General features: G+C 35.8%; 1 protein-coding gene across 2 annotated transcripts; it reads left to right on the plus strand.

Moving 5' to 3' along the window:
• Positions 1-2775: 2775 nt before the first annotated feature.
• CHIC2 (cysteine rich hydrophobic domain 2) lies at positions 2776-53821 on the plus strand. 2 transcript variants are annotated; one of them, XM_068542213.1, is made up of 6 exons: positions 2776-3224; positions 25208-25262; positions 25404-25559; positions 45261-45317; positions 45484-45543; positions 53517-53821. In XM_068542213.1, the coding sequence occupies exons 1-6, from the start codon at positions 3106-3108 to the stop codon at positions 53553-53555; spliced, it is 486 nt and encodes a 161-aa protein (XP_068398314.1). In that variant the 5' UTR covers positions 2776-3105; the 3' UTR covers positions 53556-53821. The 2 variants fall into 2 exon arrangements, with proteins under 2 accessions (XP_068398314.1, XP_068398313.1); XM_068542212.1 differs by lacking the exon at positions 53517-53821 and adding an exon at positions 48794-50118 and having other exon boundaries at positions 2779-3224.
• Positions 53822-72089: the final 18268 nt, after the last annotated feature.

A 72089-nucleotide genomic window follows, 5' to 3' on the forward strand; every position in this document is an offset into this window, starting at 1 on the left:
GCCTCATGAGGCCTCTGAGGCATCTTCCTGTTTGGTTTTGAGCCTTTTGGTGTGAGGGTAAATGTGAAAGTGTGTGAAGCAGGAATGTAAGAGGGAGCTCAAATGGAGGGGAGTCCATACTGCAGAGCGCAGGAGAGCACCTGAATGCTGAAGGAAAAGATACTGAGGAGGGAGATTTGTCCCCAGGAAGAGACTGGAAAATGAGTGTGACAGGAAGCTGGACCCTGGAGGGCTGGAAATGGAGTTTGGGATCATGATGTCAACCATCATCAGGAAAATGTTTGACTCATCTTCCCTCACCCTCTCGGCCTTGTTCCCAGGTCCTACACCTGTTTGCTGGCTCTGACAGGTTTTTCAGAACAGGAAAAAGAAGCGTAAAATAGGAGGAGCAAAAATAAGGTTGCCCCCGCCTTACACTGAGGCAGTGGGAGTTACAAAGTTCTCTCTGTTGAATAGATCTTAGAATAAGAACATTTCTCCCACACAGAACCAGTGTTAAGGTAAGGGTGAGATTCTCACAGTCCTCAGAAGCCTAATTAACTCATGATGTTCTGGAAACAGCACCAGTAACAATATATCTCAATTCAGAAAGCATTTATTGAGCTCCTTCTCTGAAGCAGGAGCTATGGCAAGTGCTGGAGATTTAAAGGGCTGTGGGTGACTTCCCCTGCCCTTGGGAAGTTGTCAGCTATGTGACGATTTAGAAACTTTGGGGCACCAATCCCTTATCTTTGCCATTATTTCTACAGAAAGGTGAATTCTCAGTCACAGCACACAGGGTGTGGGCCATGTCTGGAACATACTGACCTTTCTTCCTCTGGTTCCCTTTTCTCACCCTCCCATTTGCAGCCATTCCTTTAACTGAGTGCAGCCTCTTGGCCTCCTAGTTCCTGCCAAGAAAGAAATTCAGGAGCTTGGCCTACCCAGTGCACTGAACTGAAGCCCTGAGTTTGACTCTTAGATAGCCATTTGGCTGTAGGGCAGTCACATAGCATCTCTGAAACTAAGGAATAAATTACATCCTAGATTACCTCGCAGAGTTCTTGGGGAATATTAAATGATATGTCTGTGCTTCATAAACAGTAAAGCATTACATAATGCAAAAAATTGTGCTGATCCTCATAGAGCTGATTAGTTGGATGGGGCCTTAGAGATCTCCTATTGCCGCCCAATATTTACTGTGTGCCAGGCTTTCTACGTATTTCACATGTAGTAATCTGTTTAATCTGCAGAGCAGCCCAATGAGGTAGTACTATTATTATCCTCATCTTACACATGAGGAACAGAGAAGTTAAATGACTTGTCCAGGGTCACATTGTAAGTAGCAGAGCTGAGATTCAAAGACAGGCAGTCAGGCAGGCAGTTAATCACCAGACCAAGCTGCCTCCTGTGTGCTCTGTTACCACCCTCTGATACTCCTCTGGGAGCACTCGACAGGATGATGATTGCTTGCCTTCGTGATAAATAAGCTACTGGAAGGCAGGAACTGTATCTGATTACACACACACACACACCCCACAGTGCCTGCCACATGGTTGGAGCTCAGTAAATGTTTGTCGAATGAATAAGTGTACTCAGGAGAGATACATAGCAAGTCTGATACTATCTACTATGTTTTTCCTTCATCTTTTCTTGGCTAACTATGCTCATTTTCTTCAACTATTACCAGTAGGAGGTTCTTTGGCATTTCTCACTCACTGTCCTAATTGCCCTCCCTTGCACTTTCTCAACTTTAACAACCACCCACCTAAACTGGTAGGAGTGAACACTGTACTTGGAGAATATTCTCACCAGCACTGGGTATGACTACCCTTTCCTGCCCGCACAGTGTATGTTCCCTATCCTGGACTCTCTCAGGAGCCCACTCCTGCCCCTGAACTATTTGCCTGGGCAGGTTCTTGACTATGAAGCCAAGTGCCCAATGTGAACCTTAAGCCTTTACTGGTAGTCTAGACTGGTAAGGGGAATCCATTAAACTGTACCTCCCCTCTCCTTCCTTTACTTTTCCTTTCCTGGGAGGAGGTTAAGAACTTAACGGATTCCCTAAGTTCTTAAGGGAGAAAAGAGGTTATGGCTGGTGAAGAAGTTGGGGAAGGAAACTGCTTCTTCTAATCTGGAATCCAGAGAATTTGTCAGTTTTGTTTCATGGCATGACTAAAATGAGTTTTCTTGTAGGAAAAAAAAGATCAGCAGAATTGGCTTCATCTACTGGACTATATTTAAGGGGATAATGGGACAAGATGTTTGATTTTGGACATGTTTTGGAAAATCCTGTATTATAGTGGACAAAAAATATTTGCAGTGTGTCTGTTGGGTTCCTCAAATTGGAAAAGTACAGACTCTGGTTCTCATCACAGACTAAAAAAACTGACGAAAAGTGAGTTTCGATTATTAGATAAACTGGCAACCACATGCACAATAAATTCTCTATTCCAACCAGGGTTTTTATTTTTTGTTGTTTCGGTTAGACATTACTCTGGGGAACTAAGTGCGCCACTGGACACTCAGAGATCTGTTCTTTGAGTCGGGGTCAACGCCACCAGCTCCCAGAGACACTCCCCCCTGTGGGTCCGCGACCCCTCTGCTGAGGGGCGGTGCCGCGCCGGCGGGAGCGCGCGTCCGAGGAGCCGTCGGCGGGTGGAAGTGGAGGAACGAAAGCGACCTGGGGGAGCGAGCAAAGCCTCACGTGCGCGCTCCCGCCATCCACCCCGCGTGCTCGCGCGCCCGCGCGTCCGCTCGCCCGCCCGCCCGCCGTCCCGGGAAGTCTCGCGATGCCGTAGCCCGGTGCTCCCGCTGTGGGAGGCGCAGGCTGTTGCTGTGGTTGCCTGAGTTGCTGCTGCGGCGGCGGCGGCGGCAGAGCTGGTGGAGGTGTCGGCTCTTGGGCGGATGTTGACATTGTGTTGTTGTTATTGCTGACGGTAATGGCGGCGGCGACGGCCGGGACCCCGTCTCCTCTGTAGCCGACGCCGAGACAGCCCAGAGTGAACTCCGCGGCCTCGGAGCCCGCGGCAGCGACTCCCCTCAGCCTCCGCCGCCTTGCCAGCCCGTATCCCGGCCTCAGCCCCTGGACGGGCCCCTTCGGGCAGGGGGCCTCGGAGGCTCAGGATGGCGGATTTCGACGAGATCTATGAGGAGGAGGAGGACGAGGAGCGGGCCTTGGAGGAGCAGCTGCTCAAGTACTCGCCGGACCCGGTGGTGGTCCGCGGCTCCGGTCACGTCACCGTGTAAGGCCCGGAGGAGGGCGAGGGCGAGGACGGGAGGTGCAGGGCTGGGGCGGGCCCCTTACTCCGCGGGGGCCCTCTCGCCCCGGTGTGCGTCTGGTGTCGGAGGCCTGCGGGAGGAGTAGGCGACCAGGAAGTGAAAACTTGCTTTATTTTCATTGGTTTCGGTCTCTTAAGTGGGGATGGACGCTGCCCTCCCTCCCCCCACACCCCTCTTAGTAGGCCCTTCGGGCCTGGGCGCCTTGACGGATCCCAGAAGGAAGGTTATTCTTCAGGGTCTGCCCTTCCGGCCACCCCTTCAGCTTTGGGGTGGAAATACGCATTTCTGAGGTGTCTCCCCCTGTTTTCTCATTCAGTTACCCTGTGGTTCTGTCTCCTCGTCTGTGCCTTTGAGCCTAGTGACATATGGCTCAGAGGCCAGATCTGGGCCGGTTGAGACCCCAGTGACGATCGGTAGTGAGTGGTTTCGTGTCCTTGTGTATTTCACACACCCACAGGTCTTCCCAGTTTCTTGCAGAGTCAGTTTCTGCGGAACTAGTGCAAGTTCCTGTAATTGTGTATGATGAAAAAAAGTATAGATGAACATATATATTTAAGATGCAGAACGATGTATGCTTACACATAATTAAAAAAAAAAATCTATGTGATGGGCACACACCGCTCAGGTTACTGAGGGTTCTCAGTAATCTAAGTCCCTCCTTTGGGCATGAACTCTGGGATGGCTTCTTCATTTGATAAGGGTTCCTGTGAGTCCAATTGGCAACATTTTAAAAGCGCAATATTATTCAAACAATAAGGAAGGAGAGCTTTCTGAAAGGTCATGACTCATAAAGGAATGTGAAGACTTGAACCAAATAATGAGCTGTCCGGAAGCAGGAAGTTTTGTAATGTTTCTCTGAGAAGTCCAGAGTTTTGTACTACTTGAAGTATTTATACTGTTTTTCATTTTAGATCTCTGTTCAAGTCCTAGGTCAAACTTCATGCTTGTCAGATATCTCCCCACTTCACCTTTTTAGTAAAATAAAAGGGCCAGCAAGTCTGAGACTGCCTGGAACACTTTTCATTATATTTTTGGTTTAGAGTGAGTGGGTCGTGCAGTGAATAACTTTTAGTGAAACAGTAAGACTTCTCATATAAGATAGTCAGCAAAACCCTTGCATTTCTCAGTACATGATGTGACCAGCCATATTGCTGTTTGGGTGTGCTTATGTAATGCTTTGATTTCTTTAGCACCTGTTAGTTTATATTCAGGTGACTTAATCAGGGTGAAAACGCTGCGTAAGTGCTGTCACAGTGCCATGAGAAGACAATGGAATTTATCACCACAATAACAGTTACTTAGTATTTTAACTGTTATCATCAGCAGAATTAAGAAATATAACCAAATATAGTGGGATATTAAATCTTTTTCTAACATATATCACAGAAAGTTTTAAGTCTTCAGCGCCTGCCATTTAAGTTTTGTTTGGCTATTAGGACCTTTTTACATTCTTTTAAACCTAAGGAGTGCTTAAAGAAGAGTTTTCAAACTTTATCATGTTGTCTGCCCACCCTGCCCCTTACATTCCTCTTGTCAAAAAAAAGCTGGCAAAATTTTATTTTAAAAGGTGCAACTATAGTTATAATGTTTCCTCTGTTTAAGGAAAAGAAAAGCTAAGTACTTTCTTGGGCATGATGGAAAATATAATCGGCGAAGTGCTCAGAACCAAATAAGTGATTAGTAAATTTGATTTTAGTTGGCTGCTTAGAGAGGTTAACAGAGTGGAGAGAATTATTAGTGGTTCTCAATGTTAGTTGCCCATTAGAATCACCTGGGGAGCTTTAAAAAAAAAAAAAAGCCTTGTCTTTGCCCCAGTTGAAAGCCAGTTATCTGGGTGAGTGTCCCAGGCTTGCATAGTTTGTTTAAAAAGTTCCACAGGTGATTCAAATATGTACCCAGGATTGAAAACCACTATTCCAGAGTGTAAGAGGAACTATATGCCACCGGTAAACAGTATGCCTTTCTACAAGGGGAGTTAATTTTTCTGCGATCTCCCTTAGCAACTTACCTTTCTTTCCTTTTATCTTGGTTCTAGGCTCTGGGTTCAGATCTATCCTCTGCCACTTTTTGGGTAAATTATTTATCTACGACTCTTCATTTAAGATGGGGATAGTCCCTCACTGTTAAAATTATTAAGGATTAATTGAGAAAATACATGCAAAGAATTCATCACATTGTATGGTACTGTGCTCAGTAGATATTAGGCTTTATTAATTATCATTCACACACACAGTGTTCCACTTTGAGAAACATAGGTGTAAAGCACAGTACTAAGAAATCCGAACTGCCATTTTCAAACCTAATAGCGATTCACTTTAGTCTTGTTTTTCCATTTCTAGACAGTTTGTATGAGGTTAGATTATTGTGTGAAATATTTCAGTGAGGATTAATAAGAATCTTTCTGCATTGAAAACCTAATCCTGTTTTGTGGTGCCATATATAAATATAGTAACAGTAATGCAAAACTTTTTTTACATGACTCTGTCATACATAATTCACAGGCATACTATGCCAATAGGAGCCCAGTTAACACCTATAAAGGTTTTTGAAATTGGTGTTTATGGGTTGCTATACCTGTTGAGCATATTCAGTTTTTCTTGCCTTTAAGTATAAATGGGGGGGACTTCTCTGGCAGTCCAGTGGTTAAGACTTCGCCTTCCAATGCAGGGGGTGTGGGTTCGATCCCTGGTTGGGGAGCTAAGATCCCATATGCCTCGCGGCCAAAAAACCAAAACATAAAATAGAAGCAATATTGTAACAAATTCAATAAAGACTTGAAAAATGGTCCACATCAAAAAAAAAAATCTTAAGTATAAATGGGAAGAGCTATTAAAATAGTTATAATAAGACTAGTTAAGCTTATCACTGCAGCTGCCCTACCCCCTACCCCTTTATTTAAACTAAGGAACTGTTCAGAGCCCTTTTCCCTTGAAAATCAATTATAATGTAATGTATAGAATCATCTGTAACCCAGATCAATCTGAAAAGATTAGATCCATCCATATGTGTTTTTCACAGATTTCACTTTTGAGTAGACCCTTATAGTTGAATATTTCTACTCTTTTTTCCCCCTATGATTTACTACATCGTATTATAATATTACTCTCATTTTAGACATCACTATATTCTCATATGATGTAATTTGGCACGTCATTATAGTGACGTGAGAAATTAAGTCACCTTCCATTTTCTACTACACAAGCAGGTCTTGGTTAGTTTTGTGGCATAATCAGAATTTGGGAACGTAAGTATTTAAAATGTATAATTTGCCTAAACGAAGCCTGCTTTAATGTAGTTTCTAATAAAATATTTTCATGTTGACCCCAAATCAGGCTTAAACTGTGTACCTCCATTAAGATCAGTATTCTTTCTTGATATTCTTCTAGATGAGTATAATAATTTCCTTCATTTTTGGATTTGCATGTAGCAATATGAAACAAGGTGGCAGCTCCAACAGGAAGAAATTTTGTGCAGAAGCATGTTTTGAGGAAAGTGGCATTTGAAGGAAGAGAGGGAAATGATAAGTTTCTGTTATTGCATAATGTTTATGTACATGTAATTTAAAAGGCTTGAACTCCCACTTCAATTAAAAGTAGATTTCCTGTGTGTGTGTGTGTTTGTGTGTGTGTGTTTGTGTGTGTGTGTGTGTATTTCTCATTATGTAATGAAGATGAGGGGAAAAAAGTGATTAACTTATTAGGTGGTATTGGCCGAATGGGTTAATATTTTTAAATTATGGCGTTCTTTGCCCCTTAGAGTGAATTTGTGTAAAATATAATGATCATTTGTTGAAGAGTTTGATTTTTCACAATGATGATAGCGATGTGTTAGTATAAAAATTAGAATTTAAAACTAGTTTTAGGCCAGTATTTCCTATCTAAACTATCATTATAACTGACATTAGTTCCTGTCTCATTTCATGCCCTCCCATATCAGAATCAAACTTGGAGCTTTCATAGGGCATGTATAATCTTTGACTTCTAACATAAGCCCTGTCATAGAGCCAACTATTTTACTGAGGTTTGTTTCTAATTTCACTAAATTATTGTGTCTTCGGGTACTTTCTTCTGAGGTATAATCTTCCTGTCATGTCCACAAATAATTCCTCATCCTTTACCAGTTTTTATCAATGGCTGTGGGACATCACTCTCTTTGTCTTCATCTCAGGTAAGCTGTGGAAAATTGAAAGATTTAGAAATGTGACTTGAAAAAATATGGGAACACTTTGGGATACAATAGGATCTTTGCATAGGAGACATCACAGGAACACTTCAGTGTATATTGACCTTTCAGATGGTAGAGTTAAAAAAAAATTGTCTTGAAATGTATTGGACCAAGACTGCTACTAGATGCTGTGGTTAGCAACAAGAGACCTGAACATGATTTGCCCGAATAACAGAGTCACTTTAGTTTAACAGTTTTTTTTAAACTTTATAACTCCCACCTCCTTTCATCCACCCAACATAATTATTCCATTTTTAAAGATTAAGTTTTTTCTTTGGAGATTTTTGAAGATCTTATTGATATTTCTGCACAAAGCTGGATAGTTCTTTGAGGGCAGGAATTATGCTTCTTGGTTTTTATTTCTCCATTGCTTAATATAGTGTCTGGGATGTTATAGGTCCTGAAATGTTCTCTAAATAAATGAGGTGATTGCATACATCTTTGGATCTTGTTAGAATTGTCAAAGGAATAACTGTTTTCTTCTTTTTTCTGTACCTACTAATGAAGGCAAACAATATTTTACAATAGAACTCTTATGAAATCACATTTATAAAATAAGTGGCTTGTCTTACTTTATTTATTTATTTATTGGCTGTGCTGTGCGGCTTGCAGGAGCTTAGTTCCCTGACCAGGGATTGAACCCATGCCCTAGGCAGTGAAAGCACAGAGTCTTAACCACTGGACTGCCAGGAAATTCTCTGGCTTATCTTTTTTTTTTTTAATGTATATATTCGTTTATTAAAAATCCATGCACAAACATATTCATTTTTGTAAAAACACATACAAATGAAAAGATGCATGTTAAATACATTTAATTGATTGCCTAAGAGGAGAGGAAGAAAATAAGAGCAATGTAAATAGGAATAAAAGGAAATTAATTCCCATGTCATGTACCTATCATTTTAAAATAACAATAAAATAAGAATGCCAGGGAATTGAGAAGCCAGGATACCAAAGGCAGAGAAGAATAGGGGTTGATGCCTAAGTCTGGGCTTCTATTTTCTCCACATGATTCGCAGGGCAGGCTGATGTCTTTTCTTAAAAAACAAAGTTTGGTGAATGTGAGGAAATTGTCAACTTAAAGTAGATATTTTTTTCCCAGAGAATTTTCTTACTGCTTATAGTTTGAGAGGAAATTACTTTGATTTAGAACATAGCATTGAATGTATCTCTGATAATATTAAGAAAAAAATGCTAAATGTTTTAACTGGATTAACTGCCAAAAATTTTCAATGGGTAGACTTTCTTGAAGAAATGAGAAATATGGTAGTAAACTGAAGTTTCAAAATTTTACTGTATTTGAATTTGAAATTCACATGATATTCCAGTCCAAACAGTTCAATGTGGGATTTCTGCCTGCCAACAGATGTGAAATTAACTAGTACTTAAGATTTTATGTGTCTAGCTAAGTGGAATATAGGAACTAAATGGTGGGACATAAATGATATGAAATTATTTATGATTGTAAATAATCAAATACTAAATATTATTATTCTGAATAACATTACTCTAAATAATAATGTTATATGAGAGCTGCTCTTGAATTCCAACTTGAGTTTATATTCCTAGCAGGTTAAACACCTAGGATATTAGACTAACTATATACTCAGAAGGGAATCTTTTAAGTCTTTCTAATATCTATGTCTGGCTTAGCTTTCAAATCTGTAATAAAGCTACTTAAGATTTCATTCTCAATAAAATTAAGCTTTAAAATATAACAGCAACAGATGCTGTTAGGTATCCTTACTCCAGTATCTTCTGTGTAAGATTTGTTGGTGACTTTTCATAATTTGTTCAGAATCCACTTGTAAAATCAGATCTTATACCAGTGTTTCCATGTTCATGCAGTCTAGCTTAATCCCAGTACAATATTTTTTAAACTTGCCTGATTATCAGAATCACTAAGGACATTTTAAAAAATATACATTTCAGGTTCTTACCTAAGACGTCCCCAATCAGAATCTTTAGGGGAAGACTAGGAATTTTTATTTTTAATAAAACCTTGGGTGATTCTTACATCAGATGCATTTGGAAAACAATAGATGGTACTGTGGAAAGAGTGTGGTCTTGGATGTCAGGCAGATTGATTTCAGTTCTGAGAAACTTCCTAACTGTAACCATTAACCTTTCTGAACTTTAGTTTTCTCATCTACAAAAGGGATATCTACCTCAGAGATTAGGTGTGACAGTCAGAAATAATTTATCTGATTACCTGGACCCATAGTAGGCATTCAGCAAATGATTACCATATATTTTGATATTTATCCCTTCATGCATATTTTTTGGTTAATCTTTACCGTTTTCTTGGAAATCAGTCTAAAATGTGACATATGCTTTCCTGCTTTAAAGCAAGATCCTGAGCATAAATCAGAATTATCTGACTGAGTAGGGGAAACATTTAATCAAAAGAAGATATTAACAGATTGGTACACAGTGATGTTCTTCGAGGCTGTTGAGGTATTTTGGGGTTTGAGGATCTTCTCTAAATGGCACTTTCTTTTGAATTTCATATGTGAGAGATTTTGCTTTCTGTTTATGTTCTTCTTTTCTTTCTGATTGATCAGTTGTAGGTTGGAAATGAGACAACCAACCTTATTAGAGCTATGTGTAAAGTAAGAGAAGTTGGTTCTGAGTGCTAGATTTAGATGCTTGAATTTTAATACTTGGGTTTTAAGATACTTGTTTGCTCAGAGTATTTTCGACTAATCCTTCATTATCAACTGTCTCATTGAGGTTTCCTGATAAGTAATTTAACAAGTATTTATTAAATTTTATGCTAAGTATCATGTGAGGCTCTGGGTATATAGTTACGAATGAAACATGCATAGTTCCTCTGCCCTCCTGGAGCTTACAACTAATAGACAAATTATGTCTGAGAAAATTGCTGTGAAGGAGACCATTAGAGTCTCTGATAGAAAATAATGTGATCAGGGAGAACGCTTCTGAGAAGGAAACATTTAGGAAGGGTGAAAGAGTCCTGTGAAGAGCATTGCAGGTCTGGAGAACAGCAAAATAAGTTTGGCTTGCCTGAGGAACTGAAAGGTTACTACTGTATTGTGGCTAGAATGTAGGAAACAAAGGAGATAGTGCCTTGAAATGAGATTGGCGAGCTCAGGTAGGGGCCAGAAAGGATTGCAGAGAGATTAGAGTGAAACTGGGAAGAGTAGGTAGGAGCTCTTGGAACAGTAAAGATGAGATGATAGTGGCCTAGTCTAGGGTGATGGACTTTAGATAAAGGAGGTATTTCAGTTCTGGCTGTAAACCATCAAATTTAGCAACTTTCCTATGAGGTATGGCAGAACTCGAATTGGCCACTTTTACCATCTCATTCCCCAATTGTATGTTTTGTTTTGTTTTTGGTTTTTGTTTTGGCTTTGTGGAGGGTGAGGTCAAAGAACTGTGGCTGCCCTTACTGTTGACTGGAGACTGTCTTGATGACATACCTACATTTCCTGTTCTGCTGCCACAGGGCAGCTAGTATGCCAAGAGAACAGCATGCTCCAGAAGTGGAGAGGGCCTTTCCCACAAGATCGTGGATTTTGAAGTGAGGACCTTTGTACCCTTTAGCTACAAGATGTGTGATGTTTGACAATGATCTGTTCATTAGATTTGAGGAAAACACTGTGCTTTTTACATTTTTACACTTAAAACTGAATTGTCTACATAAGGATTGAAATTTTCTCAAAGATCTGGAAAAATGATTTTCTTCTTCTTGAGCTCTTTTCCATCCTACATCTAGTAAGTGAAGTTTACTTAGGGTAGAGTTGGTTGGACTTTGTGTTAACTTACCTTTGTTGTTTCGATTGATAAGAAGTGAATGTTTGTGTGTATCTCTATTTGTCTATCTGTCTTGTCTGTCTGTATGCTTCCTGCAAGAGCACCTTGTTTTATTCTCTTTGATCTTGCATTGTATTGATAATTACAATGGAGTCCTTGATTAGTTCGGTGAAGGAGTTCCTGTGTATCCAGCCTTCTTTCTCTGCCCTTTCTAAACTATTCAGTTATAAATGTTACTTGAAATAGATATGTTGGTAGTCTGTACTATAAACCAATTCAACTATATATTATTTCTTAAATGAACATAATTTATCATTGTATTGCTCATAGTATTTATATAAATATGAAGAATATTCTAGAATATATATAAATTAGATATATAAAGTCTTTTTTCCTTGGTCTGGTACAGATAATGTAAGGTAGTTGAGTTGGATTAGTTGAATCTCTATACCATCAGATGTTAATACCATGAAGTTTAATCAGTATACATTTACATAACTTTATTGCTTAACATATGTAATCGTCTCGTAATACTTGAAAATATAATCTTAATAATTGAAAATTAGTAAAATTCTAATGCTAGAATATTATAGAACTGTGTATAATTATGAGGTTATGATAGAGTGATTGTAATACATGATTTAAATAAATTTTTGATTTCACTAGTTTATGAATGAGATTATACTTTCACAGAGCTGGTTGAACCCAAATGTGTAGAATTTAGTCACACAGTTAAAATTTTTAGAGTTATATTATGAGACATATATATGTCTCCAACTCCAGGGGTTCTGTATCTTCTGGGTAAATATAGTACACTTTCAGTTCTATCCTTCCATGAGCCACATTGATATTCAGATGTGTATTAAGGCAGACAGATGAATTTAAAGCGTGATTTTTATGCATTGAAATCTGTTAATTTCTTCTGTGGTTATGACTTCATCTCCCAAAATAGCGAAAAAGCTGATTCCATTGAGCTCAGAGTTCAGCATTAGGAAATAAGTGTTGTCTTCACTTCCCATTTGCATAACCCATGTGTTCAGGTTGAATCTGAAATTTCTAGTTCATATGTGTTGTCATATCGACAGGAAGATAAAATTCTCTTAGTCTATAGATTTGTACAGGTCAAGTGTCTCAGAGTCCAAAGCTGAATTTATAATCTTCCTCCCAAATCAGCTTCAAGTGCAGCCCTCCCATTTTCAGTTGATGGCAGACCTGGCATCCTATTTGCTTAGACTAAAAAAATCTTTGACACATTCTTGATGTCCCTGTTTCTCTTTCACTGCCTCTAATCTGTCAAGAAATCAATCTCTTGGCTCTGTCTTCAGAATATATCCAAAATCTGACCACTTTTTACCATCTGTACTGCTGGTGTGAGTTATCATTTTCTCTCTTCTGCCTTGTACTCAATACTTTTCTTCCCCCTGCTCCCACCTTTGCCTCTCAACCTTTACAGTCTCTTTGGTACATCTGCCACAGTGATTCTTTTAAAACATAAGTCAGATCACATCTCTTTTCTGTATCAGGACTCCCTGAAGCTCCCCGTCTTCAGAATTAAAGTTCCTTTTAATGGCCTGTAAGACCCTACCTGATCTGGCCCATTTCTCTGACTTCTACCATTCTTTCATTTGTTTACCCCAGTCTAGGCACACAAGCCTCCTTTCCATTCCCTGAGTTATTCTAGGCACACTTCTGGTTAGGGCTTTGCACTGGCTGGTTCCACTTTCTGGAATATTCCCCCCAGATACACAAATGGCTAACTCCTTCACTTTCAAATCTTTCACAATTATCTTAATGCATCCTACCCTACTTTCTACTTAAAATTAAAACTCCTCTACTTCCCCTTACTCTGTGCTTTCTCTTTTTTCATAGTGCTTCCTCTGTCAGAACGTGAGGTGAGCCAGGCTTGGTAGAGTACAAACTTTAGACAACCTTCTCTTGCAAAGAGGAAAACTCAAACTTTTTTGACAAGAATAAAGTTTTAAAACTTTCTTCCTTTTTTACAGCAGCTGTTCACCTATAAAATGTGAACCCAGAAAATATTGCTTTTTTTTTTTTTTTAAAAACATTGAGACTGCATTTGACTTTTGGGCCATAAATGACCCTGAGAAGCATGTTGTCTTACCCGAGGCAAATAAAACCAGAAGGTAGATTTGCTTTGTTGAGATAATATACCTAGTTGATACCTGAACCAGGGTTAGAATTCAGGCATTCTGTCTCTCCATTGTGTTGCTCTTATATTTTCACCACAGTAACTTCTTTGTGCTTTTCAAACTTTGTCTCACCTGCCTGGATTCCTGGCCTCATGCTTGCGCATGATGGCTACAACTGTTTAATTTTGCCTGGCTTTCCTGAACCCAGCACCTCTCTATGTACCCTGTTTCCTCCACATTACCCCTGACCTTGAAGAGGTTGGCAGAAAGTTGGAATATCTTTGACAGTTAACAGTAGCCAGTTTTATCATTGGCTATTCTATTTGCTAAGCTATTTGAAGAGGATATTTGTGAAGTCATTGAGATCTGGACATTCTCTAATTTAGCATTACCTATAGTGGACATTAAATGATAATATTGTCAACTTTATTAGAAGGATGATAACCGTAATAAAAACTAAGCATACATTTACATTGTTTTATAATAATAAAAGCAGTTAAACATACAGAGTTTATGCTGTGCACTGTTGGTGCTTTATGTATATGAACTCATTTAATGAGTTCGGGGTGATTATTATCCCTGGTATATAAATAGGGAAACTGAGGCTCAGAAAAGGTAAACTTGCTCAAAGTGACACATCTAGAAAAGGCAGTATCAAGATTTCTATCAAGGCAGTCTGGCTCCAGGGTATTGTTTGCTTAATTGCTTTTATTTTATTGAACCAGAGCAACAAACTTAAGCATTCTCTATATTATTCATCAACAGAAACACTTATAACAAAATCCTATACATTTTGGGATTTTAGGTGCAAATGTGAAAATCTCAAAAACAGATTTTTTCCCCTAGATCCATATGAGAATTTTAACATTTGTTATGTGTTAGTTTTATAATTTCTGTTTGATGGAAAAAGTTTTTTCCCTCCAATTCTCAAATATTTTCTCAATTTAGAGTTTCTAGTTCAAGGAGATAAACATTTTCTGTGCTTACAGAGAAAGTTATTAGAGGCATTGTCCTAGAGTAGAAATTGCCCCGGGCTTGGGTTCAGGAGAATAAGGCTCTAGCCTAGATCCTACATATTAATTAGCTGTGAGACCCAAGCTGTTTGTCTTTTATGCATCAGTTTCTTCATCTGTAAAATTAAATGTTTGGACGAAATGATAGTTGTGGTCCTTTCTAGCTCTCAGATTCTGAGATTCTGTTGTGGAATTAGGAATTATTTTTTTCTATTTAATTTTAAAATTCTTTACAGTATACTTAATATATATTTAAATATACTTTAAAAATCCTTAAAATATACTCTAAAATACACTTTAAAACTAGTAGAATTATCTTGAAATCTAGACATGTCAATTGCACATATATTTCCTTAGGCTGAGTTAAAAGTAAAAACAAAACTCCTTTAATCATCTACTTTTTCTTCAGGTTTAGTGCTTTTTCTAATTATAATGAAAAACATAAAGATTATTAAAAATTGGAAAGTAGTACTTCCCAGTGAAGCAGAAAATAAACCATCTGTAATCACCAGGAGGAAAAGGTCATTTAATACTTTGGTGTGTTTGTTCCTAGTCCTTATTAAAATATTTTGTTTAGTTTAAAATACTAATATATGTAATTATTGAAAATTTGGAAAACATGAAATTATGAAAATGAAATATCACCCATAATATTTTTGCCTAGGGTTAGCCACTATTAATATTTTGATGGATAAACTTTTTCTGTTTTTCTGTGTATATATAAATATTTTTATTAAAAATTGAGACCATACTTATAAAGTATTTTGTACTCTGCATTTTTCATTTAACATATTGGGAACATTTGCCAATATTATTACAGGTTCTTACATAGTCTGAAACATTAGGCTCTATTAGATTTCAAAGAACAGAACCACCCAGGGGGCCTTAAGCAGTGCACGTTTTTTGTAAGAATGCATGGAGACTAAAGAAGACAGGAAACTTTGCCATTGTATAGCCAGACTTCAAGGAGACTGGAATATTATTATTTTGGATAATTGAGTGCAGCTCTGGTGATGAAGTTATTCTGTCATTTTTCTCAGCAGCATGTGTCCTTTGGTCTAGTGGTCTGTCACAGCGACTTACCTTCTTTCAGTTCTAGCTTCTGCTGTTGCAGTCCTGAACTGGCAGACTGCTTCTCCCCTCTGGCTCATAGTTTCTGCTTACTGTTGGCTTCAGCTTATTCTTTTTTTTTTTTAAATTCTTTTTAACCTCTACTTATTCATGACTTTACTATATCTCTGCTTCCGCTTAAGCTTCATGTTACCAGCTATTGTCTCTTATTCAGATACCTCAAGAAAGAGGATCAGATTGAGTTAGTTAATGTTGTCCAAGTTGGGTAGGCCCTGCCATCCCATATGCTGCTAGCCAGCCCAGGAATTAGCTGTTCTTAAAGCAGATGCCTGATTGTGGTCTAATTCACCAGAGCTTAGGGAGCTCCTAGTCAGGCACGCAGAGTAACAGGCTACGCTCTAGTGTACATGGTTTTGAGCTGTGTAGTATCTTTCAAATTGGTATATCATAATTAATTTCATACAATTGTAGTCTTCCTATTGTTTTAAAACCTTCACTGTTAAAAATAGCGCTGCAATTCAGAAACAAGGAAAATAAACATAGCACAAAACAAAGCTGAAGAAATCAGATTCTTGTACTTCTGTATTTAAAAGACAAAATTTACCATGAGTTCAAAACATATTTTAATTCAAAATAACAATGCATTAGTGAATTCTAAGAGACATTAATATGAGGAGATACAAGGAACACAGAAGAATTAAAAATCGAAGTTAAAAAAAAGATCTGGGGATTATGTAGACTAGAGCTATAGAAAAGGTTGAAATGCATTCAGGAAAGCTATTGATTAGTGAACCTCAAACTTGTTTACTTATGATAACATACCTAGTTAATGCCAAATAAAAGATTCAAGTAGAAAAAAAATTATAGTGATGTTATTGTATATTATAAAATGTGTTTGCTTAGCAATTACTGTACATCTGCTGAAAAACAGATCCTATTTTAAGAAACAACAAATGAAACAAAATGTCTTTAATACTCCCTCACCAAAATAACACTGCAGAATACTTGATTATTCGTGAACATATCTGTGCCACTGTAATTATTTTTTTCTAATACATTTCTAGAAGTAGAATTATTAGGTCAAAAGGTATGAATTTTTTTTAAGACTCTTTTTACATACTATCAAATTGTGCGCTTGAAGGGTCTTTCATTTTGTAAGTTCTTTTCCTTTACATTCTAGATCATATGTTACATGTATGTTTTTGTATTTTCTTTTTAACAGTATATTATATGTACTTTCCATGTTATTAGTTTGCAAACTTCATTTTTAATAGTTGTCTAATATTCTATTATGCTGAGATACTGTAATTTACTTAACATTCCCATTTTATTTTATTCTCTATTGTGAATAAAGTTTCAGGGAACTTGTTTATGCATATATTTTTATTCACATTTCAGATTATTTTTTAGGCAGGATCCCTAAAGGAGAAATTACTGTGCCAAAGGTATAAATATTTTTAATGCCAAATTGATTTCTGGAATGGTTGTAATAATTTATAGTTCCACCGACAGTACATGGTATTTTCCATCTTAAGACCTTCTTGCTAACATACAGTGTTTTTTATTTTTATTTCATTTATTAGTCTTTGTAGATAACTAAGATGCCACCCGTCTTGTATTATATCTTTTAAAATTATTAAGTGCTACTTCTAGTTTTTTGGATTAATAGAATGTTAGCTTATTAGGTTTGAAGGGAGTTCAGCTTCCTACCCATTACTCTTCTTTCCAGCATATCAAATTATTATTTTAAGAAATTTGGCCTTTCCATTACTGTCCAGGGCCAACTGTACTTTGACTTAGAATAAAATAAATTATTATTATTATATTTAAAAACTTTAAACTTGGAGGAACATAATGGATAAAAGGAGTAATTTATAATGCTGTCAAGTTAAACTGAAACATATATCTCATTTTCATTGCTAACAAACCCCACCTCCCGCCAAACTTAAAAAAAACCAGCACCACCACCCCCCGAACTGGAACTAAGGTAGTATCAAAACTAAGTAACTTATATCACATCAAAACCATTAAAGATGATATTTTGTAGTTATATTAACAAACATGAACTGTGTGGCTTTTCTTATCCATTTAATAAAAAAGGATGGTTTTGTTAAAACTTTATCTGACAGTATTGTTTGGTTGGCACAGCAAAGGAGGTATTTGCTGTAGCCAATAACAAGTAAAAGATTTGCCCCTCTGGTGCTTAAGCTCTTTGCTAGGAGGAAGCATGCTATATGAAGTGGGACTCGCTGAAGAGAGTGTTTTCAGCTGTTCTGTTGAGAGCAGTCTCATCTGTAAAGAAATGTGAATTAAACCCTGGGTGGTAGTGGTTTGAATAATGAATGGGAGGTGAGATAAAGAGGTGAACGTGGAAGACTCTTTCAAGACACTGGATGAAGAAGGAGAAGAGATGGATGCCATCATACCTTGAGGGAGAAGAAAATAGGGGTTCAGATTCTCAGGCTGGGTAGACTTATGCAGGATTGTAAGCTATGTGTAAGGAGCCAGAGAGAGGGAGAAACGAGTGGATTGCAGAGGAGACTGAAGGAGATGCAACCAGGAGCAAATGATTAGTTTGCCTCCATTGAGAAAGATGGTAAAGATACTGAAGACATAGGTAAATCTAAAAATGAAAGGGAGAGAAGGCAAAGCAGTTTATGTTCTTGATCTTGTTTCCTCTGGTTGGAGTTAAGGAACCATGGTTATCTGCAAAAAAGTGGGTTGGGAGGATAAGGCTGAGCACCTACAGGAGCAATTGTGAAGTATGGAAAAGGGAGTTGATTAGGAATGAATAAAGATTGCTATAGCATTAATCTAACTGAAATTAGAAATAATTTGTGTGATTTTTTTCTATTGTAGCTGCAGGCAGTGGGAATTGAAGTGAAGAAAGTAAACATTTCAATTGAATTGGATTGACAGGAGACACTCTAGAGGTGCAGAAAATAAAGGGTTTTGTTGGAGTATGGTTAAATGATTGTGTAGTTCTGGCAGATAAAGGAGGAAGTGGAGTCATAGGGAGCAGATCTGGAGTAGAAAAGCAAGGAGGAGTGGTAAGGAGTAGGTTACAACCAGAGACAAAAAAACAAATTTGATAAGGGTGGGAGAAATGAAATGATTGATGGTAGTGGTAAGAGGAGAAATTTACAGTTCAGAATTTCAGAGGTAATACAGTTCCAAATGATGGCGTGGGTTGCTGAATAAATAGAGGTGAATTTCCTCAGAATAGATGAGGTCAGTTAATCAGTTAGGTTTTGGTGCTGAGTATTGAATTATTTGGGATGAAGACAAGAGTTCTTGTAGAAAGAAAAAACTGTGATGTGAATGTCTGTGTCATTAGAGAGTGTGAAGTTGTGCAAAAAAGAGCGCAGCAAACTTGAGACTGCTATCCTTAAAAAGCCTTGCTTACCGTGTCGGCTTTTGGTTGGTTGTCTGAGAACTTGGACTTTGGAAGCGTTCCCAGTATGCCCAGAATTGATAAGAATGGCTCACTGTGCCTAAACTGTTTGTACAAACAGTATGGTGTATACTGAACACCTGCTTTCCTTCTGGGAGTCTGGAATTTTGGTACATGCTAAGTAGAGGGGGCCTACGTGACTAGTCCATGGTAAAAGCTTTGGCACTGACTTCTCTAATGAGCTTTCCTGGTAGACATCATTATACACATGTTGTGAAAACTAGTTGCTGGAGGAATTGAGCACATCCTGTGTTCTTCACTGAGAAGAGACTCTTGCACGCTTCTGGTTTCCTCTGGATTTCACCCCATATGCCTTATCCCTTTGCTGATTTTGCTTTGTATCCTTTTGCTGTAGTAAATCTAGCTGTGAGTATAGATTTATACTCACAGGACTGTATGCTGAGTCCTGTGAGTCCTCCTAGTGAATCATCAAACCTGAGGGTGGCCTTGGGGACCCCCAACACAGAGGGAGTGACCTGGAAGGCTGAAAATGATGGTTGGGCTTGGAACAATGTGGAAATCATGTGCATCAGAGGAAGAGAGAGCAGTGGTGTGGAAGTTTGCAATGAGGAGGTAGTGGAATGTAGACATTTCTTCTTGCTTGGAAATTATTTAGCAAATATTTCATGAATATTTATCAGGCATTGGACCAGACATTTAGGATATAAAGATTATTAAGATACCGTACCTACCTGTAACCAACTCATTGACTATCAGGGTAGGGAGTTAGGCTTATGACATAATTATAATGAGATATGATAAGGACTATGCAAGAGAGAATATGGTCAAGTATTATGAGGACATGGAAGATGGAGTCTGGAAGATGAACTCCAGGGAATGAGCTATAGTTGAGAATTTCTAAGGAAAGAGTGTCATTTCAACAGGATTTTTGATTAAAGTGAAGAAAAAAAAATTTTTTTTTAAAGAGAAGATGTAAATAGGTATCCAGGTAGCAGATCAATAGATCAGGGGTTCCAAAGTTAAATATTAAAAGAGGTTTGGAAGGGGAAGGATCTATCAGGAAAGGGAGGTTCTGAATTAGATGAAGATGAGAGTGCAGGGTAACAGATTAGTTTACTCTTTGAATTTTGGCTATAGATTTAGGAACGAGGTGACAGTGAAATGGAAGTAAGTGGGATATGAGTAAAACAAGCCTATTTCAAGATTCCATTTAGATGTAGGTGTAAAGTTGCAGTCCCTTTGCAGAGCTTTACCAGGTATAAGAGCTTTGAAAATTACCTCAATTTATATAAAAGTAAAAATTGGGGGAATTCCCTGGCGGTCCAGTGGTTAGCACTCTGCGCTTTCACTGCTGAGGGCCCAGGTTCAGTCCCCGGTTGGCAAACTAAGATCCCGCAAAAAAAAAAAATAAAAGTAAAACTTGGCCTCATACATGCTTGCTTCCTTTTTTTTTTTTTTTTTTCCGCCGCACTGTGCGGCATGCAGGATCCTAGTTCCCTGACCACGGATTGAACCCGTGCCCCCTGTATTGGGAGTGCGGAGTCTTAACCACTGGACCACTAGGGAAGTCCCATGCTTTCTTTCTTAAAAAAAGTTTTTTAAAGCTATATAAGCCTTCTGTTGTTGGACTTTGTGATCATGAAATGTTACATAGAAGGTGCTCAATAGTTTGATTTGAATGAATTTCTCTTTTTCTCCAAGTACTAGTAGACTAGTAAACTTGTAATAGGTAAGAGTAAAATAGGTTGTTTAATGTGTTTTATCTTCTTGTCATATATGTCATTCTTTGAAAATAGTTTAAATCGTTTATCAATTCTAAAGCCGTGAGTATTTTAAGAGTGATTAAGGACAAGGTCTTTCAGGTCATAGGAATAGATGTAGATGTAGCACATGTCTACATTTTCTTTCAAGCATCTAATGGACTGACAGTTAATAGGTATTGAATGGTAAATAAGACAGTTGTTGGTAGCACTTTGCTAACCCTCACTTTCTTCTTTTCTTCTCTCCCTCTTTCCTTCTACTTCCCCTTTCCAACTTCCCTGTATTTTTCCTTCTCCTGCTTTTATTGCTTATGCATACCAAGGACACCTGTTAAAATCCACAGCCATTGCCTATCTCCATTAGTAACATTCAAAGCTAGGAAAAAAAGTCATCTATTTTTTTTAAAATTTATTTTATTGAAGTATAGTTGATTTACAATGTTTTGTTAACTTCTGCTATACAACAAAGAGATTCAGTTATACATATATATACATTCTTTTTCATATTTTTTTCCATTATGGTTTATCACAGGATATTGAATATAATTCCCTGTGCTATACAGTAGGACCTTGTTGTTTATCCATTCTATATATTAAAATAATATGCTTTGAAGTTAGTTTTAAGGTATAGGTGGTAGCTCAAATTAACCATTTTTTTTCTTTTGTTTATATAGTGCTGGTTAGTTATCATTCAGCCTCTTATTTTTTTTTTTTTTTAAGTAAAGCAAGACTATCACTTCAAGTAAAACAACTGATAGCATTTGTTGTCAATAATTCCAGCTTTCAGATGAAAATTGGAATTTGGGAAAACTTACATCTGCCTCTGTGAGCTTGACAGCTTCTCAATACTTACGAGGAGATCAGTGGTCATATTAATGAATGTGATGATTCTGATGTCACACGATGAAGTGTGTCAACATTTGGAAATCTGCATAACTCAATCTACCAATATTTTCCAAGGGACAAATATATGAAGTTATAAAATCAGGTATGGGTAAGAAAAAATAAATCCATTTAAAATGCAAGACATACTGTGGATTTTAATTGAACCGAGTATTAAAAGTTCATTGATAAATCTTGTTTCCTCCTTACAAGAAATCCTTAATAAGGTAGCACTTATCAAGTTTTGTTATAGTATCAAAGAATATACACAATTTTCCAACTACATATCTGGTGAAACTCAATTTTCTTTATAAACATTAACCAAAAGAGCATATCACTACAGATTGAATGCAGAAAGAGATGTGAGAATTCAGCTGTCTTCCATTGTCTGACATTAAAGAGATATGTGAAAATCTCACTAAAATTTTTTGTTTTGAAAAATATTTCTCATAAAAACATTATTTTTGTTAGCATAAAAATGAGCATTTTGGGCTCATTAATGAATAAAAATTTTTAATGTTTTAGGTGTCTCAGTTCTAATGTATAATCAGAAATAGTGATAAATCTAAATCACATAAGCTTAAGCTCACTGAGGTCCTCAAGGATTTAAGAGACCAAAGAAGTCCTGACACCAAATGTTTGAACACCCCTTGTTCACCCAAATGTTTGAATATAGTAGAGTACTATATTCCAAATGGAAATGAGGAAAGGGTGCCTGGGTATCATAGCTCAATCTGCCTGTAATCATGAAGTACTTGATTTGAATATTAAATGTCTAAACATTTTTAAAGTGAAAGCAGATTGCAGTTGGGGTTCACTCCTGTGGGCTGGGGAGACTCCAAGGCCTTCAACAGCAGCATCTTCTTGCCCCTCTTTACAGGTATTCTTGTTCAGCAGGTGGGAAACAAAAGTGAGGGGAAATGGGGCTTCCCTGGTGGTGCAGTGGTTAAGAATCCACCTGCCAATGCAGGGGACACAGGTTCAAGCCCTGGTCCGGGAAGATCCCACGTGGCGTGGAGCAGCTGAGCCCGTGCACCACAACTACTGAGCCTGTGCTCTAGAGCCCGCAAGCCACAACTACTGAAGCCCGCACACCTAGAGCCCATGCTCCGCAACAAGAGAAGCCACCGCAATGAGAAGCCCTCGCAATGCAACAAAGAGTAGCCCCTGCTCGCCGCAACTAAAGAAAGCCCCCGCACAGCAACGGAGACCCAACGCAGCCATAAATAAAGGAAGGAAGGAAGGAAGAAAGGGAAGAAGGGAAGGCTGGTGGCAAAGCTAAGCACTCCCATCTATTGTGAACCATGTCGTTCTTTTGGGGGTGAGATGAAGAAAGAGAAAGGATTACTGTCTGTTGTTAAGACACAACAAAATTATGACTGCAGAGGAGAGTGCCTAAAGAATGTCCTTGGAACTGCTGGTTCTTACTCAGAAGAATAACTACTAGCCTGACTTAAAAGGAGCCCTGACTTGCAGGAACAGCAGGGCAGTTAGTTGGTAGTGCTCCCTGGGCAAAGCATCAACACTCAGCCTTATTACAAGGAATTGTCCAGGCTTGGAAAGAAAGGAAATTAAGGTTTATACTCATACTGGATTGCTCCCTCTAAATTAGCATATTACTGGCAAACTATAGGTATTTGATAAAATAATCTGTTCCAAATATTTAATGACTGAAGATGGAAGGGGAAGATACTTATCTTTAGGAGACTTGGAGGTATCTGGTTGTTGCTTTTCTAAAAAAATTTGAGGACCAGTTGGAAGGAGATGGTTAATTGCAATAATAAACATGGTTGAAATGAAACCTATTGCTTGAAGGAGAAGATCTCCAGACCAAGGTAGATAACACAAGAGATGGAAATGTATAATCTAGAAGGTCCAGTATTCTATAAACATTTGTTGAATGGTATCTCCTCTAAGGGAAATAGATGAAAAGGGAGTCCATTATCTAGAGACCTCATAGAACTGTCAGCGAGCACTGCATACCTCTTCCTCATGCTAGGGCCTTTACAGTTGTAGGTGAGTTATCTGTAGGGGCATTTTCAAGTAGAACCACATTGCCCTGAGGCCCCCACAGAAAAAACAGGTTTAGCTCAGAGTCTTGTAAAGAGAATATCACCAATGCCAGAATTATATTAAACAGTAATGGTTTGCCAATTTACGTTTAGTGTCAAAACTTTTTTCATAAGTAGTATCCATTGTTTATGAAGACATATTGATGTTATTTCAATGCTGCTATTAAGTAATTTTTGAAAGTACCTTAAGATGATGACAAAATGGTCTCAGATGCCACCATCTACATGTTGTAAGGAAGTCTAGATCATGATGCAAACGACAACCTGACCCACAGAAGTGTTGTGATTGACTTGCACAATATTATAAAGGTGGGAAATTTTGCAGAGAAATCTGGTTTTCCAGCTCCTCTTAGAAGAAGAAAAATACAACCTGTCAAAGGTGGGCCTGCATTCTAGTGTGACAGTGATCAGCTGGATCTGACTCATTACATTCACACACACACAAATTGTATACCTCTACTTGGCTGGTCTCCACCACTCCTTATTGACTTCACACAGCCTACCTTATTTGATTTCTCTCTCTAGCTCCACTGCTGGTTGAGTTAGAACCCCTTGACCTGGCCAGCTGTTTCATACAGAATATCTTAGGGGATCCCTCTTACCAGTGCCAGCTACCCAAGATGCAGTATTGTGTATTCAAGCGTTGCTAAGAGAGTGAATTTTAAGCGTTTTCTTCACAGGAAAAAAAAATGTAACCGTGAGGTGATGGATGTGAACTAAACTTACTGTGGTAATCATTTCACAATGCATGCATGTATCAGACCATTAGGTTGTACACCTTAAATTAATGCAATGTTAAATGTCAAGTATATCTCAATAAAACCGGAAAAAAAATTTGGCTCCAGGGTCCAGTAAAAGTCATCATATGTAAGCATCTCAATTTTATTTCCAGGGTGCAGTCTGCTATTACCAATGTTGTCTATGAATGTTTTATTCTTTCCCACTAATTTATGCAAAGAAATAGTCAAGTGCCCAGTCAATCCTCATGATCTTTCAAGACACTTAAAAGCTTAAAGATGTTAAAATGCACTACCTTGGTTTCATTTCTTTGGGGGTATGTGTAGCAAATGTCTTGGTATTTGAAAGTTGAAGTAGCCGTTTTGTTCCAGGTGTTTTTAACATTCTGTAGCTGTAATAGCAGTGTAGATTATGCTGATCTCAGAAAATGTAATTTGCATTCTTAGACATGTTATCACTTTTTTGAGAGTTAACAAAATGCTCTTGACCTAAAGAGTAATTAATAGCAGAGATTTTAGCTTTCTGTTACTTAATTGGAAGAATCTTAGTAATTTTGACAAAATTGGACAGTTGTGTTGTTTTCCACATTACTATTTGGCTCACAAAGATAGCTCCAAAGAAGTCATGTCTTTCTATATTCTCAGCCTCTTGTATAAGAGTTTTGATTCAGCTGCTAAAATTGCTTGTTACATTTCGTAAATTGCTGATGACAGTGTGTCTCAAACTTCCATTGTTATTCTGTGTATAAAGTTGCACTCTATTTACTTGACCTTTGATTAAGTTAAAGGTGTATTTGTTGCAACAATGACATGTAATAACATATTTTTCTTTTTTTAAAAAATAGATTTGGACTGAGCAACAAATTTGAATCAGAATTCCCTTCTTCATTAACTGGAAAAGTGAGTGTCAGTTATTTAGGTATTATTTATATGCCTCAAAACTAAAGTCTTTTCCTAACAAATTAGAAAAATTTATGCTAATGAGACATGTTTATTGACATTAATATTGCAGTGTTGTTATTTCTTAAAATTTTTCTTTAGGTAGCTCCTGAAGAATTTAAAGCCAGCATCAACAGAGTTAACAGTTGTCTTAAGAAGAACCTTCCTGTTAATGTACGTTGGCTACTTTGTGGCTGCCTTTGTTGCTGCTGCACACTAGGTTGCAGTATGTGGCCAGTTATTTGCCTCAGTAAAAGAGTAAGTTGAATTTTATATTTTAATTTAAATATAGAAGTTGACAAGCCAAATCTTGCATTTACCTAGTTTTTATTTTTTTTTTATTTTTATTTTTTATTTTTTATTTTTTTAAATTAATTTATTTATTTTTGGCTGTGTTGGGTCTTCGTTTCTGTGCGAGGGCTTTCTCCAGTTGCGGCAAGCGGGGGCCACTCTTCATCGCGGTGCGCGGGCCTCTCACTGTCGCGGCCTCTCTTGTTGCGGAGCACAGGCTCCAGACGCGCAGGCTCAGTAATTGTGGCTCACAGGCCTAGTTGCTCCGCGGCATGTGGGATCCTCCCAGACCAGGGCTCGAACCCGTGTCCCCTGCATTGGCAGGCAGATTCTCAACCACTGCGCCACCAGGGAAGCCCTAGTTTTTATTTTTTGTATTGAATGCGTCACACTATTCTGAATACTATACAAAAATAATTTGATCCAATAGAGGAGTGATTAAGTTATGTCCACATGCTGTTATATTAAATAGCAATCTAAAAATTAGACTCATAATTTTTATGACATAGGACATTACGTTAGAGTAGAATATAGCGTTCTCTATGTATACATTGATGGTGGTAATTGAAAATTTGGGTTCAGGTCTGCCACTTATCTCTGACCTTCTAGGCATGTTTCCTAACCTATTTATTTATTTGTTTGTTTGTTGATTTATTGCTGCATTGGGTCTTTGTTGCTGTGCGCAGGCTTTCTCTACTTGTGGTGAGCGGGGGCTACTCTTTGTTGCGAAGCTCGGACTTCTCATTGTGGTGGCTTTCTCTTGTTGCAGACCACAGGGTCTAGGCACGCGGGCTTCAGTAGTTGTGGCTCGTGGACTCTAGAGGGCAGGCTCAGTAGTTGTGGCGCACGGGCTTAGTTGCTCTGTGGCATGCGGGATCTTCCCGGACCAGGGCTCGAACCCATGTCCCCTGCATTGGCAGGCAGATTCTTAACCACTGCGCCACCAGGAAAGTTCCTTCCTAACCTCTTTAAACTGTAGTTGACATATTTGTAAAATGACAATATTTACCTACCTACTTGAATAGGACTGTTGTAAGGATAAAATAAAATAGTGTTTGTAAAGCTTTTAGCTGAAGAGCTCAGAGTAAGAGTCTAATATATATTGATTAATAGCATTATTACTGATATGTAAGATAGTACCCATAGAAGAAATAAAATGGTAATAGTGCTTATTTTTATTTGGTGAAATTATGGGGAATTCTGTTTTCTTTTTTTATTTAAAGAAATTTTTTTTGTTATTTTACAAGTTTCCTGTGATGAGTACATAGTAATCCTGTAATCTGAAAAAATGATCTAAAGTGTAATAATTTTGACTGCTTATAATAAAAAATTTCCAAGATGTTGGTAGAGATGAGGCAAATTAGTATAGATTGAATGTGTTATATTTTTGTTAAAAAGCTTTAAAAAATTGTGGTAATTAAATGTATAAAAATGAAATACCATTACATTGAAATTGAATGTATAGTTTTGTGTGGCTACATTTCATTTGTCATCAAATGATAGGAAATATGGAAAAGCAAATTTTATTTGTCCTTTTTTGTTTTACATAATAAGGTGTATATTTCTACTGGAAAAATATTTAACTAGTGCATTTTATTAATAGGAAGTAGATATTGCCTTCGTAATAAAATTACTATTGTAATATTTACTGTAATATTTGTAATATTTACTTTTTTATATTCCAAGAATATTTCTTTTTTTTCCCCCCATAGTTCTCACCAGATTATCTTCCTACGATAGATTAAAAGGAGAAAAAATATGGTTGTCCTTGCATCCACAGTTGAATTTGTAGCTCTTATAGTTTAGAGCCTCTCACTCCCTCTTACTGTTTGGGCATTTCCATTGTTTAAGTGACTGCTATATCTTACTTGGTTGGCCGTTTGCTATTATTTAACCCAAGGAATCAGAGAGTTTTATTACTGTAGAAACCTTTGTGACCTAGTTATTTTTATTTTTTTGAGGTTTTGAGATTCTGTTTTTTACTTTTTAAATGAGTAAACAAGATATTGCAATGTGCACACAGTGTAGGATTTAGAAAACAAGAGTAAACTTCCTACCCTTCTCCATGAATTCTTAGTAAGAAGATCATATTTCAGATGCTTTCATTAAATTCCTTCTTATTTGAGACATAAGCTAGATTGAATTTTTTAGGTTATTTCAGTCTGTAGTTTCAGAAAGTACATTTCATTCAACTGTGTATTATTACGTATAAGGTCTTTCTTGTATTTATATGATTTAATTTTATATGGACTCTTTTGTCCAGTGGGCATAATAAATTTGACTACTGCTTAAAAAACTGTGCATTTTCCTGTCGAGGGTTTAAACTATTTTATAATTGGAGAGAGGGACCCTTCATGCATGTATGAAGAGTATTAGAGGCCCTGAAAAAAGGGGTGCTTTGTAAGATGGGGGCAGGATGATTTGGAGCAGGGATTTTTAACCTTTTATTTATCATAGACCCCTTTGATCGTCTGGGGAAGCCTATGAACCCTTTCTTAGAATAATGTTTTATTTGTATTTGGAAAGGTTTAATGTATCTTAAATGTATAAAATCAAATACATTGGATTATTCAGGAAACCAATTACATAGTTATCAAAATACTAAAACCCCTCAAATGTGTGATTTATAAATATTTATTAATGTATTAATGCATGCAAAATAAGATAGCAGGGGACTCATGGTAGTATGATGTGATAGGACAAATCTGTGATTTCTATGAGTGATAAATATATAGGTCCTATTTAAACTACCACAGTTAGTTGCATGCATTCATAGCCTAAGGAAATGTAACATTTCATATGTAACATATGTAACATATGTAACATTTCATATGTAACATATGTAACATATGTAACATTTCAGTTAGAGGTTAGTGAAATTAAAGATGAATTTTTGTTCTGTCCACTTTCACAGACTGCTGGAATTCTATCTAGGTATTCCATGTTAAGAACCCTTGATTTAGAGGTACTAGTATAATTAAAAGCTAAAACCTAGCCTGATTGCCAGCCTCTGAACCCCTCTGAACCTCTGCTTTGTCCTCGTTTGTGATGTGGAATCGTCTTATACGGTTAGAATTGTCTCACTCTAAGGCAAATCAGGACCAAAGGCATACTCCATATGCAGCTTAGCGTTTTCACCTTCCTAACGTTACTTAACAGTTTGAATAACTAGATTTCTGCCTTGCCTTTGAAACCCAACCCCAAATGAGTGATCCTTTTTATGACCTGGCCATGTTCCAGAGACCTGGTTTTTAATCTGTCCTATTATTATTATTATTTTTAGATCTTCCAAATTGCCTTTTCCTTTTAATTAATTTTTTTTTAATTTATTTATTTTTTGGCTGCGTTGGGTCTTTGTTGCCACGCTCAGGCTTTCTCTAGTTGCGGGGAGCGGGGACTACTCTTCATTGTGGTGCGCGGGCTTCTCATTGCAGTGGCTTCTCTTGTTGCAGGACATGGGCTCTAGGTGTGCGGGCTCAGTAGTTGTGTCTCGCGGGCTCTAGAGCGTAGGCTCAGTAGTTGTGGCACACGGGCTTAGTTGCTCCGCGACATGTGGGATCTTCCTGGACCAGGGCTTGAACCCGTGTCCCCTGCCCTGCACTGGCAGGCGGATTCTCAACCACTGTGCCACCAGGGAAGTCTGCCTTTTCCTTTTAAAAAAATTACCTTAGCCTATTTTTGAAAATTATTTAATATACAATAAGATTTTCTCTTTTTGATGTACAGTTCTATGATTTTTGACAAATGCATAGAGTTGTGTAACTACTGCCACAATCAAGATACATTACAGTTCTTTCACTTCAAAAAACTTCCTTTTTCTGTCCCACTGCAGTCACACCCTCTTCATTTCTTAAACCCTGGCAACACTGATCTGTTCTCTATCCCTATGGTTCTGCCTTTTCTAGAATGTTGTATGAATGGAAGTATACAGTGTATATAGACACTTGAATCTGGCTTCTTTCATTCAGGTAGTGCATTTTAGAGTCATCTATTTTGTTTCATGTATCAATAGTTTATTCTTTTTTATTGCTGAGTAGCATTCTATTGTATGGATGTATCACAATTTGTTATCCATTCACCAATTGAAGGACATCCCTTGTCAGATATATAACTTGCAAATATATTTTTGCAGTCTGTAATTGTCTTTTCATTCTCTTATTGTCTTTGGCAGAGCAAAAGCTTTTTATTTTGCTTAAGTCCAATTTGTTAATTTTTTAAAAATTGATTGTGCATTTGGTGTCATATCTAAGAATTCTTTGCCTAAATTAGGGTCACAACATTTTTCTCCTATGATCTCTTCTGCATTTTACTTTTAGATATATCACCCATTTTGAGTCAGTATTTGTATAGGTGTGAGATATAGATCAAAGTTCATTTTTTGCATATGACTTCAAGTTTTCCAGGATGATTTGTTGAAAAGACTATCCTTTTTCCATTTAATTGCCATTGTATTGGTACATTGTCAAAAGTCAATCAACCATATTTATGTGGATCTATTTCTGGACTCTGTTCTGTTGACTTCTGTGTGTCCATCTTGATTTCAATACCATGTGGTCTTATTTATAATACTTTATAGCTCTATAGTATATAGTATATATATATGCTATAGTGCTGTAGTACCTACTATAAAACTATAAAGTACTATAAACAAGATACATCTCTATATATGTATACATAGTATCTAGTGTGTGTGTATATATATATACATATATACATATATATACATATATATATGTGTGTGTGTGTGTATATATATATATATATATAGTTTAGTACCTTATAGCTTCATAGTAAGTGTGGAAATCAGGTAGGGCAAGTCTTCCAAACTTCATCCTTCTTTTTCAGGATTGTTTTGGCTATTCTGATTTCTTTCATTTTTCATATATATTTTAGAATCAGATTGTCATGTCTAAAAAAATATGCTGAGATTTTGATGGATTGAAATTATAGATCAATATGGAGAAAATTGACATCTTAACAACAAGTCTTCTAAACCATTAATGTGGCATACCTCTCTATTTATTTAGGTCTTCTTTGATTTCTTTTTTATCAGTATTTTGTAATTTTTTACATAGCATACAGATCATGCACATATTTTGTTAGCTTTATACGTATTTATTTATTTGGTTTTGGTGCTATTAATGGTATTTTTAAAATTTTTGATTTCCAGTTGTTCATTGCTAGTACATAAAAAATACAATAGATTTTTGTATATTGACATTGTGTCCTGTGATCTTATTATATTCTGGGAATGTTTTTGTACATTCTATGGGATTTTCTACATAGATAACCATGTTGTTTTATTTCTTGATTTCTAATCTGTATACCTTTTATTTCTTTTTTCTCTTTTTTCACTGAGTAGGATTTCCAGTAAAATGTTGAATAGGAGTGATGAGAGTAGACTCCTTTAGGCCTGATTTTCTCTATTTTTCTGTTTTCAATTTCACTGATTTTTTGCTCTTATTTTTATTATTTCTTCTCCTTGCTTTGGATTTAATTTGTTTATTTATTTCTAACTGCACTGACTAGAATCTCCAGAAAAACACTGATTAGAAGCAGTGAGAACATATGTCCTTGTCTTGCTCCTGATATTAGGGGGAATGCATTCTCACTTTCATCATTCCATATCATATTAATTACAGGGTTTTGTAAATGTCCTTTATCATCTGAGTAAGTTTTATTCTACTAGTTTGTGGAGAGTTTTTATCAGGAATAGATGTTGGATTTTGTCAGATACCTTTTCTGCTTCTTTAGAGTGGTTATATGGTTTTTCGTTTTTAGTTTAGAAATATGTGGAATTGATTGGATTTTTGGATGTTAAACCAACCTTGCATTCCTGGAATGAACCTCACTTGGTCATGTCTATTTTTCTTTTAATATTTTTGTTCGATTTGATAGACTATAAGTTTGTTTTGAAGTCTTATATCTGTGTTCATGAGGGATATTTTTCTGTAGTCTTTTCTCGTAATGTCTGATTTTGGCATTGGGGTAGTAATAGCCTTACAAAATGAGTTGGGAAGTGTTCCCTCCTCTTCAGTTTTCTGGATGAGTTTGTGCAGAATATGCATTATTTCTTCCTTAAATTTTAGGACCATTCATCAAGGTTCCTCTGTGTTGTAATGTGTATCAATTCTCCATTCTTTTTTATGGTTGAATAATATCCCATTATGCATATATATCACAATTTGTGCTCAACTTCTCGAGGAACCAGAGCAGTGTTTAGTCTAGGGCTGAGCACTAGTGAGGCAAGACCTTCCTGGTTACTTTACTCAGTAGCTTGTTAATTGTGATGTTCTCTAGTCTGGCTCATGGAAAGAGGCTTTGTGCTGGATCTTTGTCAGTTTTGGATAGTCTTCCTCTAATCCTTTCTAGTAGTTCTTTGCTCTACCTTTGGTAGTTTCCTTACCCACATGTGCTGCTCAGCACTCACCTTAATACTCAGTAGGGAATATCCGTAGATCTTTGGAGTTCTTTGCAGCACTTTCCTCTCTGGTACTCTGTTCTGTGGCTTCTAGCTGCCTTGGTTTCCTCAGATTCTCAGCTCAGTCTCCTTAACTCGGAGTTGCCAGGCTTTGTCTGGGCTCTCCCTCCATTCACTGTGGCCTGGAAGCTCTCTGACATCAGTAATCATGGGAAATCATAGGGCCTTTCTCATTTGTCTCTGGTCTCCCAGGAATTCTGGTCTTTCGTTGTCGTCCATTGTCTTGAAAACAGTTTCATATGCTTTGAGGGGTATTTTGGTTTTTTGTTTGTTTGTTTGTTTGTTTTGGTGGTTGCAGGCCAGAGGGTAAATCTGGTGCCTATTGCTGCATCGTCGCTGAAAATGAAAGTCTGAATGTCCTCTTTTTATAGAAGTGTTTTGACAAATAACTACTGTGCTGCGGATTGAAAGATTTATATTAACGCTATACTCAAAGAGCATGTAGTCTATTTGGAGAATTGGCTAGATGAGTGCGGAGGTAGTTTAAGTTTGTAAGTACTTGTCATGTTTTTCATGAAGTAGCTCTAATAACAAAAGACAATAAATATATGTCCTTAGGGTCTAGAAATATGAAGTAGCCACCTGCAATCACAAAATATGCTTGAAGTCTTGTGTTACATCTCAGACACTCATCTGAATTTTACATTCTATTACATAACATATATTTGTTTTAATAGAAAATGTTTAAAATGACTTATTGAATACAGTTGCTAACTCTTAGAATATAAGCATATCTGTCTTATGAAATTGCTGGTTTTAGCTACCACTTCTTTATGTTGCTAGTATGCCATTCTCTGGAAGTTACTTATTCATTAATTCAATTAATATTTCTAAAGCTGCACTGTGGGCTTGGTACTGTTTAAGATGCTGTTTAGGTACTGTTTAGAGGTTATATGTTTCCTCTTGTAGACTTAAAAAATAGACAAAAAGCAATGAGGTAATTACAAACAGTGATAAGTGCTTGGAAGACAATAAAACAGAAAACCTCAGCCTTTTGGTGTTCTTTGTAAGAGCTTGAGGAGCTTACAAGCAAATAAAATGCTTCAGCTTCATTAAATAGATTTTATGACCTTTACTTTGCAAAAGCTTATTTTTGTTGATACTTGTGATTATACTTTGCTTTTTGATTGTGCCTTAATTGTAATATTATAGTTTTGAAAATTGATGTCTAAGTAAGTGAACTCTTTATGACTTGTTTTGCTTTCAGCCTGGCTCATTTATTGAGGAAACAAGTTTCATAATTTTACTGTACATTGTGTTACAGTATTTTTTGTTTTAGTTTGTTTTCCATCCTAAAGTAACTATTAGTTTCAGTCTTCTAAGATTTTGCATATATATATAAAATATCCCACATTTAGTGGTTTTATAGACTTTGTTTATATATGCTCTCGGCCATTATCCTTTCTGACTGAAGAACTCTTTAAGTTTTAGAATGTTTATACACCAATTTCTTAATCTTACGAGTTGTCTTACCTCCTTTTTTTAGTGCTTTAATCTCTCTCTTACATATGATGACCAAAGTTGTGTGACTTTCTAAAAGTGCTCTCTATATGGATTTGTTGTAAATAGTGTATCTTTCCATTCCCTTTATACTTTTATTTGTATGTCGTCCTATATCAGGGAATCATTTCTTTAGGAATAGGGAAATGGGCTGCAACATGTGGTAGCTGGGACCTGCACTTTGGTGCTAGAGGAACTGGTTTGGAAAGTGATACTTACTCAGAATGACTAATCAGTTCACTCTCTCTAAACCTCAGTTTTTACCTCTGTAAGATGGCATTAATCTCTTCTTTGTAGTGTTGTTTTAAAAATTAGAGCAAGTGCATGTAGAGTACTTAGTATAGTATTTTGGCTATAGTGTGTACTTAGTTAATGGCAGTTGCTATTAATATCATTTTATTATTATTCTTCCCAGTGTCTGTCTTGCTAACTACTATATCCCCAGTGCCTCTCACAGTGCCTCTCATCTACTTTATGTTCAATAAGTATTTGCTGAATGAATATACCTTTTGGCTTTTGAAATTCTTGAGTAGTAAGAACGTAACATTTCAGAAGATACAGTCCTCACTATTCAAAATAAGATTCCTAAGTAAATAAAAGCATCTTGTCTTTTAAAGTAAATAACATTTTTTTTTTCTCCAGGAGCAGTGTGATAAAGTATAAACAATAGTAAATCAGTGTTTGAAGCTGAGTGACTTTGAGAGAGTCGCTTAAAACCTCTCTGAGCCTGGACTTTCACCACCCGCCCCCCACCTTCTTTTTCTTTTAATCTCAGAAGAAGAGAGGCTGACTGATCTCTCTAGGTACTTTCCAGCCCTAAAAATCTATAATCCTGTGAAACTGAGCTGTGTAGGTCTACAAAACATCGCTATTTCTAAGTAAAGAAGTTCTCAATATTGATTTTTATTTCAAATCTAAAGAATTAACATTTTAGTAAAATATTTTCTTTCTTTTTTTTTTAGTTTTTCTTTTACTTTTTTGGCTTCTCTGAGTTTTTTTGGATAATTGCTATTTAGTTTTGAAACTTTGATTAAAAAAAAAAAATGGCCTGTATAGGCCTGTATCTAATCTAACTGTATTTCTTTTACTTTAAGTTGTAGTATGCTTAGATTTACTTCTAGATATCTTTTCTCTCAACCTCAAGTTTAGTTATCCAATAATTGTGAGTTACTTTGGTTGGGGTATAGAAGGGGTGGAAAATCCAAATGGAAGAGGTAGAAGCAAAAGGAATATATATAGAGGGTTTTGAGTGAGAATGCAGCCTTGTAAGACTTAAAAAAATTCAAGGGAAAGTGAACCTAGGACAATCATAACCAAAGAGCTGCAAATATTTGTATATGAGAAGAATTTGAAGTATACTTACTCAGTTATACTAACAGTATTAAAAGTTACCCAAAACTTTTAGAACTCTAATTTACTCTGTGTTTGAGATTTGAGCATTTGTATTCAGTAACTTTGAATCATAAGATGAGAATGTCTGTGAACATTTGGTTGAAGAATTAGATAAAGAAAAATGCTTCTAACATGTTTCAGGTAATGAAAGCAAAACAAACTTAAAAACATCGTAATGAAATTTTAGTGAAGGGCGATCTTGAAAAGTTTCTGGTAAGCAAGAGATGATGAATTAAATGTATTCTTATGACAGTCATTATTATTAATTGAAAGTATAGGAAAACCAGTGCTAACTTTTTTTTAACGAATGCTATCCAATTGCTTTATTTCTATAAATATAACATATTTATAAGGGCTTTCATATGTTCAAGATAAGTGTACGTCTGTGAAACCAACATTATAAGTGATGCCATAAACCCAACCATCACCTCTAATAATTCACTCCTTTCCTTCCTCTTTTTTTGTGTGTGTAGGTGTGACGAGAACATTTAACATAAGATCTACCCCATGCATTCTTCCCCCACCCCCAGCTTTACTGAGATGTAATTGACACATAACATTGCGTAAGTTTAAAGTGTACAACATGATGATCTGATACACATATATATTGCAAAACCCATATGTTCTCTTCTAATCTTGAGTGTTCACTTTATGCCAGGGTCATTGAGTTAATCAATTTACTTGTACTGTGTCATTCAATCTTCCCCAAATTCCAAGAGTAGGCATTCATATTATTCTTATTTTAAGGATGAGTAAACTGAGGCTCAGAAGTTAAGTAATCTATTTGAGATCCCACAGTCTACAAAGCTAGGCCAATAATTTGAACCCAGGCTTAAAGCCTCAGATATGCTTTTTTTTCACTCTTTGATAAGGATACAAAATCAAGCTACTTTTTATTACTTATCATAATTTAATTTTATACATGGAAGCAGGGGGAGTTTAGAGGTTTGGAAGAAACTTAAAAGATCATTATTTCACAAGATAGGAGATTCAGGCCCATTGAGTGTTGTAAGTTTATCCAGTTGATTTATAAATGGTAACAATGTTCAAGCATTTTATATTAGCTTTTGCAGTACTTTAGTTTTTCAGCAGACTTAGCTTTCCAATTATTTTTTCCCTAATATTTAAACAAATTTGTATTTCTTGAAAATACAAACTAACAGTAAAGGAAGGAGGCCATAAAGAAGGTAAAGATGCAGGAAAACAGTATACTTTAATCAGATTTTATACAAAGTTCCAGTTGGACAACTAAGAGTTGATATATTCCTTTTGCTTCTATTTTACTGTTATAAAAACAAAAATCAACATCCCTGTCTTTGAAAAATTATCAGGTTCTCACTCCCTAATAAATAAGTACACATTATTTCATTATTTCTGGTAAAGTTTTTTTTTTTTTTATAATATTACACCCTTCCTTAAAACTTGTGTATTTACTCTTAGAGAGACTGAGAATGTCATGTAAGGAGTTAATGCAAAGTAGGAGGGACAGGGACTCGCACTGAAGGTAGAGTCTGGTATTCTAACACCCATCTAACCTTAGGTGTTCAGTTTGGAGTTTCTTGCCTCTTCTTCAGTATCTCCCACATTATAAGGATAAAGAAATAGGTTTAACCTCTTTCAAACCTTACTTCAATTGCTGTGGAAAAAGGATCTCATGTAAAAAATTTCTTAGGACCAGAAGAATATATTTATTGCTGTTTCATTTTAAAGAATACTTTAGGCTTGAAACTTAGGAAACTGATTCTTACATAAACTAAATAAATTACTGCCGTTAGTGTGAATGGCACTGACGATTTGTTTTCAGCTGGAGTAAAAACATGTTACTAAATTAAATTCTCATTATGAAAGAGGATATGCAAGAAAGAAGTGTAAACTTTGAGTCTTAAATGTGCAGAGATGGCACTGGGACTTTAAAGATGTGTTAGACTCCTTTAAAATGTGTTTTGCCTAGAGCTGGCTGACATTCAGTTCCCTCTGAACATTTAGAACATAGTATTGGTGTGGTGGTTTATGGAAAGATTTGCTCATCTTCTTCAGTGTCCAGTCTGCTGTTACCCTGTGCCATGAGTTCTTAATTTCAGATAGTGTATTTTTCAGTTCTAGAAGGTCCATTTGATGTTTTTATAGAGGCTAGTCCTCTTTTGAAATTCTTCATCTTTTCACCCATTTTGTCCATCTTTTCTCTCTATTTAATTGAACGTACTAATCATAGTTAATTTAAATTCCTGTCGACTAATACCAATACTTGGATTATCTGTGGATCTGTTTCTGTGGGTTTTTTCTTTTGATTATTGGTCATTTTTTCCTGGCTCTTACAGTTTTTAATTTTATGCTAGATGTTATAAACAGAATGAAGTAGAAACTCCAGAAAAAATCTTCCAAAATCAAGGGTCCCATCTGTCCTGTGTTAGGCAGATAGCTTGAGGAGAAGGATCACTTTGATCTAATCAGAGATTGAGGTGGGTTGGGCTGGGTTGCAAGTTTAGTAGATTCAGTCCATCTCTGGTTTTCTGTTTCTTGGGTATGGCCCTTCCAGACTTTTGATTGAGGCCTGGCAGGTCTTTGTCTCCTCTCCTCAGAAGGTTGTATCCTTTGGATATTTTGAGTTTAGCTTTCCATCTTATGCAGGTTCAGGTGTTTTGAGGGGGAGACCAATCATGAGTTTGTTGCAGATCCTCCTCCGTCTAGCAGAATTTTGTCTCCTAAATACTAGGAGACTATGAGTAATTTTTCTCTGCCTTTTTGTCTTGGTCCCCCATCCTTCCATGCTGCCCCAGAATTCAGCAGTGTCTCTAGGGAAAACTGGCTTTGCATTTTAGGGTACATCTAATTTCCAGTCCATTGGGCCAGGCTGTACAACCTACAAAAGCCCTGTTGATTTCCCTTTTCCCTAGTAGAGTCCCACTGGTGCCAAGCCTAATCCTCAGCTGACCTCTCTAATCAACAAAGAAAGAAAATGGCCAGTACATAATCATCAAATGATTTAGAAAGGGCTCTTTACTTCTCTGGATTTTATTTCATCTAGTCCTTGTTGCTTCCAGAATTTTCTGATGTTTTAAAAATAATGGGTTTTTTTCCTTCTTCAATTTATCCATTTCTATTTGTGATGGGAGTGTTGGCTTGAGTTTGACATCCTACACAGAAATATGTCTCTAGTTACCTTGACTTTACATAAAGATTATGCTATTCTTTGCATGTTGGGAAGGAAAGAATGGTGTGATTATCACTATCTTGTTTTTTAACATTTTGTTTGAAATTTCTTCATATTTGGAATTGAAGAAATCGTATTTTAAGGACATTGTATTCATTTTGTTTGTGCCTTGAATGGGAGGATTTATAAATTGATGTCTCTTAATTCAGATGCAAGTAAAAATAGTTATGCTTGCTGAGCCCAAGTAAAACGAATGTTGGGTTTAAAGTTTAGAGATCTGAGTTTGAATCCTGTCATTACCCTTACTGGTTGTGTGACCTTGGGCAAACTATTTAACTTCTGTAAGCCTGTGTACTTAATCTATAAAATAATAATATACCTCAATTCATGTTTTGTTGCACAAAGCAAGATATAAACAAAAACAAAATACATTTTGGATAAATCTCATTGAGACTTAAGAATAAAGTAGAATGAGTACTTCCTAGACCTTAGAGCTGGAGAAAATTTAGTTTTAGCTTAAGTTGGCTGTTCAAGGCCGATAACCTAGTTAGTGGCTTTAAGATACCTTGTGTGTCATAGACATGTTATTCAACAAGTTACAAATTCTTTACAAATTCATAGTTCATTGAGTAGTGGAGAGAGCATGATGTTGAAAGCCATACAATCCCGGTTTCAAATTGCAGCTCCACCATTTTCCTAGTGTAGCTTTAAGTTTCTTAACCCCACTAAGACACAGTTTTCATATGTAAAATGAAAGTTATACAAGCTGCCTTCTAGGTTTATCGTGAAGATTAAATAAGGCAACAAAGGGAAGACACATAGCATGGGGTCACATCCAAAGTGAGGATCAACAAATACTATTCCTTACTCCTTTTTGTTTCTGTTTCTCCAGTTGTCCATTATAATTAATCAGCAGTAATTTTTTTTTACCCCACCTGTTGGTTCTAGCCAGTGAGTGATTCTTCCTTGTGTAGTTATATAGATTTTTAAAATCCCTGATAGTCATACGTTTGACTATATTAGCTTAGTGAAATTCATTTGTCTTATGAATAATTTTTCTAATTTTCTGCTGTCAACTGAAACTCAGTTTTAGTTTTTTGAGATGTTACCAGTATTTTCTGAAAAGTTATCAGAGGTTTGTGGATAACCCCTTAAAATTGTGTGCAACATTTTACATATTGGTGCATAAATGCCTTTTTCATCATTCACAAAGTAGTCAGAGTAACCTTAAAAAGTTAAGAACCACAAGCCTAGTCATACGCTCTTTTTTTTTTTAATATAAATTTATTTATTTATTTATTTTTGGCTGTGTTGGGTCTTCTTGCTGTGCGTGGGCTTTCTCTAGTTGCAGCGAGCGGGGGCTACTCTTTGTTGGGGTGTGAGGGCTTCTCACTGTGGTGGCTTCTCTTGTTGCGGAGCACAGGCTCTAGGCTCTCTGGCTTCAGTAGTTGTGGCTCACGGGCTCTAGAGCGCAGGCTCGGTAGTTGTGGCGCACGGGCTGAGTTGCTCCGAGGCATGTGGGATCTTCCCGGACTAGGGCTCGAGCCCGTGTCCCCTGCATTGGCAGGTGGATTCTTAACCACTGCGCCAGCAGGGAAGCCCTAGTCATATACTCTTGATTAAATTGTATTTAAGCATACCTTGTTTAAGATTAGTACCTGTAAGTCACTGCTCAGTACTAAGTTAAAAGGGCATTTTTGATACACAACATATTTGCAATTGTTTAGTTTATCTTCATCTAAAAATAGTACTTTTAACAAACAGTATGAAAAGGATTGTTCTGAATATACTTTAGTGGACAGTTAGTTTATCTAGGTTACTTAAAAGTTAATATTCACATAAAATTTTTAAAAGCGGCCTTTAAGTACAGGAAGGGAATTTGTTTAAAAATCCTTTTGAGGAATCTAATCATATTCTAGTTTGTCTTTTGGTGAATATAGATTTTTCATGTATCATTAATACTGAGATATGCCATTTAATTTTCTGCACATAACTGCAGTATAAGATTTATATTAATCCAGAACAGACAGAGGTGAATCAGGTAATTTTCTCTTAAGTTAAAATAATTATTTAAAATTTTGTATGGTTTCTTTCTAATGACTTATAACTAAGAACATTTTTGTTTCACTTATTTTAATGATTTGAATTTGCACAGATGTCAAAAGATAAGTATAGTTCTTATTTGAAAATACTTAAAAGTTTAAAAAATTATGAATACATTCAAAGCATTATTCTAGCTAAAGCTTAATTAATGCATTACAAACTTAGGAGTTTAAAACTAAAACTTGTTTTAAATAAGACATTGAACATTTGAAATTGCACTTTGACCTTCTGTGATGTTATGAATAAATCCTATTCAAATAAGTTAATTTTAAATAGTTGAACTTTTACTAATAGTTATTAGTGAGCTACCCTATTTATACATTTTGTTAACATATCTTAGCATCTTCTGTTCTAAAGACTGATAAGAATGCCATTTCTTTGAGAAAAATTGAGAGAAATTTTGTTACAGCTTCCACATTAAACATTTTTCCTTTGGTTTTAAGTACTTTAAAATCTATGAGATTTCTATTGATTTTATTAGCAAGTTCTAGAAAACTACTTCTTTGAAAAACCATTTTTTCAAACAACTGATTGTGAGTAAATGAATCGTTGGTAGTGAGTATACTGTTAAGTAATAGTGGTAACAAAGTAGGGAAGTAATACATTGAAGATTTTCTAAATGATTTCTTGCTGTCCTGAAAGACTTATTTATATCTAGTGGCACATAATTTGTTTATAGGGAATAATAACATATTCCTTAGAAAGTATGATATTAGAAAAAAATTACAAAAATGTTTCTTCTAATAATAAGTGAAATTTGAATTTTCAGGAAATCCTAATTTTCAATTGCAGTAACTTAACTATATCTAGGTGTTTCATATGTATTTTTCTATTGTAAGCTTACTCTAGATGCTTCTTTGGAAATTGATAGGGCTATATCATACCTAATATTAATTGTTGATTAATCATTATTTAATTAGCCTTTTATGTGAATTATCCAGGCTATTTTACCTCTTTTGCAGTTTGCATGTTTTGACTTATTTCCACAATTCTACCAAAAATTTAAAGGAACCAAAGGAGTAGAAGCCAAAATTTCTATCCTTCTGTTATTACTACTTACTACTCAAGTTGAGTCTATTTAATAAATAAAATCTATTTGTAATTGAAATGATGTTTTTAAACCTCTATTATTTTTTACTTTAACATTGCTGAACAGCTATATTAGAACTAGTTCACCAGTGAGAAAAATATAATTATAATTAGCAAGGTGCTGAAATGAGGAAATGTGTAAAAGAAAAAAGTTAAAGCGAGAGCTCTGTGATGAGGGAGATGGGTAGGAGTCCAGATGCTTGGAGCAGCCCTTTTCCCAACCAGGTTAGTTGACATGATGTTATTCTCATAAAAAACTTGTTTTGATTACATGGTATGAGTTGGTGATCTTGGTCCTTTTAATTAAGGATAAGAATCCATGATAAAATTAGATTTCGTATTGATCATCTTAGGCAGAAGGACTGAGGATTCATTGGTTAAGAACCACTAACCTGTCCTCTCGCCCCCAGGGTGTGAGCTCTGAAAAGGATTAAGGCCCACTGTAGGGAAGCTTGCACTGAAGCCTGCACTGCCCTTTCCCCTGTTCTTTCAGTTAAATAGAAGATTTTTAGTTCCCATGACTGTCAATCTGGTGCTTTTCACAAGCACCAAATTCTTTTAAGAAAATTAAGATGACTTATTTTTAGATCCACTGGCCTAGAATACGGAAAGATGATTTTTTTTTTTTTGGTACTTCATGTTGACAGACCCTATACTATTGTTTTTTTTTCTGATGCATATTAGTTTGCGTTAATTTACATTGAATTTGGTGATCGATACAAACTTTTAAAAATCAAGGACAGATTTTTATATGGTTAAGTTTGTTTGTCCAGTAGTAATTACAGAGTTTGGCAATGTTAAATCTTATATTTCATTAGAAATAGCTATCTGACAACCCTGTGGACATAAACTCTTAACTTTTATTTCTAGATTACTGCAATAATAAGGTACTTTCTTTTCATGTTTAAAGGCTTTAAATAGTTTTTATAAATGCTGAAGTGCCATATATTTTTTCAATATCTGCCAAATTGGTATTGTATTTAATTGTGAAAATATATTTTGATTTTGTTAACTAAAATAATTGCAAAGTATTAAACATTCTCAGTAGTTAAAGCTTTTTTTTTCCCCCATTTAGTTTGAGCTTTTGTTGTTACTAACAAATAATTTGTGGCACAGTTTCTTTTCTTTCTTTCTTTCTTTTCTTTCTTTTTTTTTTTTTTTAATGACTGTTACAATCTATATACTTGTCACCTTAGTGTGCTAGAAATGTTCCACTCAGATGAAGGGTTCCTTTCTGGTTTTGTATGTTCTCACCTGCTCCTCACTGTAAATCACTGAGATGTCAAGTGCAATGATTAATTAAGCTGCACGTGCATGTGCTTTTTTTTTTTCACCTGTCAAGCAGGAAAGAAGTCTTATAGCAAGATTAGATGGTGCTAATTCACAGCTATTACTCCAGACTGTCAAGTGTGTAAAAATATTTTATATTTAGATGCTTACTTAGAATATGACATACTACCGTTTGTTTGGTTTAGAATTCTTAAATATTGTAAGATATAATTATTATATCAAACCTTGTCATTAAACTTCCAATCAGAGGCAAAGGATAAATTCAGAATTCCTACATAAATATTTTGGAATTTAAGGCTCATACTTTATAATTATCTTTTATTCAAATGCTGGTAGTTGATTTATTTAAAGTAAATATTTAAGTTTCTAAATTTGTGTGTGTGTATGTATCATATACACCATGAGATCCATTCATAATGAGATTTCTTCTTGTTATAATATAGTGTAGGTTTAAAGTTGTGTTGAAACGATGATTGTGGTAACTACACTTTTTTCTGTGAGTAATGAATATTTGCAGAATGTAATGTTAAACTTTTAATTTTTATACATTAATATGAAACAAGAGACTTGGAAAGCTTGTTCTCCCTACCCTACTTCTTTCATACCGCCTGCCCCCTTTTTAAACCATCAGTAAAAAGTAAAACCTCAAATTGTATAGTAATCTTAATCTATTATTAAAAGGTCCTAGAAAGGAAGATTACAAGGTAGATTCAGGTTTTGAATCGGTTTTGCCATTGGTTTAGCAGCGGGTGGGCAGGCAGATGCCTGCTCAGAGTAGAACCTATTGCCATTTTTCACCATTGATAGAGTAGCCTTTCAGAGTCAATGAGCTCTGTCAATGTGAGCTTGTCAAGGCTACAACTTCATAGACCTGAGAGGCGGTTTGAGAGGTCAGCCCTTTTCAGGTTCGCTGTGATGCAAATGAACTTTAATGCTTAAACAACTATTGGAATTTTTATGTCTGCTCCTTGTTCTTTTTTCTTCACAAAGTCATTGACGAGACATTCAGTGCTTTTTAAATTGGAAGTTGCATTGTGCTAAAGACCTAGTACAGATTTACGGAGGGCTGAAAGCAGTTAGATCATGTTCTTTTCATGGTGCGATTAGAATCAAATCGATTTCCCTACAGCCTTCAGCATTCAGATGGCAATTTTAACAAAGCTTGGGGGCTAGACAAGGGACAAAACGACTGAACTGAATGTTAATTACACTCTGCAGCCTTATTTTCTTTTGATTTGGGGCTGACTGGCAACTAAATTAACAAAAAGTGTGACCATAACTGCTGCCCTATTTTCATTTAAAAGGAGAGCTGCCTCTAAAAGGCTATCTTTACAAAGAAACAAGTGAGGTTTGCTGATCATTGTTAACAAGGGCACTTTTTTCCTTTAAAATTCTTGCCAAAAAACTGTTCAAAAAAAGTAATGTAATAAATTAGTCATTGGCATATTATTATCCAGGGAGTTAGTTGATTTTCTGATTTTTATGACATAAGCTTAGAAAATGTAAGGCAGTAAGTAGTAGTTATGAATTATAATTGGCACCTCTGACTGTGGTGTGTCTTTAGCATGTTTAACATGCTAAGAGGTAATATGGTAACTAGATTGTAGTAGGTACTTTAAATAAATATTAAACATTTTATTATGTAACATTCAGGTATTCAAAACCAGCTTGATCCTAACAGTTTTTCACCTAGCTCGTCCTTGTTTGACATGAAGATTTTCATATTTGATGATTAGTACTTATTTAGTTGTGCCACATTAATGGAGCTGTATGCTTTTTTTCCTTTCCTTGCAAGGAAGCTGCAGCTGCAGCAAGTTGCAGTTGCTTCTTGTGGCAACACTGTCCTGTTTGCACCTGCAGCGTGTCAGTCTCATCCTAACACCTGGCACCATGAATTATCCTCCCCTTTATTCCTCCCAAGCAAGAAACATTTCATGCTGCATAGTATATATTGCAAAAATCAAGTGATCTTAAATATAAATTTCTTAGTTGATTCCTTTAACAGTAGTATTGGATAAAGAGTTTGATTTTCAAATAAAACCAATTTTGTTTGAAAACCAACAAAAATGATTGGTTTAAATGCAGTTTTGCCTCTGTTTGAAAATCTTTATCTGTGGAATAATAAACTAGCTTTTACATTTGGGCATTATTTTTAAGTATGAGGTAAAAATTAGTTTAATTTGTTAGCAAATTGATTTTTTTTATTAACTTTTAATTATTTCCTTTTTAAATTTACTATAAAGGCCCTTTTCATTTTGATAACTAGTGTGTAAATAACCTTTGTTTTAAAATATATATATTAAGGTATTCTTGTTTTACTACTTAAGTATTACAACGATATTTTTGAAAGAAATGGGGATTTAAATTTGTATCATTTGGTAGATAACGTTAGCTGTTTAGACTTTGATAGTTTTAATCAGAGGCTAGTAAGTTCGAAACAGTTAAAAAATACAATGCCAAAAGACAAAACCATATCTTTATCAAAATAGAGTACTATTTCTGTTCAGGCTACAATTTAGTGCTTGAATATTGATAGTGTTATAGACCACCCTATACTCAGTCACTGTCTTATACCTCTTTCCTTTTCACACAAAAAGCAGCTGCAAAACAAAGTTTTTCTCAAACCAGTCAAGAGTAAACTTTTTTCTCATTTGTCTTCCAGACACGAAGATCGATCGAGAAGTTATTAGAATGGGAAAACAATAGGTTATACCACAAGGTGAGTACCACAGGGAGCAGCGTCGTACCGTTGGGGTCTGAATTGCACAGTATGGAAACAGATGCTTTTGTTGAACTGAAAATATGAAAGGTGGACAAATGGGTTAGTCTGTGTGCTGCAATAAAATAGAGCTCATTTTTCTTCTTTTACTCTCCTTCTTGTCTAGCTGTGCTTGCACTGGAGACTGAGCAAAAGGAAATGTGAAACGAATAACATGATGGAATATGTAAGTTAAAGGGCTGTTTTGTGAGTTTCTCTATTAAACGATCATTTATTTTGCTTCTGATCTTATTCTTTCCATGATTATTAATCAGCAAAGGTGTCAGGAGCTTAATCTCCTGAGCGCAAGGATTTTCTACGGTTCACAGATGCATGGTTTCACGTGCAAGACTGATCTATAAAGTTATGAATGACTTGAAAACAAGGCTTCACTGTGTTCTGAAAAATAATAAATTAATTGCCAAGATAAAATAGGCTGAACATGTGTTGATGGAGTGTGAAATTTTAGATGCTGTATAAAGAATAACCACAACTTTGGTTACGCAGCAAGTCAGATATGGCTTTTTTATATAATGCTAATCAGGTTTCCAAGTATGGAAGAAAAAACCTTTCAGTCAAGCCGCTGGAGCTTAAGAAAACTTTAGCCTTTATAGATTTTAACTGCCCATACCTCAGTGGCCTTTAAAGAGTCTTTTAAAGTGTTATTGGAATATTATTTTGTAAAAATTATCTTAAAAGTAAACAAGAGATGAGATGTTGCTTATCCTGTGTTTATTCTTTAAAAGATATCAAATGGGCATGTATATACAATGAATTTTAGAGCTTAGAATGGGATTTAATTTACGGACTGCTTGATTTACTTGAACAGTTTTTCTCCTTTTGAAAAGCTCAGAATACTATAGAAAATTATGAATCTTTATTTATTCTCCCTCGAGCTTGGGTGTTTTATTTTAAATATGGAAAGGTAATATACAAAAATAAAAAGATCTGAGGAAGAGTTAAGTACCTGATACATCATTTCTGACAAATTTTATCTATTCTTTGAAACAGTATAGACATCATAGGTTTTGTGTGTGTGTGTGTGTGTGTGTGTGTGTGTGTGTGTGTGTGTATGTGTAAAAGATTGATGAAAACAGTGCTTAGATACTGGAAATAGTTGGAAATTATCATAAAATTTTTTTCTCTGTAGCATTTTCTCTTTCTTTCATTAGCACACGATCAAATCCCATTTCTAGCCTTAAACATAAAAGATATCTTTAAAATGTCTCTTCTTTCATAGAACGGCTCTATTCAGTGAACCAAATAATGTAGATTTTATCATTATCTATTATATTAAGCATGTTAATTTATGATGATAAAAAGGCACTTGATACTTCTTTATAATAATAAAAGCACACTCAAATAACTTGTTTTGAGATTGACCTATGGAAATGCTAGTCTTATATTTTCATCATAGATGGTGAGAGAGTTTATGTACTTTGTGAGGAGGGATGGATATGTAAGAGATTTAAAGGATTTTGTGAAAAAAAATATTTGCTATATTTATAAACCCAAACACTAAGCTTAAAATGGAGCTTTTTATTTATTTAATTATTTATTTTGCACATTTCTACATTTACTTTGGAAAGCAGAACATAAAAGTTATTCCCAATACTATTATTTCCAGATAGAACTATAAGAATGTCATTCATTCATAAAATATGCATATTATGTTCATGTTTATTTTTACGATGTTCTATTATTAATTAAAATAAAATAATTTCATTTAACCTTCCAAAACATTCTGAACTTATGTGCTCTGTTTGTAAAATAGTTTCCTTTAATTATCATAAATTTTTAGATAAACACTTCTAGTAAAAGAGTAGTTTAAAAAAAAATAGGAATTGCTTAAAAAATGTATTTTTCTAAGTTTTCTTGGAGAGAGAGAGAGTGTGTGTGTGTGTATATGTGTATGTACATGTATATGTATATGTTTGTGATAGTTGAATGGGGGAAAAACATAATTTAAAAAACCCCCTAAAAATAGTTTTGAAAAGTTAAGATAGTGAATAATCTACCATGTATATCTATTTGACCTCAAATTTTATTTAACTTACAGAAATTTCATTTGTTAGTTAAAGGGAAGTAATTCTCCTCGATTATATTTTGAATATTGGAGTAAATCTATGAAAAATACCAACTTGATACGAACTTTTTTTTATTCAGATATGGCAGAGCAGTATGATCTAGAAGAAATGAGTGGTTAATTTTTATGTGTGGCTTCTGAAGGGAAAAGTTTGTAAGATATATTCTTTAAAAACTAGTAATAATTCAAGTATAGTCAAAGATAGCTTTTATTATTCATTACGTAGGATATACTGTAAAATGTAATTTAATCATCAGATTTTAGAGCTACAAAGAATCTTGTCATCTCTCCAATCCCTTTATTTTATAGATGAGGAAACTGAGAAACAGAGGAATCTAGCTCAAATAAAGAAGCTGGATAGGAAGCTAATAAGTATTTTGTAGGCAAATAACAGGTCAGGAGAGTGGCCCAGGGGGCACCAAAGGATAAGTCAACTAGGAGAGGAATATTTTGGAGCCACGTATGGGAATACCTTCTTTATTGAGACAGATCAAAAGCCAGAACTGAAGAGTGAAAATGAAGGTTTCTGGCCCAGATGGCTAAATGTAGAAGAGTATCCAAACGTGGAGGTCATATCAAGACACAGTTTCTGAAAAAGAATGAGGAGTTCATCAAACTTGGAAACTGTTCAAATCAAATAATTTTTTGTTTAGCATCTATTCCATATAGAGTTGGAACAAGAGGGAGAATTGATTGTAATTTAAGACAGTTCCAAGTTTAGAATAAAAGTCAGCTCTGGTTAACTTGTGTCTTTCTGTGTTACTTACTGTGTTTAGTATTTCTTGATTTTTCCTTTAGTTTTCTTGTAAAAAGTCTTTTGGAACAAATTTTAACCTTTAATTTTGCTAACCTAAAAAAAAAAGACTTTTAAAAAAATTAAGAGAAAGAGAACCAACTCTTTTTCTAGAGATCACATATCCTGGTACAGTAAAATGAGACCAACTCTAGGTAAAAGGGAGGAAGCCTGAGGAAGTGAATATTGGGTCAGCTACAGCCACCATAGGGCAGTAGAAAGGGCAAGGCTTTGGAGTTAAGACAGTCCTTTGTTCAAATACTGACTCCACAATCCGTGGTGTTACACTTCTCGGATCATCAGTTTTCTCATCTATAAAATGAGTGTGGCAATACTTACCTCACAGAAAATTGTTAGGATTAAATAGATCCATATAGTATGAAACACTTGGTATGTAGTTAGTTCTCAGTAAATGCTAGCTTCCTTTTCTCTTCATTCATGCATGCATTCTCCTTCTGTCTGTCAGAGGCACTAGCAAAATCATTTTAAGTGATGGAATATAACTGACGTTTTTTTAAGGTAAAATTTTTTTTAAAACTTTTTTTTCTCCTTCTACAGGTCATCCTCATAGAATTTTTACCAAAGACACCGATTTTTCGACCAGATTAGCATTTACTTTATTTATAGAGACTTTTCCAAGTATGTTGTCTTTCCAATGGTGCCTTGCTTGGTGCTCTCCTGGTGGTGACATAACATTGGTTCTACAGAATCGTGTGGTGTTTTTTTCCGTTTTTGTTTTTTTAAATAACCGCATGTTCTAAGTGTGCATTTTTGTCAGACTTCGCAACAGTTATTTCATACAGATGTTTAATACTTAAGTTATTGTGCTCTTTTATGTTATATATTCTGATTTTCAAGGATTACTTTTTTGTATTATCAAAAAAATACATTTGAACTTAGCATAAAAAGTGGCCAGCCTTTTTTATTTTACCACCAAGGTACACACAGTCCTTTATTTATTAATTCCTTAATATAGAAAAAGACCTTTGTAAGGCTCTACTTATCTATTCTAGCAAGCACCCTCTTTGTATTACTTTTCTTGCTTTTTAAATTTATTGTCATTATTTTAAAATAGTAAATTTTCTTTCATAGCTTTTTGAACCCTAACATATTCCTTCTCATACAATTCCTAATGCTCTGTTTACAGCAGAAATATCTGTAACATTATGAAGACGTATCAAAAAGTTTTGAAGGTATTTCTGTCTTCAAAAGTAGTAAGGCAGGATTAAATTATTTTCATTAGAATAGACAAATCCCTGAATGGTATGCATGCATCTAATGGGTTACTAGAGCTCAGGATCACAAAATATAGTAGCATTACAATCTGTATATTTTTGATCAAGATGATATTAATAATGGCCTTGTTTGGGTTATTTTTTATTGTTTATCAAATCTTGTATACAAAAGTATAGAAATACTCCTTTAAAAAATTTCTAAGGAAAATATTTGTCCCAGTCTAACACAACTGTAGAATGGATATGTGTTTCTGAAAAGTTTTTGAAAGAAAGCAAAAGTTGTAGAATTAAATAAAGTAAGCTGGTGTTTAATACCCCACTAATATTTAAAACAGATTATTACTAAGAAATGAAGGGCATATTTAGTACTGTTTTAGTCCACTAGTTTGCTTTCAGTCCAGTTATGTATACTTTTTTGATTGAGAGTGTGACATACAAGTTTGAGTCAGATCAGTTCGTTTCTTTCAAATATGTACAGACATACACTTTTTTCTCCTTTTGGTTGTACATATCTCCATGCATTTTAAAACTTTCTAAATTTCTGAATGGCCTATGTATAAATTTTTGTTTTTATAAACCTGAAATTATACAAATTTTGTGTGTGTCAAGAACTTGTTCCGTACAACTGTGGTATCGAGCAATAATGTGAATAACTTTTGAAATTATATAAACTATGCTTAATTTGTATTAAGAATTGGTACCACTATATAATACTTTTTTTTCCTTGTATTAAATCTTTTAAATACCAGTTTCATTAATTTATATACCTGTATTTTTAGAAAGTATTTATTTATACTTCTCCAAAGTACTACAATTCTATGTAAATTTGGATAGTTGAATGCCAGTATCTTATATCCTATATTGGACATTAGGAACTGTCTTAAAAACCAGGACATTTTTTTTTTTTTTTTGGTCTGAGATTTATTTGTTTCCTTTGCCTCCCAAAACACCAACTTGAATTTATAAAACACTTTTCCTATGAAAAGCTCAAAGTACAAAGGATTCGTACACTTCTCACTTTATTTACCTTGTGTCTTGGGTGTGTCCTATCACCTTAAAGTAGTGCAAATTAAAAGGTAATGCTGTTCGGAAACTCTAGTATTCCTCTGTGGTTTCCCTGTGACAGATTATTGTATGGAGAATGCTAATTCTGCCTCAGGATTCCGAAAGAACAGAAAAATATGATGACTGTGTAGACTATGCAACACAGTTTTCCAAATCTAAAATTTTGTAAATTTGTAAAGCACCATATTCATCAGCTTTATAGGAAGAACTATACCTATTTAGGCATAATTTTTTCTCCTGTTATTCTTCTTTAAATTGTAATTTTGACATTATTATATTCCCATAAGAATATTGTAACAGTAAGATAGTTTTCATACTTGATAATGTTAAGTATAGGATTTTTTAAAACTTTCCTAATTTTATTGAGAAGTATCAACATGTCAGTTGCTTAAAGATTCCCTAGAAATGGGCCCTCTTATATTTCTAATGAATATATAGAAAAGAGCTGTGAATGCTTAATATGTGGCATTACCATAAGCCAGTGATGCTGTGAGGAGTTAGATTTTCACGCTTGGGTTTTCATCAGTACCCCCCAGTGTTAAGCCCTCTGGTTTACCCTTTCTTGAATCATGAATTTAAGTGCCCATGTTTTACTGGAAATTAGGAATGTCAGAGATGCCTGTGTTATGTGAACATGAGTCCAAAGAAAGTGTTTTAAATGATGATCTTTAGTTTCTGTTTTCTGACTTAAAGTTTGTGAGACATGAACCATAGTACTTGTAAAACTGGCCAAGGAAAGGTATTAGCAGAAAATCTAATGTTTAGATTTTACTTATGATCTTTGTTCATATATTACTGGCATTTTACAATTAGTCCAGTATTCCTTTGTAGAAACATTCCTTTATCAAATAATGTACTTTGCAAACTTTATTATACTTTAGTACATGACTTTTATATACCTGAGTTAAAATATATACTCCAAAACCCAATGACTACAGTAAAACTGAAGTGACACATTTAGCTTTTAATAAAGGTAGATATGCCGGTCTCTCACAACTTCACCTATATCAAATGGTCATCAGATGCCTTTTTAAGACTTTTTAATGACTAGGTTTCATCCACTTAAAATATAAACATGTAATTTTGGCCTAAAATCAACAAGTGTTCAACCTTGAATACTAGTAAACAATGATATCCTTTTCTTACTAGAGAAACTAGTTTTGTAACAACTTTCTCCATGGTTGTATTTTCAGTGTTGTATGTAGAGAGCTTCTGATTGCTTCTTTATGTTAATAGACACAGGCTAACCGTATATAAAATCTTGACAGCATTCCATATCAATCTTGGTTATAAAAAATGATATTAAATAGTAACATGTACAGTTGGATCCATAGTTGCATGAGTTCAAACTACACTGGTTTAATATTTTGTATATAGAGTGTTTCAACTTTTATGGTATTTGCTTCACAGTTATAACCGTTAGCTGCTTGCCTGATGTTTCACTGTAAATATTTGCTTTGGCTCAGCTCTTGGTCAGTAGTACTAAATCAAAAGTACCTTGTGTTTGAAACTGCCTTTGACTGAATTCCAGCATCTAGTCCTGGACTCTATTTCCTTCTCCTATCCCACTGAAGTACTGTGGGTCCTTTTGCTGCCCTCCTGATGTCCAGAGTCTTCACCCAGGTGTGGACATAGTTCAAAATTGCCTTTCTATCTTCCTTCCCCAAAGCTCCCAGTAAGAATGTTAATTTTTTGGCACTCTTAGCTAGGTGTTTAGAAAGCCAGTTAAAGTGAGTCAGTCACATTAAGTGATGAATGGCTGACACACTGAATTCTGCTAAAGTGGTACTTGCATTTTTAAAAGGGAATTTTTTAACTTAGATTTCCAATTGGTACAGTGGTACAATTGGTGTTTTCCTTTTCAATAGACCCTATCAGTCTGGACTTTCCAGGAAGGGAGTAATAGAAATGGTTGCATATGGGGCTTCTCAAACCACTATTTCTGAAGAAAGCTGATTTATGTTAGTATTAGGGTGGAAAGAATAGGCTCAAGACCAATCCCAAACCAAACTATTGGTTATCCCATAATAGTTTGTGTTTAAATAAATAAAGCAACTCTTAATTTTCCATGGATATAATAGCCAACTTTATGTTTTTAGGATCATACCTTTTATATAAGCTGAGATTTGAAGGAGATTTGTCTTTAAATCTTGAGTTACCTTGTTCTGTACTTTTACAAAGATTTTTAGATGGTAATTTAGGAGAAACTTAAATATTGTTTACATTATTAGTCATAATTTTGTGTACTTGTTTCTGTTAGAGGGAGCAATAGCCCCCTACCCCTGCCACCTCCCCATGGTAAATTAAAACAGCAGAGGTTGTTTGTAGCCTTAATAGACAGTAATGAAAACAGAAATTCAGATTGCTGATCCTGATTTTGAATTGATTTCTGATGTTCTGCAAGATCATCAAGTTACTTGGCATCTTTGCTTTTCATCTCCACAAAAGGAGGATACTATGACTACCTCATATTTTTTAATCATTTATTTTGCTGTTATTAAGTCCTATATAGAAGTAAGTAGCTAGATGTTTAATAGTAATGACTGAGTAGCTTTTCTGACTTATTTACAATATCAGCAGAAACTTGAGTTATTATCAAATTTTGCTTTTAAAATTAAAGAGAGTGAGTACTCCCTATATATACTTATAGTAATGCTTTGCTTGTTTAAAAGTCAGGTAAACATTAAATATAATATTTGAGAAAAGTTTCTAATAAGACCTTTTAAAATATAGTTACACCTCCAATATTAAAGTAAAATTACACCTTTCTTTTGGTTTGTTTTTTAACATTTCCTTTACTTCATAAAAATGGTGCTCTGAATTTGAGAATTGACTGCTTTTTTCTCCTCATGAAAAATAGATAGTATATTGCTTTCTTAGCTCTTTATCTCAGAAATATTTCAGTGAACTAACTATACCAGGTAATACTTAATTTTGGCAGATAAGCTATCTATTCCTTTTTTTTTTTTTTTTTTTTAAAGAACCATAATGTCGACCAGCCTTCAAGAGAAGATAAGTAACAGGTTGGTGTTTTGGCTGCTCTCCTCTACTGGACCATGATGTACCCTCAAACTGCAGATTTTTCTCTCTTATTATTTTTCCTACTGGTTCTTAATTTAGTAAAACTGGTTCCAGTTCTTCTCAATATAAATGCTATATCGATTTAAAATGTTTTAGAAGAAAAGCACGTTCTAGTTCCTCAAGAAACCTTTTGTACTAAATAAAAGACCACCACCTCTTACTTTTCTTCCAATAGCAGCTTGTTTAACTAGGTAATTACTACAATCTCATTGCATTACCATGAAGTCTTCATAAACAGGAGTTTGTTTTAACTGAAGTTGTCAAATCCCTTTAAAGTCTCTTTCTTTTTACATTTGTTAGGGCTAGTGACATTCTGACCTCTCAGAAGAGTTAAGCATTGTAAAACTGGCAGTGAAAAGCAAGGTAGACATGATTTGGAAAGCAATATGCTGAAATCTACTGTTGGAGAGAAATAACTGCATTGTTATCCTACAGTTTGGTTTACAAAGGGGCAAGTTATGCAATGGCCAAGAATTGCCCACAGCTTTATGTATTACAATGGAAATTATTTTTTGAAAGAAAAATATTGTTCTAGATAGAGTTTTCCTCTGCTATATAATGTCCTTTGAGAAGATAGGAGGCTACCTTGAATACAGTATTCTTCTATTTATTTTTTATAATTTAAGTGTGACAAACAATTTTAAAAAGTACCAAATAAAGGATTTTAGGAATTTGTTCCTATGTCCTTGATGAGCATGGAATAGTTTACAAATAAAATATCAATAATTCATCAGAAATTTTTGATGGGTGAGCAGTTATGCAGACCCAAGAGGTCCCTATTAATTATGCTTTCAGGTAGTTCTAATTACATTCAGCTAAGTCTAGTAACATTAAAAAACAATGAATACAATTTTGGTAAAATATGCAGTTGAATTTTAAAGGTGTGTATTATATTTTTCTTTCATTATTGAGAAATTAAAGCCATTGTCAAACGAATATCATGTGTTTTTATTAAGATGAGATTTTTCTTTTGGTTAGATAAAAATTTGTTGGCTTTTATAATTGTGAGGAAATCTGTATTTAAGGTGGCTTAGTTTTTGTTCCAGTGTAGGTTGCAGTATATTTAGTCTTGCAAAATTAAGCCTTCACTGACATGGTTTTCCTAGTAAACAAATGGAGACCTAGTTTGAGCTAGGGGATTTTTGTTTTGTTTTGTTTTTAACTTTTACTTTGCTTGCTTGCTTTGCCTAGTTGAGTTTTCATTGTTCGTAAGTGAGTCTGTTGTAACACATGACTTCAACACATGATTACATGCTCAAAACTGAAATATGGGCTAATTCACAGCATTTGGTCTCTGAAGACTATAATATGTCAAATAAAATTTTAAGCCAATTTAGGTGAAGTTGGAAAAGGGAGTCTGGAATTTAGAGATCAAATCACTTTAAAAGAAATTGACCAAACTTAATAATGTCTGTTGAAATGACCATGTGAATGAATATACATACACATATTCCTTCTGTAGACACAACCTTTACAAGTATCTGGGAATAAAATATTTGACGTTATGAATACGAGTTTAGGAACTAGGAGCAATAAACTTACTAAAGAAAATTTTATATTATTGTGTTCATGAACTTGCTTTAGAGTTGGAACAAAGAAGAGGAAAAAATACAACTTACATATTACCTTTTTTTTCCTCCAAAGATCTTATTTAAGTTGTCCCTAAATTTTTAAAGCCAATACAGCTATTAAGGTTTAGCATTGGTTTTTCAGTTTTTAGGGGGAAGCAGATAATTCTAATCACTATTCCTGTAAATATACACATTTAGCATTTAGCTAAAGTTTATCTGTTGCATTGTATCAAATGACTGTTTGTCATACAGACTTTTATTTTTTTCATCTTACTTGATTGACCCAGGTTCCAGTGCAAACCTTTAAAAAAAACAGTTCCATATATATGGAAAAAAGTGTCTGTGTGTGCATATATACACATACAATTCTAAGATAAAGTAATTATAACTAAGACATTATAACTAAGAAATTCACTAAGACATTTCTGCAGTAGGCAGTAGAGATGCTTTTAACACTAAGACATTTCTGCAGTAGGCAATAGAGATGCTTTTAAAACTCCATCACCTGGATTGCTATAGTTAAAATGACAATTGATTCTATTTGAAACATTTAAAAACTAAGGGAAATTTTGTGTTTGTGGATTATTTTTATGTTTCCTTGAATCATCTCAATATTGTAGTTTTAAAAGAATTGATTTCTTATTTTCTGAGTCTTTATTCTTCTACTTATTTTTTTTTTTTTCATCCTGACAAGAAAAATGCAAGAGTTCTCAGAAGTAAATGAAGTTTCCCTTTTCACAGGTGGAGACCTAAGCAAAAATGCCATTACTGCTTGCATTAGTTACTATTTTAGAATCCATCACAGAAAGCCCAAAAGATAGCCCAACCTTTTGTACCTACAGTCTTAGATATTGTTAGATAGCCATTCAGTTTTCTTTACATTGTGTGTGAGATGAATATTTCTTGAGACTTTTTTGTTTGCTTTACTAAAGAAATCAACGAAGGAAAAAAAAGTCCAAAAAACAAAACAAACAAAAAACACCCTGTAACTCATGTGAAGCATGCATGGTGTTGTAATTTCAGTTTGCAAAGTGGTGTGATACAATGTTGCTGAGCCAAAAGCACATGATAGATTTAATGTAGCCAATTGTGTACTTTTGAAAAAAAGAGTAACTGTTCCCTGTGAGTTAATTTTGGATTTTTTCAAAAATCTCTCTTTTAGGCTTTGTGCTGGATTCTTCCAGACAAATGCGTATTCCATGTGGGCCACTGTTCTGCTAAATGCTCTCAGTTCTCCTTTTGCAATCAAGATTATGTTGCTAAGGAGATTTTGCTTTTATTGGTGCCATTGATTTGTGTTAATACGTTTTGAATACCTCTCCGTATTCTTCCATAGACAAGGCCAAAAGAAAAACTTCCCCGAGTTTCCCAATTTACATTACAAATGGAGCGGTGGTGTAATGAAGCCGATATAAAGTGGGCAGTTGAAAGGGAACTAAAGAAGGGCACTCAAGTGAGAAATGAAGAAATGTGCTGAGTGTAGTCTGTGGGCTGCCTTTGGTCCAGCTGCAGGAACTGGCTCGGGCCATAGGTAGAGTGACTGAGCACCTCCCTCTGCAAAGACCACCCACTTTTTGGAGCCCAAGCTGGCATACCATCGATTACCTCATTGACTAATATAGGGCCATTTAAAAAGTGAGAAACTCTTCTGAAGTTGCAAAGAGATTATTCTGTCTCACCCAGAAATCTCTTCTTGAGTCCTTCCTAGAGCATGACGGAGGCTAGACTTCCTATACATTATGACTTTAAGTTATCCTTTAAAGGAAGCCTTATGGATGATTGTGAGGACTAGCATATTCAAGTATTGCTGGTGTGTCTCTAGGCGAGAAGGATGTTAACTAGATTAAATTTAAGGTTTTAGTTATATGCTTCTTACTTTGTATCATATTCTAGACTCCAAAGACCGTCTTCTTAAAAAACTCAAATGTTCTGCGGTGAATGGAAGGAGAATCCAACTTGACATGCCTTGAATCAGTGATTTACTTACAGTGTAGTATCTGAAGGTGCCAAAGAATACCTTTGCGGCACAGTCATACCTTTTAGTGGTTTACATTGTTCACACAGTCTGGTGTTAACCCATATGGTTTTGTTCTGTTGGTCTTTTAATCAAAGCACAAATACTGCAGGGATATAACCTGAAGAATTTTTAGACATTTTAAATTAGAAATGTCAATATATTAGAAACTATGAAAAAAATTGCTACACAAGTCTGAATAAATTAAGAATTGATCACAAGGAAAGCATCTCAAGTGTTAAAAGAACAAGCCTGCATTATTTAGAGGTGAAAAATGACTTGTTTCTGTCAAAATAATTTATTAATTACCTCAGCAAAATAAAAGTCTAAATTATCAGTCCTTTAATGTTGTATGATCTGGTCAAAAAGCATAAATTGCAGAGGCATTCTGCTACCAGTGGGAAATAAGAAATTTATAAAAACATCTGAAAAGGAAATCTTTAATTCCTGTATTTATAGTGTCTCCATAGTAGGTTTTTTTCTCCAAAAGATACTTGTCAGCTACTGTGCTTCATGGTTAAAATACCAGTTTTCAGACTAAATGTGGTAAGAATTTTTGTCATATATCCCAAAATCTTCATATACTGTACTTCTGGGGTTTTTTTCCCTGTAATTTTTTTAAAACGTTTAACATTAACTACAGCTTAAAGACTAAAGTTGAAAAATACAGGGATGAATTTATATTTTCAACCTGGTATTTTTGGCTGTATTTGTCAATTTCTGTATTAATGATACCATTCTTCCATGGTATAGTCTTAAATTTAAGAATTGTATTATAGGTAAAAGGTAATGAGACAAGTAACACAAATATTTCTGTACTACATATTGAGAGCTTTTTTTTTTTCCAAGTTGGAATTTAATCTATTGAAACTGACTTAAATTACTTCAAACTTATGCTTGGAAAGACTGACCTGAAGAGGTAGGCGAACCTGTTTGTGTACGTAAAGCATAAGCAATATAGTTTTACTCTGAGCATCAAACATGTAACAAAAACTAATGAAGCTATTTTCCAAAGATAGGTAAAGTTTACCAGAGGCATTCTAAGATTTATGAACTCTGAAAAACCAGCTCCTCATAGTTTTCTGTTTGTAACATTCTATACCTGCTGGAAGCTATTTTTGTAAAAGAGTGTAAGTGTAAGAAGTCAACCATTCTTCCCAGATTGACCAATATTTCTTCTATCTACTGTTTAGAGCAAAGATGAGTTAGATGATCTATAAATACATAGTGTGTGTTTAAATACTATCAAACCCATCGACAATTAATCTGCACTAGGAGAGCCTTGCAGAAAGTATATGTGTAGGAAAGCACTATCTTCTTTTCCAATTCTGTCAGCACAGGGTCTTGCTCTTTAGCCATATAGACCACATCCATTTTTAAAAAGAATCTCAGAGCTGGAAGAAACCCCAGTGGTACCCAATGGGGATGTGCCTTGGAATCAACTGGGGAGTTCTTTGTTTTTGTTTTTTTCAAATACACTTGTCTGTCCCGTCCCACCCCCTACCATCCCCATTAGAATTGGGAGGAAAGTAGAACGTGTATATTTTGAAAGATTTTTCTCAATTATGATGACATCGTTCTTCCCCATTCTAACCTTATAATGACCTAAGGAGTTTGTCATTTATCTGTGCTCACAGATTCTTAGTGACAGAGCTTATGGCGGGGGTGGGGGAGACTTTCCTGCAATAAATACTATAAATAGAATCTTCCTTTTTGCAAACTTAGCAATTTTAAAAAAAATCCTAAAAGCTGTCATTTGAAATCCAGAAAGCGTTATCAAAATTGATTCTTTGCAACTGAAAGACTATCACCTATGCCTAGAGCACCTAAAGGCAAATTGTTGAAGAGAAACAACCCAAAATTGCTTATCTCTCTAAGTGGTGAAATTCTAGCTCTATCTACTGTCCAACCTGAGAACTGTGACTTAAACATTTAATTATTTATAGCTGGTCCGTGTGAAAACATTTAGAATGGCTGGCTGGCAGCCTACCAGACCCTGAGTTAAACATTCTACAGCCTGACTAGACTGCTGGGTAGCCAACTTCACATCAGATTAAACACATTCTCTTCATGATGAATAGCTTGGAACCCAAAAACTTGATTTCCTTACAAAAAAATGCAAGGGGTGTGTTGTTTTCTAAGTTAAAATTATTTTATGTTTTACTGCCACCGTTCTATTTGTGATTGTCAGAAGTATTTTCCTTGGTGGTGGTGAGATAGAAGAGAAATGGACAATGAGGGACTTTTGATACTAATAAAATTTAAAAAGGACTCCAGCAAGGTTGGACACAATGCAGCCTAGAGGTGAACATTCATGAATTTTGCACAGAAAAAATTTACATTTCATTAACATTTTAAATTACAAAGGCAGGTCTACAAATACCGATTTGTGTGCATGTGTGTTCTCATTGCATTTTCCAAGCAAATGGTGAATAATGTAATGCTAACTATATTCTGTTTCCTTACCATTAATTTCCCTTTTTATTTTAAAGTGTAAGCTAACTGTAATGTGTAGTAACATTAATTTCAGTGAGCCGTACTTTACGTTACCTATGGATCTATGCACGTAAGCTCTGTGTAATGTTCCCTTATGTAATAAATGCTTCTTCGGGATAATGAAGGGTACTCTGAGCATCATTGCTCAGCTATGTAGTAAACCAGTTCTCCACAGACTTGCCATTCTAGTTCTGCATCCACATGAATAGAAATCAACTCTCTTCATAGTGAATGACTGTGAAAATGTAATATTTGATGATGAACTTTCACTAGATAGGATAGAGTTCAACTCCAGTTGCCATTCTTTCAAATATGTTTTTGGGAAATTTATGCTTTGGGAAAGTCTGTGAAATTACAAAGAATCTGAAAGGGTTACAGAGGAAATGGTGGCTAACTATGTAATGAATTGAAATGTTGGAACTAGGAATTGTGCTCAAGGGAGCTGTCTGTCCAGCAGGCTGCCAGTTGAGAGTAATTGACAAGCAGGTGCCTGAAAAAGCGACAGGAAAGGCCTATTTTTAGTTATTGGCATCAATAATAATGACATTATGGCTTTAGGCCATGATTGAAGAAGATATTTTCTGAGAGTAAAGTAGTGTATCATGAATTTAAAGTGTGTGAACTGTTCAACTGCAGGAAGTTACAATGTCTAAAATTTTTTAATGACTGAAAGCCCTTCGACCAGAATCTCTCATTTCAGAACTTGTTCTTGCGCAGTTTGAAATTTTAGCAGCTTAAAAAAAAAATTAGCTTTAGATATATTTTTGATAAAGGAAAACTGTAAAATATACTTTAAAAGTCACAAAATGTTTACTACTTTTATGAATGTGTTTTTTCATTTATTAAATGTTTGGAGCACTCTCAGAAATTACATAGTTTTGGAGTTCTCAAGGAAGCAGCCATTAGTGAAGAATATTGATACTGCAGGATTACTGAACTCTTGACAGTTACCTTTCTTACACTGTCTTCTTCTAGCAGTATGGAGTCCCTATAACTATGCTTCAAATGTGCTATGATTTTTTTTTTTCAAATGATCTGATTCTTAAATGCCACATTTTCAAACATGAAAGTGTAACTATGAACAATTTCTTGGTTATCTCCTTTGTTTCCCCATTGAACTGCCCTGATTTACTCATCAAAATTGCATTCTTGAAATGAATTTGTATCAAGGTCACAAATGAAATTTATTAAACCATTCAAAATCAACTGGAGAATGTTTTTAATTAAGAAGATGAAGTACAGGAGTTAGCAATGTTGAAACCTAGATTCTTAAATAGTATGTTAAAATTTGTTTTAAGTATGCTTTTGGGGTAATATTTAAATAGCTTAAAACAAAAGGAATAAAAGAAAAATAATGTTTGCTTTTAAATAATTCAAAGTATTGGCCAGAGATAGAAAGTCAGTGGTGGTTCTGCCTTGAAAGAATGCTTAGATTTCAAAATTTGAGTTTTATTTTTATGTTTTGATTTTTTACAAAAAGGTTATCTTGCTTGCTTCACAAGAGTGTTTAAGACTTTGAACTTTTTGAAACTGCTAGATGTAATAAGTTTTTAAAACAAACACTGTAGAAATAAAGAGAATGTCAAATATATTTCAAACAGGATAGAATTTACTATTATAGCAAATCTGTTAACTCACAAAATGGCATTTCAAAGATACCTCTTAAAAACAAAAGGGGAAAACAAATTTTTAAAATTTATTGTCATTTTAGTGCCACTTTAAGCATATGTTTTGACCCCAATTTTATTCTTTACAATTTTAAAATAGATGATGGTAATCCTTTTTCCTTCAACAAAAAGGAATCCAGCTCAACTTTTAAAATCTACTTTTAAAAGCTGCCCTGTTAATACACTTTTCTTCATAGGATTGTCCATCACGTTTAAGTAGGTAAATAAGTTGCCTCTTAATTATTTTATACTAGCTATATGACTTTATTTTCATTACTTTCAACAGTTACAACTTTAGCTTTAAAGAATACTTTTATCAATTTTTTTGCATCAATTCAAAATTCAGAAGGTACAAAAGACAGTGGTAGCTAGTTTCTGTTCTCTTCAGTTTGCTTCCACAAAGTGACCGTTCTATGGTGAGTCTTTTTGGTTTTATTTTTGTTAGTATTTATTTTCCTTTTAGTTATCAAAGAGATTTATTTCTGCACTGTGTTCCCAAATCATGTTAACTGCTAATCCTGGAATAGCAGATGAAAACTTCCATAAAAAAATATATGTTTAGTTCCAAGATATGACACTGCTGTAACGTAAAGACCTGTTGAACTTCTGTTCCTGGGTGAGAAAAATAATCCAGTTGATATCTTCCAATCCACAATAGATCTAGGAAAATAGTCTGAATACCAGTTGTCCACCATCATGGGTAATGTGCAGATTACTAAATCATTGATGTAGATTTCTTTAGTACCAGGTAACAGAGCTAAACATATGTTACTAATGAAATTGGAGACGTTTGACTTGTTCTCCTTAATAGTGCCATACTCTAAATTGGTTTGGTTAGGGAAGGGTGTAAAGAATATGTGTTAAGCTTGGCCTATTCCCCGGCATTATGCCGAGTGCAAAGGCTATCAAGGGAAATAATATCACTCTACTTCTGAAGAGTTTAGGCTGGAGAAATAAACATGTAATGTGGTATAATACGTGCCAGTAATCAAGGGAATTACGTGGTACGGTGGGGCTACAAAGAAGCAATAAATTTTGTATTGGGTGAGAAGGTCAGTGAAGTCCTCAGAGGAGATAGTCATGATGATTTTGAAGGATCAGTTGAAAATGGACAGGTGCAAAGGCAGAGAGGGACATAAATAAGTTGCATTAAAAAATGGGTTCTGCGTGACTGGAAAATAGGGAAAGACTATCTGGTATGTAGTAATTATCTCAAGTTAATGAATTATGGGAAAACATCAAGAGATAAGGCCAGAAAAGGGAGAAAGGGCATGTGTACCATGCTGAAATTTTTACTCTAACCTGAAGCTATTGAAGGATTTTTAGAAGGTGATTGGACCCGATCAGATCTCTCACTGAAGAACTCACTATTTTAACAATAAGACCAAATAATAGGTAAGATGGAAGGAATAAAGGTGTAGAAAAACAGATCTGACTTTTGTTTAACAGAAAGACTAACCTTCTGACAATTCTGGATAATTACCTGGGACATTATCAAGGAATCTCTGGAGTCAAACCTGGACTCTAATTCTGGCTCTGCCACTTTCTGGCTATTTGACCTTGGAAATATTACTCAACGGTTTTGTGCCTCTGTTTTCTCATTTGTAAAAATAGATTTATAATAGCACCTGTTTCAAGAAATGGCTGTGAGGATTAAATAATGTAATGCATATATTCTGTTGACAATGCCACCCAACCTAAGATTACCAGGAACACATGAGGAGGTGAACAAAATTGGGTTAATTGTTGAAACTAGAGCACACACAATGGGGTATCGGTGGAGCTGTTACAATCAGAGGGTGCTGAAAAGGCCTTATAAGATTTGGGCTCGTGTTTGGTGATTTGGAAGAGTTCAAGGAAGCAAGAGTTTGGTCTGGATTGCATCCTCTCAGGAAGTGGGATCATTTTATGATTGGGTATCTTAATGCATCTTGTTTAGATGGTGGGAAGAATGAAGGGAAGTTAAAGCTGTAATTGGTAAAGAAGCAGCAGTCACCTAGTTTTAGGTGGAAGGGGGGATATTTGGTATTTTGTGCTTCGCACTGTGACTTGGCTTTTTATCTGTGCTTAGACAAAATTATGAAGAGGTCTTGCCTGTTTGTCTTATTTCATCAGGGTCACAGAGTGGCCTTGCCTGATATTATTGATGTTCTGTCAGATTAAATTTATGTTCAACAAGAGAATACCAAGACCTAGCTGATAGTAACAAGCCAGTTCCCAGATGCCAGGGGGCTGCTTTCCTCTTCTCATCACTCAGCATAATGCCTATCATAAACTTAAAGCTTAAAAACTATTTCCTAAGGAATTGTAATATTGAACCCAACTCTCAAATGCATTCTGACCCAGTAGTCACTCCTTTATGTTACTCTGAAGCATTTAATGGACCCTAGTTTAGTTTAGTTTGGTCTATTTTTGACCTACCCTATTGGACTGCTCCTTTTCTATGTGAGTAGATTTTTCTTATGTTTTAGATTTTTACTTTGAGTTAGTATTTTTCATACTCAAAAAGTATAGATCAGAATGTTAAACTTCTTTTTTAATTTATTTATTTTTGGCTGCGTTGGGCCTTCGTTGCTGCGCACGGGCTTTCTCTAGTTGCGGCGAGAGGGGCTGCTCTTCGATGTGGTGCGCGGGCTTCTTATTGTGGTGGCTTCTCTTGCGGAGCACGGGCTCTAGGTGCGTGGGCTTCAGTAGTTGTGGCACGTGGGCTCAGTAGTTGTAGCTCACGGGCTCTAGAGTGCAGGCTCAGTAGTTGTGGCGCATGGGCTTCGTTGCTCCGTGGCATGTGGGATCTTCCCAGACCAGGGATCGAACCTGTGTCCCCTGCATTGGCAGGCGGATTCTTAACTACTGCACCACCAGGGAATTCCCCAGAATGTTAAACTTATAACAACAGATTCTCTGAACATTTTTATAAAGGTTTAAAAATTTTTAAATATAACCATTCCAACATCTCCATTTTGTGTAAGTATAACACTGGTCAACCTTTATAGTGTTTCTCATGACTGAACTTTATTTACCAAGTGTAGTTATTTGTATAATATCTGTGTTCCATTATATACCATGAAACCTGTTAGTCTTGTGTTGTCTTATCTCTAGCACTAAGTGCAATGCCTGGCACACAGTAAGTGTTGAAGAAATGGTTGTTGAATAACTGAAGGAGGAGGAGAAGAGAAATTGTGTTTGGAAAGCAGAACTGAAACTAAAATATTTTGAGCAGTTACTCAATGCCAGGTCCTATTTTAGGCAGGTTGCAAAAGTTATAAGGGAATTCTGGATATAAAGGTTAGTATGTCTATTCTGCAAAGGAAACTTTGACTTAAGCTGAAGATAAGTAACTTGTTCTTCTAGAAAGTGATAAATCTTGATTCCAGACCTGTGTCATGCATCAAACATTTAATAAACACTCATCTTGTATTGCACTGGGAATTGAATTTATCAAAGCCTATCATTAGCGATTGCTGCTTTGTAATTACATCAACTCCTTCAGCTACTCTCCCTCTGTCACAGTCAGCTGGGAGTCTCAACTTGTTTTAAACACAGCTGTCCCCCTACTCTGTGCTGGCACCTAACAGCTGAATGGGGCTGAAGAAAAACCTACAACCAGTGCTCATTTCATTTTCAGTTCATTATCACAAATGTCAAATAGTCACCACCCAAATATCTTACCATACTTCACAAATACGTTTGTTCTCTTACTCTCCAAAATTACTTTGTCATACCTTCACTTCCCACCGCAAATGTTCAACACCAACCTTCTCTTACTACTGGATCTTTCCATCAGCATATGAACATTCTCTTTTACCTCCTATCTTTAAACAAATAAAACCCTCCCTGGACCTCATATTTCCTTCTGCCATGTCTCTCACACCTCACAGAAAGCTTCTCAAAAGCTTCCTCACATTTCAGCTTACCTCTACTGACCCTTACTAGGTTTTGGTTACCCACTCCCCTGAAGCTGCTCTTGTCAAGATTACCAAACACTTCCACTTTGCCAAATCAGTAGTCACTCCTCTATGTAAAAGCATTTACTCAGTTGACCACTGCATCCTCTTCATACACCTCCTCTTGTCTTCCCTGACAGCATGCTCTCCCAGTTTTTTGCTCCTTGTTCCATCCATTGGCTCCAGCTCCTCTTCACCTTTAAATGATGGAGTGCTCCAGGGCTCAGGTCTCGGACTTAACTTCAGCTCTTCTCTTTTTCTACCCAGTCTCATCTAATCCCATTCTTTAGATACCATCTGTATGCAAATTTATATTGCCAGCTCTGACCTTTCCACTGAGCTATAAATTTAGATATCTAGATGCCGACTTTACACTTCTCTCCTTGAATAACAAATGGGCATTTCACACTTCTTGGTTTTCTTGGTTTTCTCCCTGTGAAAACTTCTTTTTTTTTTTTTTTTATAAATTTATTTATTTATTTATTTATTTTTGGCTGTGTTGGGTCTTCGTTTCTGTGCGAGGGCTTTCTCTGTTTGCGGCGAGCGGGGGCCACTCTTCATCGCAGTGCGTGGGCCTCTCGCTATCGCGGCCTCTCTTGTTGCGGAGCACAGGCTCCAGACGCGCAGGCTCAGTAGTTGTGGCTCACGGGCTTAGTTGCTCCGCGGCATGTGGGATCTTCCCAGACCAGGGCTCGAACCCGTGTCCCCTGCATTGGCAGGCAGATTCTCAACCACTGTGCCACCAGGGAAGCCCTGCAAAACTTCTTTTTTCATTCTTCCTAACCTCAGTATATGGCACCTCCTTTCACTCAGATATTCAAGACAAGAACCCAGCAATTGTCCTTTTCCCTCCATTTCCCATACTCCCCGTACTCTACCTTGAGAATACATGCTCAGTACATTTCTCTCTGTATCCATTGCTTTCACTTGTGTCTAAGCTTCCATTATCTTATGTCAGTTCTTATCTGAATTATTATGGTAGACTCTTAACTATTCTTTAGCCTCCTTCCTAATCTGGATCTTGCCTACCTTTTGACATTTCCTACCACCCAGCACCCAGTCTCACCCACTGCAATCCCACTGCTGAACGGTCTTACTCAAAAGGACGAAGTGTAGTCCTCCTTTGGGGTCTTTCTCTGCCTGGAATGACTAACTCCTGTCATTCAGGTCTCAGCACAAGTGTCCCTTCATCAGTGAAACCTTTCCCAACCATCCAGTCAGTATACTACTGTATTCTCTTGACTGTACTTCTGTAGAGAATTCTGTAGAGAATTAGCGCCTCTACCCAGTTAGTATCCTACTGTATTCTCTTGACTGTACTTTTCACTGTCTGCGTTGATCTTATTCATAGTTTTGTCATTTGGTACGTCTTCTATTAGGGTACCAGCCCCACAAATTGGGGCCCTTACCACTATATTCCCAGCACTAAGAACATTGCCTGTCACATGCTAAGTACTCAGTAAATTTGTTGAATACATAAATAAATATATAACCATGTTATATATTTCGACCTACCCTATTGGCCTGCTCCTTTTCTATGTGAGTAGATTTTTCTTATGTTTTAGATTTTTACTTTGAAAAAATCCATAAAAAATATATGTTTAAATTTCACCCCCACAACTTTGACCCTAGGAAAATGCGCCTCATTTCTCCCATGGCTCTGTGTGTTCATGGCTTCATTACCTCATTTCTTTCTTCTTTTTTTTCTTTCTTTCTTTTTTTTTTTAACCTGGAACTAGGTCTGCATCCCTGCTTTGCCTGAGAACCTAAGGTCAGAACATGTGATAGGCAGAATAATGGTCCTTAAAGATATTCACACCCTAATCCCCAGGAGTTTTTTGGTTTTGTTTTGTTTTGCTTTGCTTTTTTAGAGTTCCCTGTGCTATACAGCAGGTTCTTATTAGTTATCCATTTTATACGTATTAGTGTATACATGTCAATCCCGATCTCCCAGTTCATCCCACCCCCTGCTTTCCCCCCTTGGTGACCATATGTTTGTTCTCTATATCTGTGTGTCTATTTCATTACCTCATTTCTTTGAGAAGGTTCGTCACTCTTTTCACCTACACTGTTAAAAAATAATAGTCTCCAAACTCCTTCAGAATGAAAAGAAGGACGATAGTATCTTTGAATAAACATCAGTAAAGAAGCTCATCAGTGAATTATCAATATAGGCCAAAACAAAAAATAGAGACACTGTCATAGAAATCTCCCACATACTTGAGTATTTGGCTTGATTTAAATAAACATATATACGTCCCTGATGTAGCTGGTAAAAGGTAATATAGTATATGTGATGTAAAGAGAGATGAGACAAAGGCTTGAGTCTACTTTGAAAATATGTCTCTGATTTTAGACCACACATAGACAATCCTATGAGGAACAACACAGAAAAGCAGCATAAACATTTCTATCCTTTTTGTGTTTGTCTAAAGCAGAGTTTAGAGGATAGTCCCAAGGGTCCAGTTCTCTCTTCCAAACACAGAATAATGTTTATCTTTCTCCAAATTGTTTTTTTTAGTTTTTCAAGTGAGTGAAACAATGAAATTTAGTCTTAACTTAAATGTATTTCCTATCGTAAGGATGTGTGTGTGCCCAGTAAACTTTACTAAGCATTTAAAGGTGGAAAACAGATTACTACTCTTATTTACCTCATCTCTTTTCCCTTAGTCAAAATTTGTTTTTAAATATGGAAACTCTTTTGTATCCTAAGATAGTTAATCTTAGGAAACAACTCATGGGCTAAAATAAAATCTAGCAGTTCATGAATTTAGGGTTGTCTCAATCTAATCTGTTACCGTGTTCACTTTTGCTGTTTAACTTTTACTAGGTCTCTGCTTCCTTACCTGTAGATGTTGATAGTGTTCTAGTCAACAGTGTTAGGGTACAAAAAAAAAGATGGTACCAAGACAGATTAGGACAACTTTAAAAATTGGTCAGTTGCTTTTGATCTACCCACTTGATTGTTATCTGTAAACAAATGATTTTGAGAAGATTTTGAATTTTACTATATGTTCGAAACAATGCAATAGTTTTTACCAAATAGGTTGGGAATGGGTCATCCCAGAAAAGAAAAGAAAGAAAAAAAGAAACAGATTTTAACAATTAGTCATGAGATTTTAATTACAACAAAAAAATTTCTATTCCTTTAAGTAACAATGGAAGATAAGCCCTTTTTCCTTCTTTTCTCTAATATTTGCCCATGAATTAGAGTATACCAAACACAAGTTTAAAGTAATCCTGAGTGTCATTTATTACTTATCACTTTAGTTCAAGAATAGTGAAGTTAACTACTGATACTGCTGACCAAGTCCTTCTTGCTAAATAATAACTTAGGATAGTGAAAGCTGAATGGGACCTGTTTAGTCCATGGCCTGAGCTTTAGCCATCTCTTCCAACACCGGTTGTATTATTATGTGAAGCTAATTTGACAAGCTCTGGTCATTATTTTACATTTATTCCAGCAAATCCAGCCCTTGTGGCACTTAATACTGCCATTGTCAATCAGTCTACAGTAGTGACTGACTTTAGGGCTTCTGCTGTGTGCCACATCCAGTGTCCACTGGGTTCTGGGAGAGACACCAGAGAAGAGGCCATTTACAGCTCTGCTGAGAGTAAATCAAGCTCTAAGAGGGAAGGCTCAGGGAGGAGGGCTTATTAGTACAGCACAGAAAGGCCTTAAACATTCTCACTTTTGATTGGAATCAGAAGCCCACAATATCAAGGCTTTTCTACAAAGAGATGCACCCTGAAAGATAATACACAGCTCTGAAGAGTGAATTTGGAGGGTACAGGGACCACCCCCACCCCAACTTCCTACACTCCTTTTTCTAAGTGACAAGGTTATGGGGCATGGCTGGCTGTTAGAGACTGAGGCAGGGGAGGTATTGATTTACTTTACTTCCTCGCACTGCAATTTTAAAAAGAACAGAATAGAACAAGTGAGCCAGGTGAAATCTTTTTTTGTTTGTTTTTTGTTGTTTGTTTTGCAATGAGGCAGGGTATATATTATTTTAAAAGAAAAGTTAACCTGGAATTCTTGAAAACAAGGGAGCAGTAGGAGAAAATGGGCAAGGGAGAATGTAATAGAAAAATAGCGACACCTATTCCTTTAGGGGAACAGCAAGGGTCGCTAAGAATGGGACCCTTTTTCCTGGAAAAGCAGACCATGTAGAGCAAGGCAGTATGACTTGTCCACAACTGAAATGCAAAACATAGACGAGCTAAGGAAGTCAGTGAAGCACTAGAGTGCATTTATGTAGATTCCGGACATGTACATCTCACAGGGTCTGCATCCCTCTTCTCTGAAAGCCCCTGCACTCTGCATGAGGAGAGAGCAACAGAGAATGGGGAGAAGGAGCAAGAGGACAGGGCCAGCCTTAAATATCTGGTGGTATGTTGTCCTCAGCTCACCAAGAGAACTCTGCACAATGCGGCTCCTATTAGCAATGAGAACAAGTACCTATTGTTTAGGCTTAAACAGCTTGAGTGTTTCTTCTAGAGATAATTTAATTAAAATGGTCCCTGAAGCCAAACTGAGCTTCATACTGAGCACTGCACACATTCCTTCCACATTCCAGCACAGGCTATTCAGGATGAGCAAGCCATCAGCCATGAGCAGCCATGTAACTCAGCAGAACTCACTGGGCCTGGGCCTGGTCCCCACAGACTAGCCTTTTCGCTTCCCTTGGAAAGGAGGCCCCAGGTCAGGGGCTAAGACAGGAGGCCCTTCCTAGGCTGAGGGGAGGGCCATTAGTTCTGATGCAGTTAGAGAAAAGATCATCTTTCATCCGTGAATTTAGTTCCAAAAATGATGGGGGCATTTTTTTTCCTTAGGGATCAAGGGAGAAATTTGGCGTACTGACTGCATCCAGATCAACAGTCCTCACTCAGTGTAGACTCAGTACGTTGGTGCTCAACAAATATACGTTGAATGAATGAGTGGATACATGAATGAAAACCAATCCCTTTGACTGGCTTTCAGCCTGTTTCCTTCTGGAGTAAGAAAGTAAACGTGTAGCATCTGATCTTAGATCAAAGCTACCAAACTGTCAAGTACCCCAATGGGACATAATACAATGCTGTGGCACTAGATGGTGGTTTATTTATGGTGGATGTAATTCAACATGTTTGGGATATATGAACAGAATAAAGATCTTTGACTTTGTGATCCTTGTTGTCTATCAAGGGTAGGGGGATGGAAGGCAAACAAAAGCCATAAATAGTAAAATAAACATATGATATGTTAGAAGTTCTATGTGCTAAGAGAATAGTAGTGCAGGGTAAGAGTTCCAAAGGCAGTGTTGGGGGATATGGGAGTGTGGGAGTGGCTTGCAATTTTATAGAGGGTAGACAAGGGTAGACAGGGTGGGTCTCTTTGAGAAGGTGATGCTTGAGCAAAAATTAGAGTGGTTAGGGTGTAAGCCCTCTGGGTATCTAGAGACAGTATGTTCTAGGCAAAGGGAAGCCAGTACAAAGGCCAGAGGGCAGGAGTACACCAGGTATGTTTGAGAGCAAAGAATAAAGAAGCTACTGTGATGCACTTTGAAGACAGAAGAAGGGGCCACAAGCCAAGAAATGTTGGTGGCCAGTAGAAGCTGAAAAAGGCAAGGAAACAGATTCTAGTTATTAAAGAACAAACCCTGCCGGCACCTTGACTTTAGCCCAGTGGAACCGATTTCAGTCTTCCTGAACACCGAGATAATAAATTCATGTTGTTATAAGTCAAAAAAAAAAAAAAAGAAGAAGAAGCTACAGTGGCTTGGAGAGGGAGAAAACTAACTGTGTCTATGTGGATGCACAGAGAATTGAATTCTTCTATGGTAACAGGCAAAGAGGCAGAGAACAGGCATGCAGCTGTTGGTAGGTGGGTAGATGTGGCTGTGGCAGTCTCTGGGGGTTTTCTCCGGTTCTCTCAAATGTCTTAGAGAAGTAGGAAGCAAAGTAATCAGCTGAGACAAAGGGGAGAGAGGAAGGTATGAACTTGTCCTCTGGGGGAACAGGAGAGTGAATGGACTGGGGAAACATATGACAAATGCCAGGCAGCATTAAGGGCCCACTTAATGGTTAACGATCACAAACTCAAAATGAGGCCAGTCAGCAGTTGAGTCTTTCACCAGGCATACTCAGCTGTTCTAGTACAGGCAAAGAGTTGGGTTTTGCCAGGGTGGTGGTTTTGCTAAGCAAGTGTGACAAAGTGAGAAAGAGGCAAGGGACTTCAGGGGTTCTGAAGTGAGTCAGTACAACATGATAATGACCAGAGAATCTAAGCCGAGTAAGCAGAGAAGATAGGACCTCAAGTAAAACGAGGGAAAGATCAAACGGATTAGAAATCCCCATAGTTTAGAAGGATTGGAGGAATAGGGGTACTAGAAGGAGTGATCTGGAAAAATAGGAGGTGGGGTCAGAATGGAATGTGTCCAATTAAGATTATGAAAATGCATCTAAAATCTTAGGACAGTATCTGGTGCAAATCAGGTACTCAACAATAAATAGCTGCTGTTAGGGGTTCATAATATCTTATCCAAAACCTTTGAGGCCAGATATGTTTCATAATCCAGAATTCTTCAGATTGTAGAAAGGTTATCTAGTGCATTTACATCTCCGTTGAGGTCTTGGAAATCTTTTCATAATCAAATACACTTGTATTTCTTCAGTGAAATATATGAATATTCACATTAAGTGGTATACATAGCCTCATGTAAGCTCAGGCCAGACTTTGCTATTCAATAAGTTTTGGCACTAAACTTAAAAACCAAATAACTTTTGTCTCTAAGAGCCT

This window comes from Eschrichtius robustus, chromosome 4 (genome assembly GCF_028021215.1).
Source record: "Eschrichtius robustus isolate mEscRob2 chromosome 4, mEscRob2.pri, whole genome shotgun sequence".
Lineage (NCBI taxonomy): Eukaryota > Metazoa > Chordata > Mammalia > Artiodactyla > Eschrichtiidae > Eschrichtius > Eschrichtius robustus.

Excerpts from the sequence above, each read along its gene's own strand:
- CHIC2 (XM_068542212.1), top strand. The coding sequence starts at position 3,106 with ATGGCGGATTTCGACGAGATCTATGAGGAGGAGGAGGACGAGGAGCGG. Across the intron at positions 25,560-45,260 it reads TTATTTGCCTCAGTAAAAGA|ACACGAAGATCGATCGAGAA; the intron begins GTAAGTTGAATT and ends TTTGTCTTCCAG. Across the intron at positions 45,318-45,483 it reads ACAATAGGTTATACCACAAG|CTGTGCTTGCACTGGAGACT; the intron begins GTGAGTACCACA and ends CTTCTTGTCTAG.